This window comes from Oryx dammah, unplaced genomic scaffold (assembly GCF_014754425.2).
Source record: "Oryx dammah isolate SB20612 unplaced genomic scaffold, SCBI_Odam_1.1 HiC_scaffold_17, whole genome shotgun sequence".
In the NCBI taxonomy this organism is placed as follows: Eukaryota; Metazoa; Chordata; class Mammalia; order Artiodactyla; family Bovidae; genus Oryx; species Oryx dammah.
In genome coordinates, this window is record NW_024070201.1 from 78,730,952 (window position 1) to 78,794,863 (window position 63,912).

The following is a 63,912-nucleotide window of genomic DNA, read 5'->3' on the forward strand; positions in this document are numbered from 1 at the left end:
AAACGGGAAGAGGAGAAGGGAAAAGAGGAAGTAGGAAAAGAGGAGCAGGAAGAAGAGGAAAGGGGCTTCCCTTGTGGTCCAGGGGGTAAGGCTCTGCTCCCAGAGCAGGGGGCCCAGGCCTGATCCCTGGCTGGGGAACTGGGGCCCACGTGCCTGCTCCAACTATGAGTCCATGGGCTGCAACTAAGACCCAGCACAGCCAGAATAAATAAATATTTTTTTAAGGGGAAGGAGAGGAAAAATGTAATGATATCTATCAAGGGAGGAAAAGAAACTGAGCTATGAGTGGAACACAGTGCTCGCATAGCTGCTTCCAACACTCTCCTCCAAATCAGGCACCGTGAGCCCTGTAATGCCTATGAGATGCTGAGAAGGACCCCTCGGTGAAGTGGCTCCTGGCCATTGAAGCCTGTTCTCCGGTGTATGTGGCTGAAAAGTCCTCACTGCTCAGGCAGGGGGGCGGGAGGGTGGTGAGGCAGGTCCTGGCCGTCAAGGCTTTGCAGCCACAAGAAGCCCCCCCATGCATTCAGGTGACGTGACCAGGTGCTAGAGAAGGTCTCTCCTCCAGGTTGGACTCGTGTCCGTTTCTGCTTCTCTCTGCACTTGTGACCCATGCTCAACCCTCCTCAGACGGAGGCTGCTCTGTGCATGGTAGAGTTTGATCATCTCAAAGTCAACTTGCCCTTCTAAGCTCCCTGATTTAGCCAACCGAGATTTCTGGCTTTGGACTTCCCTGGTGGTCCGGGGGCTAGGAACTCCCCTGCCGATGCAGAGGACACGGGTTTGATCCCTGGCCTGGGAAGATTACACGTTTGATGGGGCAACGAAGCCCACACATCGCAGTTCCTGAGCCCCTGTGCCAAAGCTATTGAAGCTTGTGGGCCCTAGAGAGTGTGCTCCCAAACAAGAGGGCCACTGCAAGGAGAAGCCTGCAGACCACAGCTAGAGAGGAGACCCCGCTCAGCGCAACTGGTGAAAAGCCTGGGCATGGCCTCAAAGGGCCACCAGAGCCAAGAGTAAACAAATTAATACAACCGTTTTTTTAAAAAAAGATAAAATTTTGAGCCCTTGAAAATGTGAAGTATGTGGCAACTTAGACTCCTGGTAGCTATAAACATCAAGCAGTTGATGAGAAGTAAGACTGCTCACCACTCCCCCCCGCCCCACTCACACCCGTTCATAGCGCCTAGCCCACGAAAGCAGACGAGAAGCTGGACTTTGGCTGTGAGCCATGGTCATTCCGGTCTTAAGAAGTACATTTCCGCAGGCTTTTTAACTTTTGCTCATCTAATCACAGAGCATCTGAAGGGATCAGGATTTTTGGAGGTGAGCTAAATTATTGAAAAAGCAGAAGCGATGAGGGCACCAAAAACTCTCGCGTGTATTCATGAGATTCGCCAGACTTGAGGGCGAGAGACACGAGCTTTTCATTCAGACACACGGCCTTTCTCATGGCCCTTGGGCAAACTTTTTTTTTTTTCTTTAAACCTTCTGCAACCTTTGGCAGTTATGTTAGATTGAGGCCAAAAGCATAGAACAGAGTGCAGGCACTCGAAAAAGAGTTATAGTTATGCAAGTTAAATTTTAAACAATTTATCAACTGAAGCAAGGTGGCTCATTGCTTCCTACCAAGGTTTTGCTAACACTTTAGTGGGAGGGACTTCCCCGGTCGCCCAGTAGTTAAGACTCTGAGTTTCCAGTGCAGAGTGTCAGTCCTTGTTGTGGACCTAAGATCCCACAGGCTGCATGCTGCAGTCAATAAATAAATAAAATGTGGGAAACATGTTAGCTGAAGGAGATGGAGAATCAAAGGTGTACAACCTGTGAGTGAGGTTGGGAATGCGAGCAGGCAAGAAGGGTGGTGGGGGAGGACTCAATACTTAGACCAGCACCCTATCCTTTCAACTACAACCTTCTTTGCTGCTGCTGCTGCTGCTGCTGCTGAGTCGCTTCAGTCGTGTCCGACTCTGTGCGACCCCATGGACGGCAGCCCACCGGGCTACCCCATCCCTGGGATTCTCCAGGCAAGAATACTGGAGTGGGTTGCCATTTCCTTCTCCAATGCAGGAAAGTGAAAACTCAAAGTGAAGTCGCTCAGTTGTGTCCGACTCTTAGCGACCCCATGGACTGCAGCCCACCAGGCTCCTCCGTCCATGGGATTTTCCAGGCAAGAGCACTGGAGTGGGGGTGCCATTGCCTTCTCCTGAGACGCTATTAAACATATTGAAACCTCCTTTGTCAGCATTAGAAACTTTTAACTTTCAAATCCGTGGATCAAAGAAATGAAAAGCATAATTCCATGATAAATATTATTCAGTGAAGATGTAGTCCTTCTACCCAATTTTAGTAACAAATGGAAATTTCCTCCAATTAAAATAAGGAGAGGGAAGTTCAGCGCATTCGGTCTATGGTTTGATCTTCTGCTTTAAGGCATGTCAGGAAATGAACGCAAGAAAGATTTAAACATCCCAGGATGTTGTTCACTAAATATAAGGTTATTTCTTCTGAGTGAGACATTTCAAAGGGCTGCTTTTTACCACTTCACCTAAGCGCAGAAGTAAGCACTGTTCTTGGAGAAGAAAGAACTGAAATCTGCCAAACCTCAAAAGATGAGATGGCATCTAAATCTGAGGGAAATTTTATCCATTATTACCTGCCTACTTCCTTGTTGTTGCTGTTTTTCACTTGCTCAGTCGTGTCCGACTCTTTGCGACCCCATGAATCGCAGCATGCCAGGCCTCCCTGTCCATCACCAACCCCCAGAGTTTGCTCAAACTCATGTCCATTGAGTCGGTGATGCCATCCAGCCCTCTCATCCTCTGTCGTCTCCTTCTCCTCCTGCCTTCAATCTTTTCCAGCATCCGGGTCTTTTCTGATGAGTCAGCTCTTTGCATCAGGTGGCCTATGTACTGGCCTACCTCCTACCACTGAAAGACTGGGGATTAGGTTTGTTGAGTATTTTCCAGAGAGCACTTTTCACTTCTTTGTTCCTGAGCCTGTAGATCAAGGGGTTCAGCATGGGAATCACCCACCCAGTAAAACACAGATGCTGCCTTCTCCGTGTCCGCCAACGGGTGGAGCTGGGCTGTAAGTAGATGACGGCGGTTGTCACGGAGAAGATGGACACGGCCGGGAGGTGGAACGCACAGGAGGAGATGGCCTTCTTCCTTCTGCAGAACGTGTCCGTGTCACGGCGGTGCATGTGAAGAGAGAGGAGGTGAGGATGACTGGGAGGGTGAAAAAGCCATTGACGCTCACGAGGAGGAAGACCAGCTGGCTGGCGGCGTGCGGCGGAGCACCAGAGAGCCAGGGGTGGAGGCGTGTCGCAGAAAAAGTGACTGATTTCATTTGAACCACAAGGAGAGTCTGAAGGAATCTGTGTAACAGCCCACCAGTCAGGAGGGCACGTGCGCCTGCGGTCACGGTGTTGGTGTAGTGAAGGGGCCTACACGTGGCGGTCATAGGCATGGGGGCCAGGAGGAAGCACTCAACGGTGGCAAAGCCCCCGAAGAAGGAGGCCTGAGCAGCACACCTTTTAAGAGATGACTTTGTTCCCTGAGGGCAGTGCCGCCACCATCTTAGGAGCTACGGCTGATCAGTAGCCCAGATCGGCAAAGGAGAGGCTGCTAAGGAAGAAAGGCATGGCGTGTAGAGGTGGGGGTCCGAGCAGACGACCACCATAATCCCCCCATCCCCACCCAAAGAGATGAGGTACATGGACAGAAATACCAGAAAGAGGGGAACCTGGAGGTTGGGGTCCTCTGTTAATCCCAAGAGGATGAACTCTGTTGCTTCTGTGCTGTTCTCCACTGAGGTTTACTTCAACTCAGCCTAAGAAAAGGAGCCGTAAACTCAGGTGAAAGTATAGAGGAATGATATAAAAATAGGAAACGAACATCTATCTAGAAAGGCCTATGTGTGAGGCACACGCTAGACCCTTCTGTTACATTACAACAGTTAATCCTGTAAGGCAGGTGCTACAGGGGATGAGATGGCTGGATGGCATCACTGACTCAATGGACACGAGTTTGAGTAAACTCTGGGAGTTGGTGATAGACAGGGAGGCTTGGCGTGCTGCAGTCCATGGGGTTGCAATGAGTCAGACGTGACTGAGAGACTGAACTGAATTGAACTGATTATGCCCACTTTACAGATGAGGAAGTTAAGGCCTGGGCACTTAAGAGTGACCAGAGCAACCTAATTAGTAGAGGTCAGAACTAAATTCCCATCTTTATACTTCTGAACCCAAAGTCTGTACACTCAAAATTTGAATTATTACCTGCTTACATCCTTGGGAAAAACATGATATGGCTGGTAGACTAGTTTTTGAGATTTTATTTATTCAGTTTTCAGATGTGGAGGAAGGAGATAAAGGCAGAAAGAAGGAATCCAAGGGAGAAAACGCTTCAGCTCTGTGTGACCTTGGTTTATCTGCAACTGCATCGATCAGACTGATAAGGAGCCTTTCTTATTCCATTAAAGGAGACAGTCCAGCCTCTTGAGTTCAGATGATAATTGCACAGACGAGTGTGGCAGCTGGCATCAGAAGATGGGCTCAGCTAGCCTGAGAAACGCTGTCACTCAGGAACCATGGTAACACTCCAGTCCTAGCCTCCACTTTCCACCATCGTAAACAGTGCTCCAAGGAATACCCTCGGAGATGTTTCTTACACCTCTTTCTTTCCCCTAAGATAAATTCCTAGAATTTTCTATCCTTATCTTTCCTTTGCTTATTAACAGATTTCCATTCAGTAATGTACCAATTAACATCCCAACTTGTACCACTTTCTATCGCATTTCAGTTCAGTTCAGTTCAGTCGCTCAGTCGTGTCTGACTCTTTGCGACCCCGTGAACCACAGCACACTAGGCCTCCCTGTCCATCACCAACTCCCAGAGTTTACCCAAACTCATGTCCATTGAGTCGGTGATGCCATCCAACCATCTCATCCTCTGTCATCCCCTTCTCCTCCCACCCCCAATCTTTCCCAGCATCAGGGTCTTTTCAAATGAGTCAGCTCTTCGCATCAGGTGGCCAAAGGATTGGAGTTTTAGCTTCAGCATCGGTCCTCCCAATGAATATTCAGGACCGATTTCCTTTAGGATGGATTGGTTGGATCTCCTTGCAGTCCAAGGGACTCTCAAGAGTCTTCTCCAACACCACAGTTCAAAAACATCAATTCTTCGGCACTCAGCTTTCTTCACAGTCCAACTCTCACATCCATACATGACTACTGGAAAAACCATAGCCTTGACTAGACGGACCTTTGTTGGCAAAGTAATGTCTCTGCTTTTGAATATGCTATCTAGGTTGGTCATAACTTTCCTTCCAAGGAGTAAGCGTCTTTTAATTTCATGGCTGCAGTCACCGGCCACAGGACTGTTACGTTTGGTCAGTCCTTTTTATTTTCTTTTTTCCCTTTTGACATTTGGCGCGTGTGTGTGCTCTCTAAGTGAGCAGACACAATACCCCGCCATCTGCAGGAGGCAGGCTCTGACAGCGCACGTGAGAACACTGGGGCCTCTTCCTTGCAGTATCTGTACAAAGGCCCAGAGCGGGATTTATCAACCACAGCGCCGTGAATTTATGAGCTGAACAGTCGTTTGGTTGTAGGTGGCAGTGGCGGCAGGGGAAAGGCTGTCCTGTGCTTTGCAAGAGGTTTACAGTATCCCTGGCCTCTGCCCACTAGATGCCAGGAACACACCCCCTTCCTTAGTTGCAACAACCAGCTATGTCTCCAGACCCTGTGAGAAGTCCCAAAGGTCCATGGCATCATCCCTGGTCGAGAACCACTGTTCAAGAGATTATAAAACTCTACTTGTGTTCACAGTTCATGTAACCACAATGTCATGAGTTATGTGTATTATATATTTCACAGCATACATATACCACATTCAGGTATACGTGGTATGTGTACTCAGTCACCAAGTCACGTCTGACTCTTTGCAACCCCATGGACTGTAGCTGGCCAGGCTCCTCTGTCCATGGGGTCCTACATGTTCATGTATAGATGTATCTGTATGCAGAAACTGAGACTCGGTGAGATACACGGACTAGTGCGAGATCTAGAGCTCCAGCCAGATATCGCTGCTCATTGGTGAGGCAGTCCAAGAAGGGAAAACTGCTTGCCGAGTACCTTGGTCCCTCAGCTAAAGAGCTACCTGCCCTCCTATTTCATAAACCCAACGTCTTCCCCAACAAGAGGTGCTATAAACAAGACGGAAAAGCTCCAAGAATGAAAGGCAGCGGACTTAGCGTGCTCTCTGAATGCTATTCCAAAACATCTTCTCAAATGCTTAGTCAATTTTCTTGGCTAATGCTGACTACCCAATTATGTGTACCTAAGCTATAGATCAGACTATTATTTTGGGGTCAAAATCACTGTAGATGGTGATTGCAGCCATGAAATTAAAAGACGCTTACTCCATGGAAGGAAAGTTATGACCAACCTAGCATATTAAAAAGCATATTAAAAAGCAGAGACATTACTTTGCCAACAAAGGTCCGTCTAGTCAAGACTATGGTTTTTCCGTGGTCATGTATGGATGTGAGAATTGGACTGTGAAGAAAGCTGAGCACCAAAGAACTGATGCTTTTGAACTGTGGTGTTGGAGAAGACTCTTGAGAGTCCCTTGGACTGCAAGGAGATCCAACCAGTCTATTCTAAAGGAGATCAGTCCTGGGTGTCCATTGGAAGGACTGATGCTGAAACTGAAACTCCAATACTTTGGCCATCTCATTCAAAGAGTCGATTCATTGGAAAGGACCTTGATGCTGGGAGGGATTGGGGCAGGAGGAAAAGGGGAAGACAGAGAATGAGATGGCTGGATGGCATCACTGACTCGATGGACATGAGTTTGAGTGAACCCCAGGAGTTGGTGATGGACAGGGAGGCCTGGTGTGCTGCGATTCATGGGGTCGCAAAGAGTCGGACATGACTGAGCGACTCAACTGAACTGAAGCTATAAGTCTATTCTCTAACCTTTATTACCCACTCCCCATATTGAATTGCTCCAGAATGGCATCTTGGTACATTATTAGCCCTCAAATTGTTTCTGTTCTCCTGATGGACAATCCTTTCCATTATGCATTGCCATCACTGTTCATAAATGTGTCCGGACCCAGAGCAGCAGAGAGAATCCGGATTCAGGGTGGAGACAGGAAGGCCCTGCTTGTCCCCAGCACCCTCTCTCACAGCCTGAATCCACACCCCATTGCTGAGTGCTGTGCCCTTCCCACCAAAGCCCTCCAGAGGACAAGCTTTTCTGCATAGCCCTGAAATAAGTACCAGAAGGAGCCCTGAAAAAGCAAAGACATTTTAACAAATAGTAAAGATATTGCTTTATTTAATAAGTAACAAATAAGAGGGAATTCTCTGGTGGTCCAATGGTTAAAAGGCTGCACTTTCACTGCCAAGGGCCCAGGTTCAATCACTGGTCAGGGAACTAAGATCCTACAAGCAGTGTGCTGTGGCCAAATAAATAAAAAACAAATAAGAAAGTGTGTTGAAAACTGAAAAACATTAAAACTTTAAGGATGAAGGGATTATAAAGTCGAAATCAGCAAGACAGATAATCTGCAAATAAAAGTGTTATCAAAATTGCTTCTTAAGGAGTTTGAAGAATCGCCCTCAGCCATCCTGTTCCTTGGGGGAATCCTCCAAAGAAGACTCTCAGTGGAAAACTGTTAGACTAAATTCCATGAAAAGGAGATAAAGCGTGTGCCCGTTCTGTGCCTCAGTCTCCACTGCCTGGGCCAGTTCCAGGAGCAGAGCAGATTCCTAAATATTTGTTAAATGAACGGATGGACTAGAAACTCAACAGCTGAGTGAGAATCGTAGCTTTAATGCTTACGAGTGTGGGACTGTAGGCAAGCCAATTTCCTCTAATAACAGAGAATTAAGTAAGATAAAATATGAGCAAATCTAGCCACTGTGTGGTCCATGGTGGGTGCTCAATACAACTGAATTTATCTTTTTATTAAACTGTTGGTCAATCAAGAGAAAGCAAACTTATGGTTACCAAATGGGGAAGGAGATGGGGAGGGATACATTAGGAGTCTGGGATTAACAGATACACACTACTGTATATACAGTAGATAAACAAGGTCCTACCATTCAGCACAGGGAGCTGTATTCAGCCTCTTGTAATAAACCATAATGAAGAAGAATACACATGCGTGTGTGAAAGAACGTATATGTGTATACACGTGCATATAACTGGGTCACTCTGCTGTATGCCAGAAGCTAACACAACACTGAATCAACCACACCTCAATTAAAAAAATAAAAAAATTTAAAACCAACTGGTCAATCACATAACCTCGGTTCCTGGATTTTATTAACACCAGTTGGTAGCAGCGTTCTACATAAAAACGACTGCGTCATTTTCTGTTTAAGAAAAGGTGACCAAAAAATTGCCTAGGTGATTTCGTCTCATCTCAGGTTTTCACACAGCAGGGAAAAGTGGGGAAAATGGAATTGAGTCCTTTATTATACCTTCTTCTGAGCCCCTTTCTCTTAGACAAACCCATTATTTTTATCAACAGTATGAAGAATGCTGGGGAAAAAAAAGTCAGACAAATCAAACCCAGTTCCTTGGGAATTTTGAGGTCTTAATTCAGAGCTGCCTTCAACTACAGGGCTTTTGAAGCCTGCAAAAGAAAAGAGGCACCGTTCAGTCTCTGAAGGCCTCAGATTTCAAAAAGTAAAAGATTTCCTGAGGCTACGGAGTGAGCGTAAAGGCAGTTCAGCTGCCGTTAAGTTTGTTTCAGAGCTTAAGTGAGTGGTACCAAACTACAGGAGAGGCTTGGAGCCAGCCATCTGTGTAGATGTGGAACCCTCTGCGAGGATGCTCCCTAAGTTCTCAGCCCCAACCCAGGGCTCAGTACCGCGCAAACAAGGAATCAAAGCACCACTTTCCCGAGGGAATGAGACATCACTGTGATATGAAAGAGGCTGAGAGGCCCAGGGGAGGGCCAGGCCTTCAAGCAAAGGCTACAATGACTGATGATCAAGTTCCATCAAAATGCCTTCAAAGGAACTGCTGGGTCCAACCATCCCCACTCTGCCCATGGAAGCCTTCCTGTGAGCATCAGGACTTGGCTCTAAAACTTAGAGACAGGTAGTGTGGCTGAGTGGTGTGAGGCCCTGGATTTAGGCTCCAGTCATGTTGATGGTGTGGCTTCGAATCCCACTGCTGCCACACCTTGCGGGTTTCATTTTTGGGACTTCCCTGGTGGTCCAGTGGCTAAGAGTCCATGCTGCAGAGGTGAGGGGATGGGTTCGATTCCTGGTCAGGGAACTAGATCCCACACGCCACAAATAAGAGTTTGCATCCCACAACTAAGACCCAGCACAACCAAATAAATAAATATTTTTGGTCTTCCCTGGTGGCTCAGATGGTAAAGAGGCTGCCTGGAGGGCTGGAGACCCAGGTTCGATCCCTGGGTCAGGAAGATTGCCTGGAGAAGGAAGTGGCAACTCACTCCAGAATGCTTGCCTGGAAAACTCCATGGATAGAGGAGTCTGTTGGGCTACAGTCCATGGGGTCGCAAAAAGTCAGACACAACTGAGTGACTTCACTTCCTTCTAAGACTGCTGCTGCTGTTAAGTCACTTCAGTCATGTCCAACTCTATGCGACCCCATAGACGGCAGCCCATGAGGCTCCCCCATCCCTGGGATTTTCCAGGCAAGAACACTGGAGTGGGTTGCCATTTCCTTCTCCAATGCATGAAAGTGAAAAGTGAAAGGGAAGTCACTCAGTCGTGTCCGACTCTCCGCGACCCCATGGACTGCAGCCTATCAGGCTCCTCTGTCCATGGGATTTTCCAGGCAAGAGTGTTGGAGTGGGGTACCATTGCCTTCTCTGCCTTCTAAGACTAAATGGGGAGAAATTTTAATTGTTATTTCACTTAATGTTCACCCAACTCTATAAGAACTCTATTATGTCTCCAGTCTTACAGTTGTAAAAATTCCAGTTTATACCTAGCACCCAAATCTTTGTAATAATAATCTCTAATAAAAGGAACCAGGGCTCCTTGGAGAGAAGATTGCTTCCAAGATTAGAGCAAGGACTACACCAGTCAAACCCGGAGCATCTCGTTACTCCAGAAGGAGCTGCTCAGGCCTGGCCCACTCAGTCTGCACTTTAGCCCTGTGCCGTACTGCTCCTTTGGGGGGTCCACACACAAGAGCAGGGATGTTCTCGAATCTAGAAAAGCGTCCTCTTTTCCACAGGGACTCACAGATGCATTCTCCAATGGAGTCAGCTAAAAGAGGGAAGCTTATTAACCCGTTTCTTATATGAAAATATTTTTCTTTACAAAAAAATTTGTGTTAGAATAAATTTAAACTTTTATTAAAAAAAAAAAAGTGACCAAAGTAAGTGGCAAGCTAGGTGCTAAAAGGGCAAGGATGTTTTTGCACCAGTCTTGGAATTTTGTGGATCTCATCTTCTGACCGGCACATCCTACTCTAAGACTAGACCTTCCTCATTGCTCTTTTATTTGATCACTACGAGAATCAAGGGGGGAATGGAGAGAGAAAGAGGGAGAGAGATTTAAAAAGAGAGACAGAGAAGGGATAAGAATGGGAGGAAGGAGGAGAAGGAGGAGGGGGGAAGGAGGTGAGAGAAGCGGAAGGGAGGGCTGAGAGGGAGGGAAGGGGGGAGGGGAGAGCAGGGAGGAGGGGGAGGGGAGGAGCAGGGAGGAGGGGGCGGGGAGCGCGGGGTGGCGGGGGAGGGGAGGAAGAACAAGAAGGAAAAGGGAAGAGAAAAGGCGAAGGGAAAGAGAAAACTTCCCCTGGTACGTCTTACATCCTGAGACAATCTAGTCAGGACGTCTGTTTCCATAAAGTAATTTAGTTCTCCCCTTTATCCGTGTTTAATATTATGGACCAAATGAAACAGCTTAAAATGCAGACTGCTAGCAAGGTAGAATGGAATAGTCTTGGGTGTTGTTAACAGAGAACCTGCTGCTCGTCAGTTCCTCGTGGCCCTGAATTTACCTCCCTCCTTTTCTCTCCCAAAGGCTCTGAGTTCCCAGGGGGACACTCGCTTGGATTCCTGTGACTCCTCCACCGTTGGGAACCTCAGAAGATCAAGCCCAGACTTCACCGTCAAACAGGTATCCTCTGGGGTTTAGAAAAGTGAAGAAGGGGCCGATCCTGACTTTTCAGGTAGCCACGTATCTTTGATTGAATGCTGCCACCTCGCGGCCACTGCAAGGCTTTCCTGCAATGTGCTTACTGGGGTGCCGGCTGGGGGACCAGAGCCTGTGCTCCCCGGCCCCCTGACCAGTGGGTTCACTAAGGAAAGACGCTTTGGACTTACAAAGAGTGAAGAAGATACTAGTCTTCTTAAAATGCTAATTTTGTGGACTCATGGATGTCAATGCCTTAAGACTCAAAAGATCACGAGGGGTTAAGGTACCCAAGACAGCAGTGGCCCAGTGGAGACAAGGACCCTCCCTACAGCCAGATGTACAGGTTCAAACCCTAGCTCTCCCCGTCCCCAAGACCCCTGTGCCTGGAAGTCTCGGTCAAGTCACTTAGCCTGTCCATACCTCTCTTTCTCATTATGGGGTGGTTGTAAGAATCAAGTTAACAGACACAAAGTACCTAGAATACTGAACACTAAATATGTGTTATTTTGTAAATATCTAATTTGATTGAAGATTAAACAGATTTATAGAGATGAAGTGATCCACCCAAAGCCACAAAACTGATTAGCAACATATTTGAAACTCAGTGGACATGGTTGAGTTTAGGAGATAGTAAAGGACAGGGAAGCCTGGCATGCTGCAGTTCACGGGGTCGCAAAGAACTGGACGCGACTGAGCGACTGAAGAGCAAAAGGCTCTAAGACCCCTGACTCATTTCCATCCACCAGTTTACCCAGAATCTCCCAAGCTTCTCGTGACTCCTCAGCCCCACTGAGGCCTCTGCCCTTTCCACGGGTGATGCCACATTCTTTACTAAGATTGGGGCCACCTGATTTTAATGTCACTTCAGTCACCCCATCTAATTTCACACTGCCCCCTGCTGCCTTCCTAGCTTGGACCTTGCCCTGCCCTCTTCCTTCTCCTCCTCCTCGAAGTATGCTGTTGATCCAGTCTTTGCTTACTCCTGTGAGAGCGTTACCGTACCTACATGCCTTCTCTCACTTGCTCTTACCCTGTGTGTCCTCAAGCATGCTTAAGTTACCCATCCTTTCCCCAAAACTCCCAGCAGGCTTTCTCCCACCCTAGCAGACCCTCGCACTCCACCAGTAACCCTCCCTCCACCATGAAGATTGTCGTCTGCATCGCCTCCCGCCATACCCTCCATCCGCTGCACCACAGCCTCAGCTCTTTCCACGTCCACTCTACTGAAACGGTGTTCTGAAAGGCCCCTCCAGAGCCTGCCTCGCAGACATGCAGGCATTGTCATCATACCGGGACCCATGCTTAGGAGGGCTCCATCCTTGGGGTTTAGTGCTCTGTAGTTGCTATTTTCAAGTTATTAGTAACTTTATCTTCAAATGTGTGTTTTGCGGGTAAAATCTCCAAGCACCCACAGGAGGCTTGGGACCTCAGCTCACACCTCCCTCTGCTTCCCCTTCTCACTTCTATCCACCGTGTTCAGAACTGCAACGACTGGCTTGTTCCCTACAGGATAACATGCAACTTCTCCAGCCTGACAGGCAAACCCAACTAGCCCAACACACCTTTTTTTTACTGTATTTCTCTCTCTTTTTTATTTTACTTTTTATTTTATATCGGGGTACAGTTGATTTGCAATGTTGTGTTACTTTCAGGTCTACTGCAAAGTGATTCGGTCATGCACACACACACACGCACTCTCTCCCAGATTTTTCACATGTAGGTGATGACAGAACATTGAGTAGCGTTCCCTGTACTACACAGTAGGTCCTTGTTGATTATCTGTTTTCTATATACTCAATGTGTGCTGTGTGCTAAATTGTTTCAGTTGTGTCTGACTCTTTGCAATCCTTGGACCATAGCCCATCAAGCTCTTCTGTCCATGGGATTCTCCAGGCAAGAACAGGAGTGGGTTCCTATGCCTTCCTCCAGGGGGTCTTCCCAGCCCAGGGATCAAACCCACATTTCTTATGTCTCCTGAATTGGCAAGTGGGTTCTTTACCACCCATATAGTATTACGTATATGCCAATTCTCTTCTATTACTACCAAGGACCCTACTTCATCCTACACACCTGAAAAGGCAGAGTGGATCCTCAGTAAAGGAGTTCCTCTCTCCACCTGCACACCAAGCACTTTTCCTCTTTGCCTTACTTCTTGCCTTTCCCCGGGGTTAGAATGCCCCAGTTTTCCTTTCTCATTTTCACTTGAAGATTCAAATTAAAGCCATCTCCACCATGAAGCTTTTTGCTGAGATTATGAAAAACACATGTGTGTCCTTCTATTTATAGCACTCTTCCAAATTGCCTTGTAATATTTTGTTGTTGTTCAGACGCTAAGTTGTGTCTGATTCTTCGCAGCCCCATGGACTGGAGCACTCCAACCATCTCCCAGAGTTTGTCCAAATTCACGCGCACTGAGTCAGGGATGTTATCCAACCGTCTGTTCAGCTCTGTGCCTCACCCGCCTCCGCTCGTTTCCTTCCTAGTTCCTCTGTCTCTCACTGCCCTCACCTCTGCTGCCAGGCAAGAAGCCCTTCTGTACAGACAAGCTCATATTAGGCCTGGATATGTGACTTTCCTAGGCTGCAAGCTCCTCGAAGATAAAGACTAAGGCTTACTCATCTTAGATTTTCTTCAGGAGCCTAGAACCTGGCCTGAAAACAGAATGAGCCTACCGAATTTTGCACCTTCTATCTGATTCTCGGTTTAATAAAGCAGAGTAGGAACAGAGATGTCATTTGAGGAGCTCAACTTAAAAGAAATGTATTTGTCTCTAACTCACCAAACTAGCATTCAGATCAGCAGACGTGGTAATCTTAAAAAAGCACTGTATGCTTCTCATTAGGAATGAAAATGGAAAAGTATCTATTTGTAGATTTGCAAACCCTGAGGGCTTCTTTGTGAAAAATAAAAAAGAGCAGCTTAAACTGGTGCTTTGAAATATGTCTCCCGCTCGCCTTTAAAAGAGAAACCAGCTGCGTCGGCTGTGTTCCAGAACATCGGCGTGTGTAAACGCACAGAAGCTGAGCCCTTCCTATAGCGTCTCATCTCAGCCTCCATCTCAGCTGTTCCCTCTAGTATCATCTTCTTCATCTTGAGACGCATGTGCGCTAAGAAGCTTCAGTCGTGTCCGACTCTGCAACCCCATGGCCTGTAGCCCGCCAGGCTCCTTTGTCCATGGGATTCTCCAGGTAAGAATACAGGAGTGGGTCGCTGTGCCCTTCTCTGGGGGGTCTTCCCAACCCAGGGATCAAACCCGAGTCTTTTATGTCTCCCGCGCCGGCAGGAGGGTTCCATACCACTAGCGTCGCCTGAGGCGCCCTGGAGATAGAGCTAATGTGGGTTAAATGAGGCCATAAGGGTGGGACCCTAAACCAACAGGACTATTGTTCTTCTAAGAAGAGGAGGAAGCACCAGGGAGACACATACGGAGAGGAAAGGACACATGGGGACAACGGGGGCCGCGGGGGGGGGGGGGGGGGGGGGGGGCCCCCACGCGCAACCACCAGCAAGGCAAAACGAGAGGCCTTCGGAGACGCCAAACCCGTGGACGCCTGGATCGTGGACGTCCGGCCTCTGGAACCGTATGAAGATACATTTCCCTTCTTTCTGCCACCCAGTCTGTGGTGTTTTGGTACAGCACCTCTGGCAATACAAGTGATGATGATGGCAAGGACTCTCCTGGAATTTTGTTGGAACCGTGGTCAGGCCATTGGCAGGCAGTGACGACCGCAGCCTTGGAAGGCCCCTGAACTCTTTCCCCCTTGGCTCTGCTTCCTTAAGCTGGACTCACTGTTTTCTGTCTACAGGAAGCAGCTAACTGAATGGATTTCCTGTGCCGTGGAAATCCGTCTTGAGCACTACTTTGTCAATATGTTGCTGCAAAGAGAGATTATCAGCTCACACTCAAGTTCTTCTCCTAATCTCCCAGCATTTTCAATTCCACCAGCTTTCATCCTGGGCCCCGAAAAAGATTTCTAAAATCATATAAATACAACTAAAAGCCTGCTATATGTTCATAGTCTCCATGGAAATGCTAGAGATGGAAGCTGTACTGACTTCCTCACGTACCTCTTGGACTATTTTGTTAATGCCTTTTATGTGTGGTTCTTGGAGGTTTACAAAGCTCTTTCACACTTATTATCTTGGTTAATCCTCAGAGCAAACCCACATGGGATTATTGCCCACATTTAGCATATTATGAAACTGAAGTTTGGAGAAGATAAATAACTTAACTAAGGTTCACACCGTCTGTAAATGGTGCACTCAGCCTCTGAACTTGGGTTTGTCTGATGTCAAGGCTACAGTTCTGGCCACTATATCCCAAACAACATAGGTTATACCACTGTGTCACCTTTCTTGCCCCAGGGCCCTCAGCCATCCTTGAAAATTCACTTCATGGACTTGTTTCTGAGATGTATTTCGCACTGTTGAAGTAAAGCCTGAGAGAAAGTGTCCCAGGCAAGGGATTCTATAAGCAAGCATCGGCCCGGCTCTAGTGCCATCACTAAAATTGAGTGATCGTGGCCAAGTTGTGTAATTGCCATTTTTCCACGGGTAGAGTGGAAATGCCCATTCTTTTCCTCCCTAAATCCCCCCAACCATCGCTACACTTGATGAAATGCATTAAGCTTTCTAGAACGGGGGACATTTTATTCTATTTTAATTGGGGCAGAGTCGCTTTACAATGTTGGGTTAGTTTCTGCTGTGCCACAGAGTGAATCGGCTTATGTGAACATATGTCCCCTCCCTCCTGGACCTCCCCCCCCCCACCCCGCTCTCACCCTTCTAGGTCATCACGGAGCACCAGGCTGAGCAGCCAGTGCTACGCAGCAGCGCCCTAGTAGCTGTCTGCTGTACTCACAGTTGTGTATATAGGTCAATCCCAATTTCCCAGCTCACCCTAGTCCCCTTCAGCACGCCCATGCTCACACATCTGTTCTCTACATCTCTGTCTCCATTCCCGCCCTGTAAATAGGCTCATCTGTGGCACTTTTCTAGATTTCACAGGTATGCATTAATATACAATAACTGTTTTTCCCTTTCTGACTTACTTCACTCTGTATGACAGACTCTAGCTAGGTCCATCCACCTCACCATAAACGACTCAGTTGTGTCCGTTTTTATGGCTGAGTTATATTCTCCTGCATACATGTACCCTATTAAAGTTCTGAAAACAAACGGCTTACTATACATCCCAACTGGAGGAGGCCATGGCAACCCACTCCAGGATGCTTGCCAGGAAAGTGCCCTGGACTGAACAGCCTGGCTGGCTACAGTCCACGGGGTCACAAAGAGTCGGACACGACCGAGAGACTGAGTGCGAGCCCGCACTCCAGGTGAGGTTCGAAGATGTCTCTGGTGAATTTCTTCCCACCGGCTCACCTCCTCTTAACTCTCCCCGACCGATGCTCTGACTTCCTGTGTCTGCTGGTCCTCACTACCTGGGGCAAGCTGATGCTTCCTACCGAAAGCACCTGTCACTCAGATTAAGGGCTTTCTTTGGTCAGAAGCATATCCAGCTTGTGTAGAGGGCAGACCAGAGGCAGCAGAGGTCGGGTGGGGGATTGGTTGTCATCTGGCGTGATCTAATAAACCCCAGAAGTCGTCGAGAGTTTCGAGCTCCGACTTTTCACCCCAGTAAGCTGTTTGTTCGTGCCTGTTAGTCCCTGTCTCACTTCCCTACTCTCCTGCCTGTACACCCACAACGCTTCTAAATAAACTACCACACACAAATCCTAGTCTTGGGCCCACTTCCAGGAGAACCCAAACTAAGAGGCCCTCCAGGCCGAGTCTGTGGGAGGGGATTAGCTGAGTGACGGGGCCCAGCCCCACCAGTTTCTCTTTCACCCACAGAGAGTGTGCTATAAGCCACCCTTCCTGTTTCCCCGTGCTTCCTGGAAGCACTGGAATTTTCAACTGGTGCAACTCACACATTCACTTATAGAGCCCATAACTCCCTTCCCTTCTTTTTTCCCCTTCTCTTTCAAAAATTCCAGATCACTTTAGGAAAATCTTTCTCCCTCTAAGCACCCCTTAGAGGCACACCTTAAGCACACCTTACTTCTGAGGTTCCAATATCTCTGAACTCGTCTGAAAATGGAAAAGCAACCAGACAGGGAAAGTCATATTCTCTGAGTGTCATTGGACGTAATGAAAACCTTCATCCTCAGCCTCCAAGATGGTAAAAAGTGTCTCTACAAGCTCCTCTCAGAATTACGATAAATATCTTCTTTCTCTTCCTCAACCCTTTTTAACCCAATTTTCTTCAAGTACCAGTTTTCAGGATAAAGGTAAATATAACAATTCTCTTACAATTTTCCAAATTGTCTTTTTTCTTTTTGCAAGTAAGACATCAAGTTTTTTAGAACATTTTCTCACTACAAACATACAGTATTACAGTGACGTTAGAGACTGAGCCGCTTTCTACGGAGAGGCGCTAGACAAAGCAGCATCCGTGGCATGAATTTCAACTCGTGTTTCCTTGGAGTCTAATTGCGTTAGCATGTTGCGCTACTTTTGCTGTACGATGACACACGTGTGCATTCGTCTTTGGCCTCCCTCTTCGGCCTTCCTCGCGCCCCCCGAGGCCATCACAGAGCGCCGAGCTGAGCCCCCTGTGCTGTACAGAGGCCGTCTCTATTTCACACGTGGTGCTGTGTATACGGTGACCCGACTCTCCCAACCCGTCTCCCCCAGCCCTTCGCCCCGTGTCCACACACGTCTGTGCCTCTACTCCTGCCCTGCAGACAGGTTCATCAGCACCATTTTTCTAGAGTCCTCCTATATGTGTTAATACACGATATTTGTTTTTCTCCTCTGACTTACCTCACTCTGTATAGATTTCAGAATAGATTTGAGACCCTGCTGCCTTCTGGCTAAGTTGTACATCTGTAACAAGCACAGCTCAAGCTCCAGCACTGGTCTGAGGAGTCTTTCCTCCTGATCCAGGGTCTCCCAGCAGATTTCCATTCCCCTTTCACCTCTGGGTTCTCAGCAGGTACATGCTGCTCTGATGGAGAGTTTTATCTAATAACACTAACCTCACAGCATTTTGAGGGCAAGTAGTCACTTTTTCAGTCTCATATTTTGATGACTGCCATCTCTGTTCTTATTAAGGACCTGCTGACACCTAACAGGCTTCCCTTGTAGCTCAGAGGGTAAAGAATCTGCTTGTCATGTAGGAGACCCGGGTTCGATCCCTAGGTTGGGAGGATCCAATTGAAAAGGGTATGGCAACCGTCTCCAAGTGTTCTTGCCTGAAGAATCCCATGGACAGAAGAGCCTGGCAGGCTACAGTCCATGGGGTCACAAAGAGTCAAACACAACTGAGTGACTAACAGACTCAGTCTTATGGAAAACTCCCTGGACGGAGGAGACTGGCGAGTTACAGTCTGCAGGGTCGCAGAGAGTCGGACACAACTGAGCGACTGAACACACACACGTACACAGCTGTGATGTTTGCCCCTAAACACGGTCGTCACTCCTCCCTTTGATTTCAGCTGGAGGATCTCCTTTCTCAGATTCTCAGACTGAAGCTGCTGTGGATGTTTCTTAAGCCCCAAGGAAGGTCAGTATCTGCCCCGTGTTTCCGTCACGTCCTCACTCCAGGCTCCCCTCTGCTTTTACGTTCTGTGAGGTTCTCGAGCAAGTTCCCTCAGGGCACCGGAAAGGTCTGCTTGGTCACCTTCTGTATTATCTTGAAACTCTTTTGCCCTTGAACATTTATGGTCATACGGATTCAAGATTCATTGACCTCTTTTGGCCAGTCCCCAGATTTTTTAAGTCTCCACATCTCCTGCACAGGGCCTTTGTGTTTTTAAAAACTTAGTTCTGACCCTGACTCTGGAAATGATCTAGTTTGGTTTAAGGGGGGCTGCATAGTACAATTCCCCCAGCAAAAGTCACTGGGTGGGTATGCGGGTTTCCCTGGTGGCTCAGACAATAAAGAATCTGAGAGTAACGTAGGAGACACGGGTTCGATCCCTGGCTTGGGAAGAACCCCACCCCCACCCCACCTACCCCCAGGCCCCGGAAAAGGGAAAGGCTACCCACTCGAGTAGTCTTGCCTGGGGAATCTCCTGGACAGAGGAGCCTGGTGGGCTACAGTCCTTGAGGTTGCAGGGTTGGACACGGCTGAGTGTTTTCTCTTCTATTTTAATGCGATCTGAGCGAGTGCAGTCAGGATGAATCTGGGGACTTTCGCTTGCAAAGCTAGAGGAAAGCACGCTGTCTCCCTCTACTGCTCACAAACAGGGAGCCTATGCCCAGTAGCCATCCTACAAGGTAACGTGCTAGAACTCCTATGGAAACACGACTGTTGTCTGAGCATCACCTTGGAGGGCTCTATTCCAAAGGCCCATTGGCCAAACTGAGTGATTCCTCCTTGAGAATAGAGTTTTCAATCAATGGCACATTCTTCTATAAAAATATATATCCTCATGGGCAGGAAAAACCCTGTCTTTTGAGAGTAGGTTTTATTTTTTAAAAGCTAAAAGGGGGCTTCCCCGGCAGTTCAGTGGCTAAGGCCCCACGCTTCCGCTGCAGGAGGCACAGGTTCGATCCTTGGTCAGAAAACGAAGGTCCTGCATGCTGCATGGCACGGCCGAAAAATAGAAACAGAATTTTGGAGACTTCCCTGGCAGTCTGGTGCCTAAGACTCTGCACTTTCACTGCAGGGGGCTTGGTTCAATCCCTGGTTGGGGAATGAAGGTCCTACAAGCCACGTGGCACAGCCAAAAAAAATTGATTAATAAAATAAAACCAAAAAATAAAAAAATAAAAAAATAAAATAAAATAAAACCTATGAGTTACTCAGAACCAAGTAAACAGGTATATTATCAGTATGAGAAACGTATTATTTTTTTAAAAAAGGAAAACTTTTAACTTTTCAGTGGTTTCCTTGTTGCTGAAACACTAGTCCAGAAGACAGAATCCCCTTTTGGACAAATATAAACCCACTTTCATTATGAAAATAAAAATTTTCACTTCTTAATTTTACCTTAGTAAACTGCGGTTTTTCTATGACATTTTTGAATACGTAGGTTCTACTGAAATCTCAAAATAGCCAATCCTTAAAAAAAAAAAAAGTCACCACCTGAACGTTCTTTCTGGTTAAAACCCCGTTTCTTTTGTCAAATCCCAAACCAACCACGAATACCACCATATTAACACCTGCAAACACCATCACAGAGTTATATGCCGTCAAGAGGATGTTTAGAAACGGAACATGTATTTTGCTTAGTCTTGTACTTGGCCAGCAGGACGAAAGGCCAGCTGGCTCCCTGTCTCATCAGCCTCCCTCACAGCTCGGGTGCATTTGGAGTTCCTATTTTATCGAATTTCACTGTTGCCAGTTCCTTTTAACCCTCGAATCCCCTTTACCATTCACTCCAATAAAGGAGCCAACAGGATGAAGCTTGGCAAGAATTGTTGCATCAATTCCTGCCCTCCTAGAAGTTCTGTCCTCATATTAATAATTTAAAGACATCAGTCTATTTTTAAAAATTCAGTCCTAATTTTAAAAATACCTCCAGGGAAGGGGATTTCCTCAGTGATTTAAAAAATTTTCATAACAAATAATCATACAGTTATTTTTAATATCATGGTAAGAGAGATATGTTACAGAGCATATCAAGATTTCTTTTGAGGAAGCATGACTCCCTTTAAAATTGACTTGAGATAGAACTTGAGAAAGTCAGACTCTTGACTAGTCTGACAAGCTTTTCTACAAGTTTACTCATAATATTTTTCAGAGGAACAAATAAGTAAGTGGAGTTTTGTTTTGTTTTGTTTTTGCGGGGCGGGGTTGGATTTCCTAATCCAAACTGAAAAGTGGTGAAATGCGGTTTAAAGTATCCTTCTTCAGAGATGCTGTAAGAACAGCCATCCTGCTTGTTTTCATGCAACAACTGTGGAGTCGAAGGAAGACGCACATTCCACTTTTTAAAATAGCTTTATTGAGATATAGTTGATATACAAGAAAATCGAACGAATACATACAACTTTATGAGTTTGGAGATATGCATGCATATGCAAATATGAATTTGCAACAGCCTAGTGGAAATTGTTTTCCTCCAAAGGTAAACAAAGCAATGAAAAAACTTTTAAGAAGCTTTGCCATCTTTGAATCAATCACTTAAGTGCAAAAAAATAAAGTGAAAGCTATGAGCCCAAATTAAAAGTCAATGACTAGGAGTCTCTCCTTTTCATTTCTTCTGATGTAAACAAAAGGGCCCGTTGTATGGAAGTAAACAAGAGGTATGATACAAACTTAATTGCATATTGTGCCTGGCATACAACATGGGAAGCAGAAAATTTATTTACCAGACTAATATGACACTGAGTCATTAAAACCACAAGTTCCTTTATTTATCAGTGATGTCGGGAGTCAAAGTTTTCCAGTTAAAATCTACTTTCTCTTGAAAAGGAGAAACACCCTGAAGGGAAACACAAGGAGCTAAAGAGCGACACGGTGATCTCTAACAGCAAGAATAAAGCCCTGCAGCAGTGACCACCACAGTGCTGTAGAGCAACTATCCTCCTGCTAAAAAAAAAAACAGGAACAAAGCCCACAGCAGTGATTGTGGGAAAGGCAGTCACAGGGAAATGGGGGTAGCTCAAAAGACCCAGTTCCTAAGGCTAAACAGACAAGATCTATCTGTAGGACCATCAACAGAGGTGAAAGTGGAGAAAGCTGAGGAAGGCAGGAGTGGAACGAATGCATGCACGTGGAAATACACATGCAGGGGCACTAGGTAGCGGGTCCCAGATCAAAACTCGACCGCATTGTTAAAAAAAAAAAAAAGGCTTAAGAGCAAAACTTGAAGCCAGAAGCCTAGTCATGTCACCTCTAGACGCTCCCTTCTTTGTCCGTCACCTTTGCTTTTCCTCTAAGCCTACTGAGCAGAAGAAGGTCAGGAACTACAAAGTACTCTTCCCTCTCCTGGCTTAAATTTTCCAGCAGATCAGAAGAGGGTGCGTGTGGGCTCAGCTGAGGTTACACCGCGAAGAGCTTGTTGAAGCAGGAGTGACAGTAGGTCTTGTCATTCTGCTCCTTGAAGACCCCCTTGGACAGCTGCGTCAGGCAGAAAGTGCACACGAAGTGCTCGGGGTGGAATTTGTAGCCCATGGCGCTGACGCAGCGGCCCGTGATGGGCTGTCCGCACCCGTGGCAGAGGGTTCCTCGGCGCTGATGGTAGTGGAGCTCACAGAAGGGACGCCCGTCCAGTTCAAAGAAGGAGCCGGTAGAAAAACCGGTAAAGCAGTCCTGGGAGGTGAGAGGGAGAGAAAGACAAGCGGTGCAGATGTCAGGAAGTAAAGTATCAGCAAAATTTCAGCCTGGAAATCCCTGCCAGTTTCCTGCCAGTGGACACACAGAGGTTAGAATATCGCCCCTCTGCAAACCAGACAAGCAAATGCCCACATGGATGTTGTGTTTGGGGTTTCTTTTTTTTTTCAGAAACTTTTAATTTTGTATTGGAGTATAGCCGATGAACAAGATGGTGATAGTGTCAGGTAGACGACAAAGGAACTCAGCCATACATAAACATGTATCCATTCTCTCCTAAACTCCCCTCCCATCCAGGCTGCCACATAACACTGAGCAGAGTTCCCCTTGCTAGAGGGTAGGTCCTTGTTGGTTATCCGTTATCAGTATAGCAGGATGAACATATCCATCCCAGACTCCCTAACTTTCCCGCCTCCTCGGCAAGCATGAATCCACTCTCGACGTCTGAGAGTTTGTTTCTGCTTTGTAAATAAGCTCATTTCTTCTCCTGTTGTTGTTCAGCTGCTAAGTTGTGTCTGACTCTTTGTGACCCATGGACACAGCTGATTTCTGTTTTAGATTCCGCATAGAAGGATGTCACACTGTATTTCTCCTTCTCTGTCTGACTTCACTCAGTAAGACAATCTCTAGGTTCACCCATGTGGCTGCAAATGGCATTATTTCATTCCTTCTAATGGCCGAGAAAAACTTGTGTTTCTTTTAAGAAGCCCCTGTTAAATTCTCGCCCCGAGTTGTGGACCCTCTTACCAGCTGCTCCCCAGAAAGGAGAACCCTGCCTTTCCCGAAACCCAAAAGATAAGCGGGGATACCCACCCCGCACACGAAGCACTCTGGGTGCCAGACAGTGTCCATGGCTGAAAGGTAGTTTGCCACCACTGGCCGGTTGCAGCCCCCACACCTGGGTGCGAACATGCCCAGGAAGTCCTTCCGGCAATACGGCTTCTTGTCCTTCTCGTGAAAGCCTGGAGAGAGGGAAAGCAAGGGTTTGCTCTTGAGGTTTGAGACCTTAAACCAAGTTAGAGATGGAGAAGAAGGCAATGACGTACACTCTCCCACATTCAAAATGCGCGGATAGACACCTACGTCAAGGGGCTGTCATAAGAAAGGCACGAGGCAGCGCAGCCAGAGTGTTTCTGAGTCGGGCCTGGTTCACACTTGTTCTGTCACAAGTGGTGTCTGAGTCTTTGCAATTCCATGAGCCGTAGCCCACGAGTCCTCTGTCCATGGCATTTTCCAGGCAAGAATACTGGAATGGGCTGCCATTTCTCTCCAGGGGATCTTCCTGACACCCAGGGATCAAACCCACGTCTCTTCTTTACCACTCAGCCACCAGGGCAGCCCGTCTGATTTGCGCAAGCATTTAATAAGCGTTAAGGTCTATTCCTCCTAGAGATTCCGCCGGCCTTGATATGGCGAGCCCCGCCTCGTGTTTCAGAAATCAACTCAAATATCCTCTAATCAGAGAGGATCTCTGCAGCCTGTGTCTATCTCTTCATCTTTTTTTCACTGCCTTTTCTCTCTGACTGGAATGTTTGCTCTGAAAGAAACTAAGTATTTCGGTCTGGTCACTTTATAATTCCCAGTATCTAAAACAGTATCTGGGGGAGGGAGGAGAAGAAAAGTGTCTAATATTTTAAAAGAAAGCAATATTAAATAATAATTTCCAAACTGATGCAAAAATCCAAATGTAATCATTCAAACCATACAAACACGTGAATCCGAAATGGATGCGGGCTTCCTTGGGGGCTCAGCGGTAAAGACTCCACCTGCCAATGCAGGAGACACGTTAGACCCCTGATCCGAAAAGATCCCACGTGTCACGGAGCAACTAAGGCCGTGCGCCGCAACGACTGAGTCTGCGCTCTAGAGCCGGGGCTGCAGCTGCTGAAGCCCCGGGCCCTCGAGCGGAGAGGCCGCGGCGGGGAGGGGGCCGCGCCCCCCCAGTCAGAGAGGAGCCCCGCCCGCCACCGTGAGGAAGACCCAGCACAGCCCTCGATGAACAAATGCTGTGTTTTTTTAATGGATGGGCTCCTCTTTAACTGGGGAATAGAAAACTGTGCTAAAATTGGCTCAAATTTCAAAAGGAAGTTAAAGATTAATAAACTTAGCTACATTAAAAATATATAGGAATGACTTACGTATGGCCAAAAAAGATCATTAGCAAAGACAAAGACAAAAGAAACCGAGGAAAATATTTGCTACCTATATATCAGGAAAATATAGCTAAATCAAGGAGTTCCAAACTGGATATACGATTTCAATTATTGTTTTATGAAATGTAAAAAAAAAAGAAAAGAAAAGAAAAGAAAAATCAATCTGAAAAATTTTAATCAAGTTTTAGCAAATTAACCATACATCAAATTGATAATATGACTAAAGAAGGCAACAATTCATTCAGTGGCTCTAAAACACAGTATTTTGACTGTATAATTTATTTTATTTATACGTAGGCTGTATTCTAAAAAGAGCTACAAAAATCTTTTAAACTTTTTTCAATAAGGTTATAAAAGCATTTATTCATGGTAAAACCATTTATTCATAGTAAAACGTTTCTTCAGTTTTCCTGTATGAGATGTATTTCAAGATAACTAAATGGTTAATGATGAAACGGTACTGTTTATATAATCCCATCTAATAAACGCTGAAAGAGTGATGGAAAAGTCACCATTTCACAACTGAGATCACTGGTGCTAGGCAATGATCATCAACAGGGAACTTGAAAATGGAGGGGTGAGGCTGACACTGCTTGCAACCAGTGGTCAATCTTAGCATCAGGAAAAGCAGGTCAGCCTTCCCTGGTGGCTCAGACGGTAAAGGATCTGCCTGCGATAAGGGAGACCTGGGTTCGATCCCTGGGTCAGGAAGATCCCCGGGAAAAGAGAATGACAACCCACTCCAGTATTCTTGCCTGGAGAATTCCATGGTAGAGGAGCTTAGCAGGCTACAATCCACGGGGCAGTAAAGAGTCAGACACGACTGAGCAAGTAACACTTTCATTTTTCAAAAGTAGGTCAACCAGTCATTACATACCTCTAGATATGACTCAACAAGAAGGACATAGCAGCCAGGATCTATGACCTATTCTCCCCTAGATGCTAAACCTAAACTGAATCAAGTCTCTAGGTCTAAACTAACAATTTACAGAAAATACTGGAGAAGGCGGGGTAAGATGAAGATAGAGCAAATAAGGTAAACGTCATCATGAGGCAGCAGCCAGTCAAATCAAGAATACGGGGCATTTTATAGAACATAGGTTCCAGTTTCTTAATGAATCAACACTACAAAAAAGTGAGGAAGAGAGGATTGTTACAGGATTCAAAAAATTTGAGGGATAAAGCAGTCAAAGGCAGTACACAGAGGATCTTGCTTGGATCCCGATTCAAACAAAGCAACTGAATAACACCATTTAGAAACTTGAGAAATTGGGATGTGGGTTTTAAATGAAAATAAGGAACTGTTAATTTTGTGAAGTATGAAGGGTGTTCATCAGTTGGAGATGACGTGGGCTGAAGTATTTAATGGTGAGATGATATGATTTTTAGGATTTGCTTTTAAATTATTCCCTCGAAAGAAAAGGCTAGGTGGTTTAGTAGTGGTTAGAGGAAATTCGTTTGGCAAAATGTTGGTATTTATTGAAATTTCCATAATAAAAAGCTTAAAAATAAATGTGTTGAGGTGTAAGTGCTTTCGTTTTAATACTTGAAATGCTCACTGTTAGGTGCAGATTAGAAAACCCCTGGCTCTTAAAGATCCCGTGTCCAGATGATGCGAGATAAGAAACCCATGGTGACTGCTTTTAAAAGTCTTTGAAATAAGTCTGCTTCACAAATAGACAACTAGCCCAAGAAGAAATACTTTTACGGGTACTGTATTCAACATTATGACTAAGAATGAAACATAAAGGAAAGTATTGAAATTCCAAGTTTTGCTAATTAGTAGTTTAATTTCTAATTAGCTAAATAGTAAAACCAGTGTTAAATAAATATATATGCAATGCCCCAAAACGTATGGAGGTATTCACATATTTTTATATTCCTAGTGACAAAGATAAATGTTACTATTCCATTATTCTTTTAGAAAGTCATTTGATAATGTGTATCAATATTTTTAAAATATATAAATATCTCAAATCTAGAAGTTAGTCTACATAAATAATTCAATAGAAGAAAATTCTATGTTTAAAGAGAGTCATTACAGCTCTACTAAGAAAACACAAGCAATCTAAATATATTGTTACAAACACATTTAGTTGTTTTCAGTATTTGGAACTATAAATAATGCTTTAGGAAACATCTTCAGGCATGTAATCTTTTAAAATTTGTCTACATGAAGCCCTGATGGAATAACTGATATTCTTAAAATTATTATAAAACTATTAAACAACATGGGGAAACGCTTAAGTAGAAAAAAAGGAATTTCAAGTATACTGTAACTTTTATATATACACAAATATTAATAAATGTAGAAAAATGTCGGTAGGACAAATTTTTTGTTGCACTAGGTTAAGAAGTTAATAGATTACAAATAAAATTTTATGCAAGGTCTTATTGTCTTCACATTAAAAAAAAGAAAAATATAATAAACTGATTCATCCTCAAGCACTTATTCGTGTGATATATTCCCTCTGCTTCAAAAATCATTTCCTAAGACACCCAGATAGTTTGGTTCTTCACTTAACTCAGGGGTCTTCTTAAGGGAACAACAGCTAGACCACTTTATTCCAAGCAGAACCCTGTTGCTCTCCCTCATCCCCTCTCCTAAGGCACAGAGTAAGTTAGGTAATCAGTTAGTTGGCCGTTTGATTGCCGTCTGTCTTTCTCACTAGAACATACGCAGCATGAATGCGGGGACTTTGTTTTTTGTCACTGCCCCCCTAGTTCCTAGAATAGTACCTGATACGTAGATAGAAGCTGCTCAAAAAACATGCATCGAATTAGCAGGCCTGTGAACAATACTACAACGGCAAGGTTGAGACCATGGCTTCAGAAGAGGGTCGCCCCGTGTCAAGAGTAACTAGAACACGCATAAACAGGTGAACTTTTCCTAGAAGAAACTCTCCTTAGCATTTCCAAGGAGATTCCACCTAAAACAAAGAGGACCAGTAGCAACCTCATTTTTGCAACACCTACTGTTTTACTGGTTCCAACTGAGGGTTCTCCCTGCAGGACTAAATTGGAATTAGATTCTTCATAGCAACCCTCCCATTTTACAAGGGAGAAAAGGGAAGCTCAGCGAAATTACAAATAACCAGCTAGGCGGTGGAGGAACTGATTCAAATCTAGGCCTAGCTTCAAAGTCTAACTTGGATGTCACATCCTTGACCCTAAACGCGTTGTCACCTTGATCTTTCCGCGGGAACTGCGAGTATCAGCTGAGCTTAAATATCATAACCCAATAATTTGGTAAATAGAAGAGATCTCTAAATGTGCCCCACTCAAACAGCATGTAAGCAAAACACAAGAAACATTATTTCTAGAACACACTTTGACCATAGCAACCAGATCCAAAAAAGGCAATAGGAGGAGCCAGGGGTTCAAGTCCAGATCCTGCAGCTGCAGGGGTCCATAACCTCGGGTCATTTTCTGATATGCCTTGCCTTGTTCAACTATGCTTTCTTTGAAAAGCAGACGATTTAATAGATTTCTGAGGACTCTAGATCTAAAAATGTAAACCAATAATTTTTTAGGCTGTCCTGTGTCCTTCTTTTCTGCCTCTGAGACAAAGAAGAGCTCAGTTGTTCTCTTTGTCAAAGAACGTCTAGAGTCTGATCAAGGACAACAGAAAGCGGGCATGCTAAGTCACTTCAGTTGTGCCCGACTCTTCGCGACCCCTTGGACTGTATCCCGCCAGGCTCCTCTGTCCGTGGGATTTTGCAGGCAAGAATTCTGGAGTGGGTGGCCATTTCCTCTTCCAGGAGATCCTCCCGACCCAGGGATTGAACCCGAGTTTCCTGTGTCACCTACATTGCAGACCGATTCTTCACCTGCTGAGCCATCAGGGGAAGCCACGCAAACCAACACGCACAGCCCTCTTTCTCCCTTCTGCGGCACACAGACCACAGCACACGTCCGCCACCTGGAGAACTGGTCTCTACGCTGACTGCGTGGCCCCACCCCGCCCAGTGCTTCTGATTCAGTTGGTCTGGGTTGGGGCTCGAAACTCTGCCTCCTTGACAAGTTCCCAAGCTGATGCTGATGTTTCATAAAACAAATGGGGTAGAACTGAGCTTGCCTAGAAGTAGGTGTTACTTGAGAAAATTGTGAGACAGGCCGACTGCCCTAGGAATGACCCTCATCTAGGCATTTACAGGGGAGCTGGTCTCAAGCATGAGATAGTAGGGAAGTAACAGCCTCTGTTTCAGTCAGGTGAGCCCCAGGAGAGGACTCGAAGGCAATCAGCCCAACTTGCTGTGATACCCCTGCAGTGAGGAATCCAACAAATTGAGAAAGTTTCAGCACTTAACTTTCCTGGAGGCTCTCTCCGGGGCCAATTACTCTGGAGGACAGATAAGAAACACTAACAATTTGCAAAAGTACCTTCGAGCGAAGAAGGGTGTTTGTACTCTGGTGAGGCTCACAGCCACCGGGGAAATTAGGGGGCACCTGCGTGGCCGGGATAATGAACAATTAAAGAGAAAGACACAGGCACTGGGGACCCGGTCCCTGTGGGAGGATGCTAAGGGCTGGTGTGCTTAGTGAGCCTTAGAGAGGAATCCTCTGAACTGAAACAAAAATGCAGATGGATTTAATTTCCCAGGAGGCTCAGCGGTTGCGCTGTCATTACAGGAACTTCGTGTGTGACTATGGGACCTGGGGCCAGGCCGGATGTCACCTAACTAATGGGGTAACCATATGGCAGGAGGCGCATTTACAGAAAACAATGGATGAAAGCAAACAGCCAACCCAAGAGGAGCTTCTGCTTAGTAACGGGCCTTTTTGGTCACTTGTCTCAATGAATATGCTTTAAGCGTGGCTTCATATCGATTATATAAAGTCATAAATGACCAATTCAGCCTTGTCTAGTTAGAAGGGGCCCAAGCCGAAAACAATGCGAGCTAGCTACCTTCAAGGCATTTCCTGGTTATCCTATGGACAGGGTATTTTTCTTCTGTATTTAACTCACGTCTCTTCTTGAAATATGTATGCACTGGTGTCTGCTGTCAGGCGCCTTCCACATCATAATTATCCACGGGCAGTATTCACTTGCTGACTCTTTCACCCAACACACCCTCAGACTTCTATGGCGACCAGTGCAATATAAATTGACCATGACTAAATCTCAATGAAAAATGCTGTTTAACTAAAGTGAAGTCTGAACATGAAAGACCTAATGATTTGTGAAAAGCACAGAACAAGCTTCAGGGAGCAAGCAAATCACTACAACGCACTTCGCGACTGGATTTTATCAGCGCTACTCTACCCAGGTCTGTCTTCAAATAAAGTGTCCCGTGTTTGTGCCAAGAAAGTAAAGAGACCCAACGGCAGAAGAGGGATTCAGTCTCCATCAAGGGGCAGTTACAATGGTGCAGAAGAAAACACGGAACGTGCAGAAGTGAAACCTGAGTCTAAATTCCAGTTCTTTGATTTTCTAGCTGCATGACTTAAAAAAAAAAGTGACTTTACCTCCCTGATGCTCAGTGCTTCCATCTAATATTTGGTAAAATTATTCTCCCAAAGTTGTGCTGGAGATTAGACGAGTAATAGTCAGGAATATACATAGGGCTTCCCAGGGGGCACTAGTGGTAAAGAAGCTGCCTGCCAGTGCAGGAGGCATAAGAGATAGGGGTTTGACCCCTGGGTCGGGTTCCATCCCTAGAACAGGGCATAGCAACCCACTTCAGTACTCTTGCCTGGAGAATTCCATGAGCAAACGAGCCTGGAGGGCTGGAGTCCATGGCAGCACAAAGAGGTGGGCCCGACTGAAGCAACTTAGCACACATACATGTTAACCTGCCTGATAGTTAAGACCTGGCCTCCAGGAGAACTAGCATAACACAGGGCTTATCTTCATACCCTCTTGAATCATCACTATCACAATAGGTAAAGAATTATTTAAAACAGAAAGATTCATGGGGAAAAGAGAAAAGGGAAGACCATGCCACAGGTGAAATATCAAAATCGTCTAAAATTTAAAGTAGGTGTCAGAGTGGCACCTAGCTTGGCAGAAACAAAACTAAACAAACAAACAACAGCAATAGCATAAACCTGAAACCTAGATAATTAAAGAGGGAGATGCTGGTGAAACTGAAGCCATCCGGGGGCTTCCTGGTCCAGCGGTTAACACTCTGTGCTTCCATTGCAGGGGACATGGGTCTGGTCCCTACTCAGGGAACGAACATCCTACATTCCTCATGCTGAGCAACATGGCCCAAAAAACCCTCAACCATCCTGAGCTCCAAAACATCAAAGGGGCTCAGGCTCGGATTATTTTAAACTCATAAAATAGTCTTCAAGGCTGTGAGCAGGATTGGTTGAAAGTCTGAAGAACTGTCAGAAAATCAGATTCCCCATCTGAACTGTAAGATACAATGATTATTCTGTAAATAATAACTTACAGAATTTATTTCTGTAAATAACAATTATTTATAATTATATAAATAATATTAATAATAATTTCTGTAAATAATAATTACAGAAATGATTATTTCTGTAAATTTCAAGTCAGAGGGTCTCAATGTTCAGGGATACTGGACATGTATTATAAGAAAAGTCCAAAAGTTACTTTTCTACTAAAAGTATTAGCCACTCAGCCGTGTCCAACTCTTTGCAACTCTATGGACGATAGCCCATCAGGCTCCTCTGTCCACGGATTCTCTTGGGAAGAACACTGAAGTGGGTTGCCGTTCCTTTCTCCAGGGGATCTTCCTGACCCAGGGATCGAACCTGGGTCTCCTGCATTGCAGGCAGAGCCACAAGGCAGCTCAAAGCCATTACCGTCTGAGCCACCAGGGAAGCCTGACGGAATTAGAGTTCTACGTTTTTTAGTAAAAAATGGGAATTAAATAAAAGTTGGCATACTGAACGGTAAAAACCCCATCCCCTAATCCCTTTTACTAATTTTTGTAAAGCTGACAGACAGCACAACTCTTTGGTAAAATTTATTCAAGACAGAAGACCTAAAATATTAATATTCAAGGGTCCTGCAGCACCCTACCTGAGTACCGGCCCACCAGTCAGCACGTTCTGCCTCACCACAGAGCTTCCGTCAGCATTAAAGGGTCTCATCCATTCTTAAATAAAGAGTGGGCAAGAAAGGTCAGCAGCACTTGGCGAAGACCGACGCAGCGGGATAGAGGGCATCAAGATGTGACAGAGGTCAAAGTTCAAAGTGCGCGGCCAGACGTCCCTCCAAGGAGACAGCTAGGGACTGTCTGCACAAATTCTGGGCTCCTCCCTTACTCCTAGGCTAGAAAACAGGCAAAGAGAAAGGGGCTTTTCCCTGATGCTGGGAAAGACTGAAGGCAAGAGGAGAGGGGGAGATGGAGGGTGAGACGGTTGGATGGCATCACCGACTCAACGGACATGAGTTTGAGCAAATTCCAGGAGATGGCGCAGGACAGGGAGGCCTGGCGTGCTGCAGTCCACGGGGTCGCCAAGAGTGGGCCATGACCGAGCTTCTGAACAACAGCAAAGAGAAAGGGAGGCTGAGACAGGGATTTCTCTGAGAAAGCTGGGCCATGTCTGCTCCCCCACCATCACCAAGAGGCATGAGGCATGGTCCCGGGGACCCTCAAGTCAAGAGAGCGACTGCAACAGGACCACTCTGAGAGCTGGGCATGGGTGCCCGTCCCATACCGTTGATGGAAGTTGACTCCTCCCCGGAAAAGATCCACAGGTGAGAGTCTGGTTAAACGGCCTACGGCCGCTGAATAGAGAGAGGCACCTGAAATTAAGTGCAGTCATTCTAGCCAGTTTCCCTGGTGGCTCAGACGATAAAGCGTCTGCCTGCAATGCGGGAGACCCAGGTTCAATCCCTGGGTCAGGAAGATCCCCTGGAGAAGGAAATGCAACCCACTCCAGTACTCTTGCTTGGAGAATCTCATGGACAGAGGAGCCTGGCAAGCTACAGTCCACGGGGTCACAAGAGAGTCAGACAGGACTTAGCAACTAAACAACAGCAAAAAGAAAAGTCAGAGTTAAATATACATCAAGTCCAGAGAGTTCAAAGCAAATTAGACAACTTAGAACTTTTCTGCCCTCCAAGCTAAACCCTTCCACCCCTGTTTCTACTCTGGAGGGGTCAGCTATGGAGATTAGCAGTGGGTGTGAGAACAAAAGCAAGAAAGGACCAATGACCGGCCATAGCCCTCTTCCCTGGCCTTCTGCAGCTTAAAGGCCCCACCAGGGGAAAGAGTAGCTGTCACTTTAAATAAGTTGGAAGCTTTAGTTATTATACAGAATGAATTACCTAAGGATTTAGACTTGTGTTTTGTGTCTTAAATTTACTTTTCTATTTAGAGTAAGTCATTAAGAATAATCAAAAAAGACATAAGACAGCCTCAAATTTTTATTTAGAAGACAACTTTCCCTGTGAATTAATTCTAAAAGGACAAGAAAAAGAAGCTTTCCGATTTCATACATAAGTTATATTGGTTCAAAACAAACATAAAAAGAAGTCAGGAAAAAAAAATCAAGACAATGCAGAAAACAGAAGGGAGTAAAAAGCCTGCAACAGGGGCAAAACAGGTCACACAGAAAGGGTCAGGAACAAGAACAAAATCTTAATAAAAAAACTTCAGCCACGGAGGCAGGAAGACAGTGAAGCAGTGTCTTCAGAATGGTGAGGGAAACAGCTTCTGCCTGCTCCTGTCTACTTAAGGTAGACAAGATATTTTCAGATGCTTAAGGTTTCAAAGGTTTTACCAGGAGCTACTGGAGGGTGTGCTCCACCAAAATAAAAGCAATAATACACATTCAAAGATGGAAGAAAGGATTTAGTATAAGGGATTCCTGAGACAAAGTATTGCTTCTCAGCAGGCAGGCTGGAGCAGAAGGATGAAAGTCTCCTGGACAGATGTCTCCAAGAAAAAAAAAGAAAGAAAGAAAGAAACGAACAGAACTGACGTATTACCAGAAGTGGTTGACAATTTTGAGAGGGATTTCGCAGCTCTGTCAGATAAATTAGTGATAATTACAATGAGAATTAAGCTAATGAAAAGGGATCCAGATGTTAATTTCAGGAAATAACACGTGTATGAAAAGGACACCACGAGAATGATTGTCATCTTCATTATCAGTCTTCACGTGCCAGGCACTGTTGCAAACACATTGATATTGTCTCTTAAAATCCTCATAATGACCCTATACAGTAAGCATTATCATTTTTTCTTACTTAAAAAAAAAATCTTTTTGGTCGTGCCACATGGCATGTGAGAGCTTAGATTCCCAACCAGGAATCAAACCCATGCTCCTGCATTGGAAGTGCAGAGTCTTAACCCCTGGACCAGGAGGGAAGTTCTAAAGTAAGCATTATTATTAGGTCCATTTACTCATGAGGAAAGTGAGCTCTAAAGATAACTTTAACATCATATGGCTAATAAATGCCACAGCCCAGATTTGAACCAGGCAGACGAAGCCCCAAATCCACACTGTTACATGACTCAACTGTGAGCAATATATATGTGACTGCCAACATGTACACATTGAATACTGATCTGATTTATAATTATGACCTAATTATAACTGAGAGAATAGGGGAGGGGAATTATGTTGGGTGGGGGTGGGTGGAGGAGTAATAACATTTCTAAATGCTTATCTCTCTTGGTAGAAAGTTAACACGTAATGGCTAAAATTGGACAAAAAAATCCATATAGAGGAATATCCTGTTTAAAATATACAAGTAAATAATGTGCTGTGCTTAGTCGCTCAGTCGTGTCCGACTCTTTGCAACCCCACGGACTGTAGCCCGCCAGGCTCCTCTGTCCGTGGGATTCTCCAGGCAAGAATCCTGGAGTGGGCTGCCATGCCCTCCTCCAGGGGATCTTCCCGAGCCAGGGATGGAACCTGCGTCTCCTGAATCGGCAGGCAGGTTCTTTACCACTGGCGCCACCTGGAAAGCCCCACAAGTAAATAATAGAAGAAGCTAAAATATTTAGAGAGGAGAACTGGACTTGGAGGTGGAAAAAGGAAAAGCAAAGGAGTGTTCTTTTTTACTATTACTCGGCGTAGTATTTGCATTCTAAACTACGCATTTGTATGACTTTGATTTAAATTTTTCATTTAAGCAAAAGGTATCAATGTCAGATCAGGTAGGAAAGGGATGGCGTTTGGTACCGAAATGGGCACCCAGGTGGTCGAGGCAGGAACCAGGACCAGCAGAGATCAGGGAAAAGCCCTGCTGGTCCTCTTGTAACGCCCGGGCCGTACCTTCTTCACCGAATACCTCTCCACAGTGAGCGCAGAAGAAGTGCTCGGGGTGCCAGGTTTGATTCATGGCCGTCAGCACTTTCTGGAAAAGCAACGGAGAGCGATTAGGAGGCTGCAGAGCCGTAAAACAGAGCCGGGCTCTAACAAAAACTGCGCGAAGGCGCGGGCAGCGGGGCTCACTCACGTCCAGGATGGGGGCGGCGCAGTACGCGCAGCGCGGGGAGAAGAGACGGTGGTAGTCCTCAGCGCAGTAGGCCAGGCCGCTCCGCTCGAAGAAGGGGCTGGAGCCGATCTCTCCTTTGCAGTGGGCGCACACGAAGTGCTCGGGATGCCACGCCTGCCCCAGCGCATGGATCATCTGCAGCGTGAAGCAAAGCTTGGTGTGGGGACCCGGGCACTCGGGGTGTCTGCAGTGTGCACGACTCTGGGGCGTGCTCTTTCAACAGCATCCATGGAAACGACACCCCCTGCAGTTAGGCCACACTGAGGCCAAGACCTCGGGTGCTCTCACGCGGCCTGTGGTCCATGGGTATGTGTGTATGTGTGAGTCGCTCAGTCGTGTCCGACTCTTTGCGACCCCATGGACTGCAGCCCACCAGGCTCCTCTGTCCCTGGGATTCTCCAGGCAAGAGTACTGGAGTGGGCTGCCATTCCCTCTCCACCTGTGATCCATACTTCACTGATAATGGCATGCTGTCCACTTTCCTGACCTAATAAATGCTCATTCCGCTATACTGCCCCAGAAAATTACAGAGATGGAATAGAGCACAGTGGTGACGGACGACACGCTTGGCCTGGAAGGGATCCCAGGAATAGGAGAAGACCAATGACAGTTTTTATTCCTCTGATCTGGACACCTCATCTCACACCCTGTGGAAAGTCAGGTCTCAACACCCTTTACAATGCCTTGGATGAAGGATGGTGCCCAAGCAGGAATTTGTGGTCATGCTATGATGCTGGGAGTGGCTGAATAATCAGTCACTTTGCCCTGGGAAGATTTGAACCAAGGGAGCAGAGGGAAAATTATTCTCCATAAGGCAATAGAGGAAAAGGGTTACGAGCTCGAACTCTCAGGCCAGAATCTCCTGGATTTGGATCTTACATCAATCTCTTACTAGACTTTGGACATGTCAGTTAATGACCCTGAGCCCTCAGTTTCCTCATCTTTACAAAGAGCTTGTAACCATTGAAGGGCTGTGTGTATGTGTGTGTGCCCTCAGTCACTCAGTCATGTCTGACTCTCTGTGACCCCATGGACGGTAGCCCGCCAGCCTCCTCTGTCCATAGGATTCTCCAGGCAAGAACACTGGAGTGGGCTGCCATGCCTTCCTCCAGGGGATCTTCCTGATTCAGGATTGAAGGGATAATGCAACCATTAAATAAAAGAAGACTTGTACAGTGCTTAGTCCCACCCCGGAGCACTGTGAAGGATCGGCAAGTATTACTAAATTGTCCTAGGTCATAAGAGGAAAGAGCAGTCCTTGGAGGGTGGAGACCGACACACGCAGACGAGGATGGCCGCGGCATCAGTGTCCCGGCCCGCCCCACCTTGCCAGCGATCGGCTTCTGGCAGGAGGCACACTGGCCCTTGGGCACTGTGGCAATTCCCAGGCTCTGCAAGCCCTGCTCCAAGCCCCCCAGCATGGAGTCCAGGGAGGCCTCTCGTTCCTGCTTGTCGGATACGGGTTTCTTGCCGGCATCTGCTTTCGCTGTAACCTGTACCAAGAAGAGAACCACAAAGAGAGTTATCCTCTGGCATCTTCTGCACTGCCTCTTAGTCTTTCCCTGAACTTCCTCCAAGGCGCTGGAAGAATCGAGCATTGCAACACCGAAAAAAAAAAAGATGCTTTCATCTCCCTTTCATTCTAAGTTCCTCAGGCTGAATGAACTCTGACTAGTCTTCCTGTTTGCAGATTTCTTCTGGCAGTTGGAAACTGAACGTAGGAAGATGGCACCTTATCTCGTATGATGACCGCAGGTCAACAATGCATCTTCTTATTCATTTATGTTGCGGTGCTTATTGGGCAGCTGGTTTGGGCCACTCACTGCTCTAGGCTCGTGGTGCAGAGAATTCTCAAGACTAACCTAGTGTCTGCCCTCATGGAATTTATTTTCTCTGAGTAACAGACGGTAAGCAATTAAAGAAATAATAGATGTCAGGTTAGAGATACGAATTATATATTGAGACAAAAGACAGACAGTGGGATGGTGAGGAAGAATGGATTCAGATGAGGGCAATCAGAGAAGGCTAAGGAGCTGATACCTGAGCAGATATTTGAGTGATTTACTGAGACACAGAAATATTGACAATTGTGAGAACAGCATTTTATAGGGAAGGAAGGCCCAGAGGAATGAGATAGTCTGACACATAAAAAGTAAAAAGAGATCAGTAGGGCTAGAACAGAGGGATTGAGGATGAGTGAGGCAGGAGAAAACAATGGAAAAAGAGGCAATGATCACACAGAGCCCGCAGGATAAAGCTTTGGTTTTATTAATAAAGATAAATAATTGTTATTATTTAATAAAGCTCCAGTTTTATTCCAAGGGTGATGGAACCATTAGGGCACTTCAAGCATGAGAGGGAAAGAATCTGATTCACAAGATCCCTGGGGTAGCTGAGTGAGGAATTAATTAGGTGTGGACAAAGCAAGAGGAATCAGAGGCGCTCGTTAGGCAGGAGACTTTCAAAACAGCTGGGATCAGAGATGACTTGGGCCAGTGATGGTGGAAAAGGTGGTCAGAGGTGGTCAGATAAAACTTGGTGATGGGTTGGATTTATTAAAGAGAAACTCCAATGCAGCTGTGATAAAACATTCAAAGGGAAGACTTCAAACGACAGAACAGTTGCCCAACTCGTCTCTCTCAACTCCCCTCTCTCAACTCCCCGTTTCCAGAGTACCGCAACTTCCGGGCCAGAGGGCTGCAGCGCTTCTCCACGGCCTCCGGCGCTGAAGTGGCAGCATCAGATGGACGCTGCGGCTCCCATCCATGCCCCCACTTCACCTTTCCAAGTTCACCTTTGATTACTCAGTAAAAAGCCCCCATTGTGTAAAGCCAGCCAGGCTCCCAGCAGTCTCCCGAGAGAGTGATCTGTTCCCCTTTGCTTTCAGGCCTCTGCCTGGGACCACCTCCCACTATCTCACTAAAAATGCTCGTTTCCCTTCGAGAAAGTATCATTTGACACATTTCCTTCCTTTCCTATTAGATAACGTTAGGAGGTTCGGGTTCTAAAGGTCAACATCGAAAAGGCCTGAAAGTAACTAAGCAAAAACACAGCAATGTGTCTGTGTCTATATATACAATTACATCTATTTGCTGGTATATTTCAGAGTGCTTCTGGAAGGATTATGTGAAAAACAGAAAACACTGAATACCTCCAGGGGGCAGAACTGGATGGCTGGGAATACTTCACTGTACACTGTTGTGCTCTGGATTTTTGTATAGTGTAAAGGTATGGCTAATTCAAAACACAAACATAAATTTTTAAATGTAAATAAACTAAGACACACGATAAATCAATTTTAAACCATCACACAATTAAAACTGCTAATGTAGTTTTTTTTTTTCTCCTAGTATTTTCAGATATGGGCTTCCCTGGTGGCTCAGTGGTAAAGAATCCGCCTGCTGCTTCAGGAGATGCAGGTCCCATTCTGGAGTCGGGAAGATCCCCTGGAGAAGGAAATAGCAACCCACTCCAGTATTCTTGCCTGGAAAATCCCAAGGACAAAGGCTCCTGGTGGGCTATAGTCCATGGGGTTGTAAAACAGTTGGCATGATTTAGCAACTAAACAACAATTTTCAGATATACAGTGCGATGAGGAATGCACTCAGCTTTATTGTAAATACTAAAAAAAACTTGTTTCTAATATTTATTCATTGTCTCTCTAATAATATGCATTATTCATAATGCATCAGAAACAGCACTGGAAAGCCAAAGGTGAGCCACAGAGATGATTCCTGCCCTTCAAATCACACACATTTTTATACACTGCCTTGAAATTACTTCATAGTCACTTCAAGTGTGCATATCAAATACCCGAACCAATTCAGAATGGTTGGATTCTCTACCTTAAGAATTCTAGTTCAATATTCTGTGATAACCTAAATGGGAAAAGAATTTGAAAAAGGATGTGTGTGTGTACATAACTGAATCACTTTGCTGTGCACCTGAAATCACCCCTTTGTTGGTCAACTATGGTGGTGGCAGTGGTTTAGTCGCTCAGTCGTGTCCAACTCTTGCGACCCCGTGGACTGCAGCCCGCCAGGCTCCTGTGCCCATGGGATCCTCCAGGCAAGAATACTGCAGTGGGTTCTTCCCGATGCAGGGATCAAACCCAGGTCTCCCACACTGCAGGCATATCTTTACCAACTGAGCCACCAGGGAAGCCCAGAGACTAGACCAAGAGGGGTGGGTTTTCTCTCAGTAAGAGTTTAGGACTCATCCTTCCTTCCAAAGTCACGCTTGCTCTCCCTTGCTATGCTCCAGCTTGCCATGGGTCTCCTCTGTCTAACTCAGGGAGGTCTCTTTAACAGCCCTTCCACACTTTATCCAGCTTTAGTGCAAACAGTCTATCTTTTAGTCTAATGTCACCTAGTCTTATGTCTCATTTTATCAAGCACACTCCAAGCCCCTTGAAATCAGAACCTGTATCACAGTCTTTTATATCCAGATAAGACGTCTAAAAAAACCCAACACAAATAAACTTATATACAAAACAGAAATAAACCCATAGACTAAAAAAAAAAAGTATGGTCACCAAGAGGGTAAAAGGCTTCCCAGGTGGCGCTAATGACAAAGAACTGCCTGCCAAGGCAGAAAACGTAAGAGATGAGGGTTCGATCCCTGGGTCGGGAAGATCCCTGGAGGAGGAAATGACAACCACTCCAGTCTTCTGGCCTGGAGAATCCCGTGGACAGAGGAGCCTGGTGGGCTACGGTCCATGGAGTCGCAGAGAGTCGGACATGACTGAAGCTGCTTAGCACATTTGGGGGTAAAGGGTGGGAGGGATAAGTTAGGAGTTTGGGATTACCATGGACACATTACTGTACATAAAACATAACCAGCAGGGACCTACCACTGCACAGCACAGGGAACCGTACTCAGTAGTTTGCAATAACCTCTAACAGAAAAAGGTCAGATAGAGATATACATGGAGACACAGAAGTGAATCGTTCTGCTGAACACTGGAAACAAACCCAACACAGCCACCCTCCAGGGAGCTCATCCACTGAGCCAATTGAGTCCGGCAGGACCAGTAAGGACTTGGGAGAGTTTCTGAAGCGGGAGGCAGGGCGGGGGTCCCCAGCGAGAAGGCCTGCGGGCTGCGTCACAGGGCTGGGCCCACCTGGTGCTGCATCTCACACAGCTGGGCCATCAGCTCATCCAACTGTGAGGCTGCTGAGGTTTTAGAAGCTGGTGGCGATTCCTTTGGGTCTCGAATCTCACTGTAAGGAGGAAAGAAAAAAATCAGACGAACACACCAAAACTCAAATAAGCATTAGACCGTGCCTAAAATACCAGAAAATGCAGTTTTAACTATTAGCCCTGTGCATCGTGCTAAGTCGCTTCAGTCGTCTCCGACTCTTTGCGACCCCAGGGACTGTAGCCCGCCAGGCTCCTCTCTCCGTGGGATTCTCCAGGCAAGAACACTGGAGTGGGCTGCCATTTCCTTTTCCCAGGGATCTTCCCGACCCAGGGATTGAACCTGCTCCTCCTATGTCTCCTGCATTGGCAGGTGGGTTCTTTCCCACCGTGCCACCTGGTTAGACCCACTAACCCCTTAGATATGACTAAGACTAGACCAATTCAGCAATTTTACTTACGAGACTCTATCCTACAGAAAAATTGGACATATCTATGAAGATACATGCACCAAGACACTCCTTGAAACACAAAAGCAGTATAGTTTTATGAGCAAATTAAAACTAAATGGAGATACAGTCAAATAAATTATGGTCCACCCACACTATAAAATACCCTGTGGCTGCTAAAAAAAAAATGTCAACAGATTTATATGAACTAAGGAAGACTTCTAATTTATACTGCTAACTTAAAAAAACAAGGCCCAGAACAACATGAAAACTATCCTTCCATTGACATCATTTTAGAAACACGGATACATAAGTCTGAAGCTGCACACACAAAGATCTGTAAGAAGACAGACCAGACAGCAACCTGTTGAGCTGGCAAGTAGGTGGTGGGAGGAGAGATGCTGCTGGAGGTGGTCTCAGGTTACCCTGGATATATTCAGTTTGTCTGACTTTTTTTGGTTTGCGTTGGGCTGTGCTGTGAGCCTTGTGGAATCTTAGTTCTGTGACCAGGGACTGAACCTGGGCCCGGCAGTGAAAGCACGGAGTCCTAAGCACTGGACAGCCAGGGAATTCTCTACTTTGATTTCTTTTTTAAAGACTATTTTTCAGAGCAGTTTTAGGTATATACACAAGAGTAAACAGAAGATACCTCTTTGACTTTTTACATATGTGAGTTCATAAAATAATTGTGTGTATGAAGTTATATTTTCAAAACAAAGGTCAGCTATACTAGGAAAGAGACACTGACAGAAACAGATGAGACGGCAGGAGCGGCAGGCTGGGCCTCAACAGTGCGGCTCTCACGTACGTGTGTAGCGTAGATGCACACGCGCGTTCATCAACTGTGATTCCATTAAATAACTTTCAGGATACTACATTAATATAGTCACAATATTGCGATTCCTATGAAAAATTATGTTCGATATAAAATGAGCAATGTTGAATGTAGAACATTTTAAAACTGAAGAGGAATACAAAGAAAAAAATAAAAGCACACATTCTCTTCCTTTTGAGAGGCAATAGCATATTGAAAGCAGAGACATTACTTTGCCGACTAAGGTCCGTCTAGTCAAGGCTATGGTTTCTCCTGTGGCCATGTAAGGATGTGAGAGTTGGACTGTGAAGAAAGCTGAGTGTTGAAGAATTGATGCTTTTGAACTGTGGTGTTGGAGAAGACTCTTGAGAGTCCCTTGGACTGCGAGGAGATCCAACCAGTCCATCCTAAAGGAGATCAACCCTGGGATTTCTTTGGAAGGAATGATGCTAAAGCTGAAACTGCAGTACTTTGGCCACCTCATGGGAAGAGTTGACTCATTGGCAAAGACTCTGATGCTGGGAGGGATTGGGGGCAGGAGGAGAAGGGGACGACAGAGGATGAGATGGCTGGATGGCATCACCGACTCGATGGATGTGAGTCTGAGTGAACTCCGGGAGCTGGTGATGAACAGGGAGGCCTGGCGTGCTGCGATTCATGGGGTCACAGAGTCGGACACGACTGAGCGACTGAACTGAACTGAACACCGTAGACACGATGGCTTATGTTTTTACACTCTTCTATGATTGTGTATGATTTTAGGAAATTTGAATATTACTGGTTTTCTTCATGTAAACATTCTTCAAGTTAACATTTTTCCATCCCCTAATTCACATCCTTATCCATCCTTTGCAACCATAAGAGTTAACAATTATTGAATGTGTATATAACCCTGCTGCTGCTGCTGCTAAGTCGCTTCAGTCGTGTCCGACTCTGTGCAACCTCATAGACAGCAGCCCACCAGGCTCCCCCGTCCCTGGGATTCTCCAGGCAAGAACATTGGAGTGGGTTGCCATTTCCTTCTCCAATGCATGAAAGTAAAAAAGTGAAAGTGAAGTCGCTTAGTCCTGTCCAACTCTTAGCAACCCCATGGACTGCAGCCTACCAGGCTCCTCCATCCATGGGTTTTCCAGGCAAGAGCACTGGAGTGGGGTGCCATTGCCTTTTCCGGTATATAACAGTAGGCCCTCTGTAAAGGGTTTTGCATGGGTTCTCTTTAAATCCTCACAAAAACAATAAGAGGTAAGTAGTACTACCATTTGGAGAAGGAAAGGGCAACCCACTCCAGTGTTCTTGCCTGGAGAATCCCAGGGACGGGGGAGCCTGGTGGGCTGCCGTCTCTGGGGTGGCACAGAGTCAGACACGACTGAGGCGACTTAGCAGCAGCAGCAGTACTACCCCCAGATGAAGAAACTAGGGCCTACGGACATTAAAACCTTTGCTCTACCCTACACAAAAGGCAAATAACAGAGTTTGGGCCTGCAGACTGCTACGCTTGTGTTCTCTATCACTAAATTATCTTTTGAAAGATGTATAAAGGCTATACAGTTTTCAAACGCATAATGTGCTAGAATCTGTTAAACCGACCATTTATTGTTAGACACCTAGATTGTTTCTGATTTTCACGGTTGTAGTCAACACTGCTAAATGAATGTTTGATACCTTCACTTCCACAGAGTACATTCTGAGAAGTGGAATTACGGGGTGATACAAGTAACGGAATCTGGAGTAGTGTTTGTCATCAAGTTAATCAAGAAGCTTAGCTAACAACCCACCAGACTATGTGCGTGTGTGTGAGAGAGGGACACACACACAAAGCCATAAAGTCAAATATTCTAAATCATTCACTAAATGTGTTTCATACATGACAACAAACACCTTACTATTTTACTTATTTTATGTATTTATCAACTAGGGAAAAAGTAGAAGAAAGACGGACATCTTCCTCTCAACAAAAAAAGACCATCTCTTGGGTACAACATGTCCTGCTCCTGGCTCACGAACGTTTGAACATCTAACAACAAGGATAATGTAGGAGGAAAGTGGATCTTTTCTTAAAAGACTTTGTCCTTTAGGTACAATATGGCTTCCTGCCAGACACAAATTTGGGTTTGATTTTCTTTTTTTGGAGGCGGGTAGTTAATCGAAGAACAAAAATGGTCAGGTATGCAAGTGACGGATTTAGTCCTTGGAGGTTTCCAACAAAGTGCAAAGGAGCTCTGTCTCTCACACAACTCTTTTCAGTCTTAATCCCTCAGGAACTGCTGCCACAGGCACGTACTTAGGAATACAATAGGTGGCAGGACTGAACACCTCTCTGCTGTGTCCCAGCATAGAAAAAATGCAGCGTCTCACGTGGCCCTGTATAATCCAAAAACCTGTTCATCCCACAGATGGGCATTCTTGTTCTTAGTGAAAGGACTCTCACTGGTTTGTTCCCCCCACCCTGTTTTTTTGGCTGTGCTGTGTAGCAGGCAGAATCCTAGTCCTCCAACCAGGGATCAGCGCCGTGCCCCTGCCCTGGGAGGGCAAGCCCTACTGCCTGCCACGGGAGGCCCTCTCACTAGTTCCTAACTAGGCGCCTAGTGCAGTGTAGAAGGAAAGAGAGATCGTTGTCATAATACGCTAGGAGTAACTGAGTCAACAGTATCAACTTCTAAATAAGAAACGAAAGACCTCTTGAATTGTCGATGGTGACTTCACTACAGGAAACGCTCCTGAAAAGAGAGAAACCCTCAAATCAGAGCTCCTTTGATTTCTCCTTCCATCTCTAAGATGATGCATGCTTGCTAAGTCGCTTCAGTCGTGTCTGACTCTCTGTGATCCCAGGGACTGTAACCCACCCCTACCCCAGGCTCCTCTGTTCATGGGATTCTCCAGGCAAGAATATTGGAGTGGGTGGCCAAGCCCTTCTCCAGGGGATCCTCCCAACCCAGGGACTGAACCTGTGTCTCTTAGTCTCCTGCACTGGCAGGCGGCTTCTTTACCATGGATGCCACGTCATAAAAGTACGTAAGTAGGCCATCAGTAACAACTTCATTATGCAGAGGTCTTAACAATACCAATAAGGGTGTCAGGATGGCCAAGTGGTCTAAGGTACCAGATATGTTGTATAGCACAGGGAGCTCAGCTCGGTGCTCTGTGATGATTGAGAGGGGTGGGCTGGAGTGGGGAAGGGTCAAGAGGGAGGAGACATGTGTATACATAGAGCCAACTCACGTTGTTGTTCAGCAGAAACAAACACAACTTTGTAAAGCAACTATCCTCCAATTAAAAAAAAAATCCTATGATAAACCATAAAAAAAAATAAAAGTTGAGTTCAAGACTTACCAAGTGAAGGGCTTTATTTTTTCCTCTATTTATTCCTCTGCAATATGTTTATGAAGTGTCCTTCCCTATTCTTAACTAAAATTATTTTGGGTCATATAAAAGATACATTTCTAAAAACCATCATATTGTTATATCCACACCTGGTACTACTGAACATACTTTCAAGGTTGAAAGTAATGTTTGGTTAATGTAAGCAAGTCAAAGGCAATGGTGGAAACAGCATGCAGGAATCTTGCTTCTGTGTCTCACGCTGAATCTGTACATGGAAGCCTTGCGAGCTCTGAATTTTATCAGCCTCGGGTTTGGATCAGCCTGTTACATATTGACTAGGTCACCTGGATTTCATATCACTCTCCCACACAGAACGACACGGTGAGTATCGTTCAGTCGTGGTATTTGCATCGATTGAGATCTGCTCAGGAAAATACAAAGACTGAGAGTAAGCAGAAGGAATTTAATTCAGCCATTTAATTACATGGGTGATGGAGAGCTCAGACGCAAACAGGGAACACTGAGGGAACCCAGAGATCAGGTTCAGCAAGAAGCCATTAGGTCAAAGGCACAAAACGAAGAGGCAAAGTTACCAGACCCCAGGAGCCCAGGTTCCCAGGCAGAGGAGGGAATCAGAAGCCATAGGAGATACAACTGCTGTCAGAGACACTGGAGAGAGAGAGACTGGGCGAGCACATGCCCTAACCGTCCTTGCCTTGCACCCCTCTCCCCCAGCACCCCCACCCGCCCGGCCCAGTCTCCCCACAGCGCCTTCCATTGTTTGCAGCCGGTGGGAGCCTACGGACCCTGGAGCCGGTAAAACCTGACCCTCAGGGTCAGCTCTCCTGGCCCAAAGATCTGTGTGTGTGTGTGTGAGTCACTCAGTCGGGTCCGACTCTTTGTGACCGCATGGACTGTAGCCTTGCAGGCTCCGCTGCCCATGGATTCTCCAGGCAAGAACAGTGGAGTGCACTGCCATTTCCTTCTCCCCAGAGATCAGTACTCCAGAGGAAAGGCGCCCGGGAGTTAGGATGCCACTCGGTCAGCGGGTCACGAGGCCAGACACACAGCAAAGTGGCCGCCGGCCGGGCTGGGTTTCATACAGGTATCCTTGTGTTTACTAGCGTTTCAAGTCTTGGTTTCCTCAATATAAAAAAATATGAAATATTAACTGAGAAGCTACAGCGTAGCACGTACTTCATGTTTTGCTATTTTTTTCTTTTTACAAAGGAGAGAGATGGGAAGGCCTAAGGGGCACACCCAGCAGGCAGCTCCCTAGGACTGGAATAAGCTGGCGATACGTATGAGTGAGTTGGCTTCACTCTCACATGAACAGAAAGCCCGCTAAAATGGGAAGCTGTGCCAAGGCTTCAAAAGAGAGCACAGGCCCTCCTTGTATCTTTGTGCCACGTGTGCGTTACTGCTTGCAATGCTGAAACCACGTTAATGGGGTGTAGTTTTCTTCACCAAGCGTGAAGCTTTAGCATTTACATTTTAAACCCTCTGATTTGTTTCCCAGAATGCTGTCTGATTTTTTTTTTTTTAATTTCTAGTTATAACTGAAGAGAGAACAGAAACAGTGGCCCTTTAATTTTTTAGATCGTCAAACTCTGCCTTGGCCAGAAGAGATCATTTAGTAAGTAGAATCTGCAGCAATATGTAACTTTTATTAAAAGGAAATCCCTCCACCGCTAAATAAATGTTGAGTAACCCTGAAAATTCACTGGAAGGATTGCTACTGAAGCTGAAGCTCCAATACTTTGGCCACCTGATGCAAGGAGCTGGCTAACTGGAAAAGACCCTGCTGCTGGGAAAGATTGAAGGCAAAGGAGAAGGGGGCGACAGAGGATGAGATGGTTGGATGGCATCACCGACTCAACGGACATGAATTTGAGCAAACTCTGGGAGACAGTGAAGGACAGAGGAGCCTGGCGTGCTGTAGTCCACAGGGTTGCAGAGAGTCAGATACAATGTAGCAATAGAACAGAAACAGCATATATTCATCAATCTGCCATGGAAACCCACTGTCTTAGTTCAGCCCTGATCCTAGCTCTGACTCTGTCAGCATCTTGCTGACATTTCTGTGGCTGTTTTCTCTTTTGTGAACTGAAGGACGGTATCTGGAATAGCTGGGTCAAAGCACCTGCGGTAACTCGGGCTGTTTACATTTTGTCAGGGGGTAAAGGAAACAACAGCGTCCACCCGCGCAGACGAGTAGATGACCTGTCCAGAAGCCAGGCTCCCTGAGAAACTGCCACGTGTCAGCTGGCAGAATTCCACCGCTGCTCACAGACCATGGAATGAGGGGAGGGAAACACAAATGCTAGTAACAAACACTTGAGCAAAGCGAATGACGGCCCGAGCCTCCTTAATTTGTAAAATATTTAATTAAAAAGAAAAATACCTGTAGACGTCGGGTCCCTGGATTTCGGTAGTATACACAAGCTGCACCTGAGACATGCAAGTGACAGAGAAGAATAAAGAATGAATTTCTCATTATTTGAATGTTGGATAAACAACAAAGTCCTACTGTAAAGCACAGGGAGCTCTATTCAATATCCTGTGATAAACCATACTGGCAAAGAATATGAAAGAGAAATAGATAATACATATATATATATGTGTGTGTATATGATAACTGAATCCCTTTGCTGCACATCAGGAATTAACACAACATTGTAGATCAACTATGCTAAGTCACTTCAGTCGTGTCCGACTCTGTGCGACCCCAGAGACGGCAGCCCACCAGGCTCCCCCGTCCCTGGGATTCTCCAGGCAAGAACACTGGAGTGGGTTGCCATTTCCTTCTCCAATGCATGAAAGTGAAAAGTGAAAGTGAAGTGGCTCAGTCGTATCCGACTCTTAGCGACCCCATGGACTGCAGCCCACCAGGCTCCTCCGCCCATGGGGTTTTCCAGGCAAGAGCACTGGAGTGGGGTGCCATTGCCTTCTCTGAGATCAACTATGCTTCAGTAAATTTTTTAGTAAAAGATAAATTTAAAAAGCATACTAGTACTTACCCACAGCCAGAGTTAGAAGATGTCTGGAGCTTCTAAAGGGGATTGATAACTAGCATATGTCAAATCTTTGACAAGGCAGACCAGTAGCAGCCATCCCATAGAGAAAGGCCAAATTCTCAGCACAGTAGCTGGCTTGTGAACAAATACAGGGACCACCCCACCCGCCCCGCCCGCAAAGCACTGAAACTGAGACGTCACCCCTCTCAGAAAAGAACCACAAAACAGCATGAGTCAGGGTGAAGCCCCTTGAACCAGACAGGATGCAGTCAGGGGAGAGTATAACGCGGTTCAAGTTAAGGCACCGGAAGAAATAAAGAGTGACTCTAAAGGATAACTGACCCGCAGTTTATTTCATGAGCAAATATTTATTGAGTGCCCGTCAGGTGTGAGCGCTAAGGGATCCAGGAGTCAAAAAACAAAAAAGAATAGAAATTGTTCCTGAGCCTTATGTTGGTGAGAGATAATAAATTAATATGTAAAAAAATAATAAGCATTAATGATGGGTAGGAGATGAGAAAGGGGCTTCCCTGACGGTTCACTGCTAAAGAATCAGCTGCCGAAGTGGGGCATGCAGGTGTGACCCCGGGGTCAGGAAGTTCCCCTGGAGAAGGAAATGGCAGTATTCTGCCGTTTAAGGATATTAAGGATACTCTATTAAGGGTACTCGGGCCATCATTTGCTTTGCTCAAGTATTCTTGCCTGGGAGATCCCAAGGACGGAGGAGCCTGGTGGGGGCTATAGTCCATGGGGTCACAAAGAGTCAGACGCCCCTTAGAGACTAACAACAAGAAAGGAGATGAGAAAAGGGGGAGGGATGGCGTTCATCGATATGTTGATTGGGGAAGGAGCGCTTGGGCAAGGCCTTAAGGGAATGAGGACAGCGTACAGGTCTCACCGGCCCCACGGTCGAGCACCTGCGGAGCAGAGACGAGCGCGGCCTGAGCAGAGCGCACCAGTGAGGCAAGAACCGAGTCAGGGCCCAGTTCATGCAGGTCGGCGACCACGCACTTTACTATTCAGACTGGGACACCTTTGAGAGTGACGTGAGGTGGAAGTCGCTCAGTACTGTCCAGCTCTTTGTGACTCCGTGGACTCTACAGTCCATGGAATTCTCCAGGCCAGAACACCGGAGTGGGTAGCCTTTCCCTTCTCCAGGGGATCTTCCCAACCCAGGGATCCAACCCAGGTCTCCTGCATGGCAGGTGGATTCTGTACCAGCTGACTCACTCCTGGCGAGTGAAAGAGAGTACTGAAAACAACTAATATTACATTAATTTTTAAAACGTGTATTTATGGACCAATATTTTTATTTTATCATATTGGTGGACCTATCAACTAATTCTACTCAAAATAAAATTTTCTAGAACATTTTAAAATGACACATAGCTATGAACATGAAAGCAAAAAATTTTATATTTTTTATATTGATTACTTGAGCATTTTAAAATGGCACAGGTAAATATTTTGAGATATACGTATGCATATCTTAATTGGCTACTTAGCCATTGTTGTCTTTAACATCGTGATGCTAAAATTTGTCTGAAAAAATGCCTTTTTTCAACATGATCTTATTTACTTTTACACTTTTTATTAAATTGCAGTCTTCTGTGAAGCTGTGTTTTACGGTTAGTATATCTGAAATTGTTGACACTGTTTCTCCATGCTGCTGCTGCTAAGTCGCTTCAGTCGTGTCCGACTCTGTGTGACCCCATAGACAGCAGCCCACCAGGCTCCCCCGTCCCTGGGATTCTCCAGGCAAGAACACTGGAGTGGGGTGCCATTTCCTTCTCCAATGCATGAAAGTAAAAAGTGAAAGTGAGGTTGCTTAGTTGTGTCTGACTCTTATCGACCCCATGGACTGCAGGCCACCAGGCTCCTCTGTCCATGGGATTTTCCAGGCAAGAGTACTGGAGTGGGGTGCCATTGCCTTCTCTGGTTTCTCCATGGCCCATAATAATTTTAATTGAGAAGATACTCCCTGTCTAGATGGTGATGAACCTTTAAGTTTGGAGCAGATTCTGCTGAGTGGAAGATATTTTCAATCCTATTTTTTATATTAAAATGTGTAAATATTTCAGCTCCAATATTTTCACACGTGTGGTATTTCTGCCTCCATCCAGCACAACTTTCTTCGATATTTTTACAAGACAGAGCTCTTAAATGGTGCCTTCTAATATTTCATCAAATGTAGATACTGCAAAATCATAGGCCTTCACAATTGCATCCCATTCTGATGGGAATATAAATTTATTCAACTAAAATCAGGAGGTCCATCAAGGTTGAGATGTTTCCAAAACATGATTTTCAAGTTAGGTCATTAAAATGTTTAAGGGCTCATCTTTTGATTGGTTCATTTCCTCCCAGGCTTTTGTAAGGAGAAATCTGAGCTACTTCCTTTTTGCAAACTTTGTTGCACATAATTGCAACTTGTTTAAAAACTTCAAAAGCTGAATTTTCATGCTACACGCATTAAATAATCTGATTAAATATTTCCAACTGATTTTGCACATAACATGGCCTCCATTGAGATTGCTTTACAAAGTGACTTTTCAGAGGCTCAGACATTTCTAAAACCCAGTTGATGGCAGGCAATGAATAGAGAAAATATATACAACCATGCTAATATATATTTTTAGATTCAACAACAGCTTCTGTCACAAAAGTTTTGTAGATGATATATATATATATAAACATATATACACACGCACACCCTGATTGTGTGTGTGTGCACGTGTGATAAGTCGCTCAGGCATGTCTGACTCTTTGTGACCCCACGGACTATAGCTCACCAGGCTCCTCTGTCCTTGTGATTTCTCAGGCAAGAATACTGGAATGGGTTGCCATTTCCTTCTCCACTGATTGTGTGTATATATATACATATATATATAGAGAGAGAGACTTTGTAAATTTTAACGACAGTTTCTATTCTGATTGGTAGAATACAGAAGCTTATTTGAATGCAGTCATGAATTTTGTGCACATCACGACCAGTTCCAACTACCTATCTGCTCCACACAGTGGCTTTGCCAGTAGGCTGTGCTCCGTCAAACTTTGTGTTAGCATCACCACCCTCTCCAAACAACATTGATCTCCATCGTTGAACTTTTCAACTAAATTTACAATGGCATTAGCAATATCAGATGTTTCATTTTAGACAGAAGAATAAACTTCTAAGTACTTTTCCGAGGTCCTTTGAATGAGCTGTAACAATTAAACCAATTTGGAACTAAAGTTTCTAATTGAGGCCTCTAACTGATTTAATCTGACATTATCTGGTGGCTTGCAAAAAGAGTCAATTAATTATCACTAGTTCACTTTAGTTACAAGCACAAGAAAACTTAGAATTGAAAATGAGCAAAATTAACTGAGGAGAGTCATTTCATCCGTATGGAAGGTGTGTATCACAACGGCGTGTAAACATACCTCCTGCAGCTTCACGTTGAATTGTCATCTGGCACGTTCTTCTTAAGTATTAACTTTTCAAAACCAAAACTACACGTTTAATTGTCTCAAGAAAGTTGAGGATCGGACTCCCCTGGTGGTCCAGTGGTTAAGAACCTGCCTGCCAAGCAGGGAACGCGGGTTCAATCCTTGGACAAATACTGAGCCCAGGCGCCCCAATCTTGAAGCCTGCACTCCCTACAGCCCATGTTCCCTGTCGAGAGAAAGCCCCCCGAAACTAGAAAAAAACCAACACGCAGCAATGAAGACCCAGCACAACCAATAAATAAATCATAAAGCTTTTTTAAAAAGAAGAGATGATGATGAGTGTGTATTCTGCACAAAGTATTTATTCAACTTTGTTAATATTTACCATCCAACATGGGGGTGGGGAGTAGAAATATCATTGTCAGTTCGAAAACCAGAAGACACAAACATTATGAAGAAACATCAAGATCTACTTCAAAAGTGACTATTAGCATAAATAGATCCCACTTAGGGGGCAGATGCTTAACCGCTGGACCTCCAGAGTCTCAAACATCAACTTTATTGAGACAGTTAAACGTGTAGTTTTGGTTTCAGTTTGGATTTGAGCCAAATGCTGCTGGAAATGTTCATTACAGAATTTAAAAGCATTACCAAATAATAAAACTAACATCTTTAATATACAGTGACAAAACTGCTCTAACAAGAACATTTAGATCACACTGTACCCTGTGGCAAGAGTGCTCAGCCTCTGTTTCTTCAGCAAGATGTGTATGACCTTAAGCCACAGTTTCCTGTATTTCTCTCTGACCCCGAGGAGATTCTCTGCATCTCACAGATCGTCTCACGGACCACAGCAGGGCACAAGAGGTGCTATGACAAGTGGCCAGCAGGGGAAAAAAATACCTCATCATTTTTCTTGCCACCACTTAAAACCAGAGGAGTCGGCTGCCACTGACTGCTGTGCTTGAGCTCTAGCTGTAACAGCCAGCACCCTGAGTATCACCCTTCAAAGGGTGCTGCCAGTTAGATTTTATCTTAACAGGATCAGGAAATGAGAGACTAGTCATCGTCATTAGTCATCTCTTAGATCCTAGACCTCCCTTGTAGCTCAGTTGGTGAAGAATTCACCTACAGTGCAGGAGACTCAGGCTCAATCCCTGGGTCGGGAAGATCCCCTGGAGGAGGAAATGGCAACCCACTCCAGTGCTCTTGCCTGGAGCATCCCATGGACAGAGGAGCCTGGTGGGCTACAGTCCGTGGGGTTGCCAAGAGTCGATCATGACTTAGCGACTAAACCACACCTATTAGATCCAGCTATAATTAAAGTGAACATTCCAAAAACAAAGATCGTGGCATTCGGTCCCATCATTTCATTGCAAATAGATGGGAAAAAAGTGGAAACAGTGACAGATTTTGTTTTCTTGGGCTCCAAAATCACTGTGGACAATGACTGCAGCCATGAAATTAAGAGACCCTTGCTCCTTGGAAGAAAAGCTATGACAAACCTAAACAGTGAATTAAAAAGCAGAGACACCGTTTTGCTGATAAAGGTCCATATAGTCAAAGCTAAGGTTTTTTCCGTAGTCATGTACAGATGTGAGAGGTGGACCACAAAGAAGGCTAAGTGCTGAACAATTGATGCTTTTGAATTGTGCTGCTGGAGAAGACTCTTGAGAGTCCCTTGGACAGCAAGGAGATCCATCCAGTCCATCCTAAAGGAAATCAGTCATGAATATTCACTGGAAGGACTGATGCTGAAGCTGAAACTCCAATACTTTGGCCACCTGATGAGAAGAGCTGACTCATTTGAAAAGACCCTGATGCTGGGAAAGATTGAGGGCAGGAGGAGAAGGGGATGACAGAGGATGAGATGGTTGGATGGCATCACCAACTCGATGGACGTGAGTTTGAGCAAGCTCCAGGAGATGGTGAATAGGGAAGCCTGGCGTGCTGCAGTTCATGGGGTTGCAAAGGGTCAGACAGAACTGAGCGACTGATCAACAGCAATAATAAAATAAGAACTCTGTTTACTGCACATGTGTTTTATATACTACAGGAGACTGTGAGAGAAGCCAGAAGAACCAACTCGGGGTTTATAATCCATGCCGGTTTACTTTAAAGCTAATACTAATTTTAAAAATTTCACCCCCAAAATGGAAAATCTGGGGTAAAAGGTAAAGTCAGTAATAGGATGTCAAGAAAATAAGGAAAAGCCCAGGTTCTTCCAAGTGAACCAAGACATATGGTCAGTGTAAAGACTGTGGCTTTTTACTGCAAATGAGATGAGAATTCATCACGGGGTTCTGAGTAGGAGAATGAGGTGATCTGATTTAAGTTTTACAGGATTATCCTGACTGCCATTTGGAGAAGAAATTGCAGGGGGGCAGGTTAGGGGGCCAGTTAGTAGTCTATGGCTATACCTCACAGTGAGAACAAAGACAATGGCTCCCTAGAAAAGAGAGAAACGTGTATCCTGAAAGCTGCACAAGCATAGCTGAAAGGAAGAGCAGTTAAAGAGGAAGCCTTCCCACAGGCTCAGATTTCAAGTCTGTGCTACTGGTGATTTCCTATAGTGTACAAGGATGGGTCAGAATATCATAGTTCAGGGACTTCCCTGTGGTACAGTGCTTAAGACCCGCTCTCCCAATGCAGGAGGTTCAGGTTTAATCCCTGGTCGGGAAACTAAGATCCCACATGCAGAACAGTGTGGCCAAAAAGAAAAGAAAAAATCATCGTTCAGAAACACCAGATATGAAAAGCATCTTCTTAATTCCTCCTATACTAATCCATTCTCACCAAGTAAGCTTCTAATTATAAAGTAGATGCATGTAGACATATCCATAGGAAAGGATATATATCAACAAATGTTATTCGTATCTGTCCTACTTGATCCTTTACATTCTAACCAGAAGTTAATAAACTGGATTTCTGGGGAGGTTAATTCATAGTCTTTCCTGAGTGTAGTTTTCTTGGTTTGGTTCCCCAGAGCTTCCTCACCTCTGGATATACTAATAATTGAATTTCCTAATATATTCAGCAGAAAAGAAGAGCCAGAAAGTGAATACCCTAAAGAAGCCATCCTGAGAAGATTTAGCTAAACTGTCACCTGGCCTTGCCCAGGTGATCTCTGGTCTGACTGAGTGACATTCCAATCAAACTGCAACATGCCTTCTGATACCCAGATGGTGATAGCAGAATATCCCAAGTGAGTTACACAATACTCTACCAGCTCCAGGCCCTCATAAGAAAAAAACAGTTTCCAAAGACTTATTCTTCTGTGATGCTTTTCTCAGTGCTCCTTCTCTTTCCAAAAACAACCATCTTTATCATTAAAAAAATTTTTTTTTTAATTTTTAAGGAGAAGGTTTTTTCTCTCTCTTGAATATGTGATTCTCCTTTTAACATAATTTTATTTGAGATACAATTAATTTTCAGAAATGCACTCAAATATTTGAGGTACTTCAATAAATGAAAACTTACCGGAAAGGGATTCGAGTCATCAGGAATGGAAGGGACCTTTGAAGTCTCAGCAAGGTTACTCTCCTTTCTGGAATGCTGATACAGGGCAGGAGACGCTGCCTTGGAGTATTCATCACTTTCCTGGAGGGTAGAGTATTCCAGTTCCTCTAACAAGGCATCTATATCAAAAGATACAAGGGAATCATGATATGGCCATGCACATCTTCTAGAATAATTATCCTCTTGAGTATCCCCACTATGCTGCCATTTATCTCCTTCTTCTCTTAGGTTAAGAGTTAAATCTAAACTTAAACATTCTCCTTTACTCCTTATTTGACTTCAAGAATATGGTCTATTTTACCAGGATATGTTTACTGGCCTCTGCATACTGTAGCCTATTTCTTATTTCTGACCGCTGGATTCAATCACATGGTCTCACTCTAGAGTTTGACTTTTTCTATTGCTCCATATTCATTTTTATCATTGAGAGTGGATCACCCAGGAAGATCTCCAATTAGAGAATTGTAAATGGGGACATCCCTGGGTGTTCAGTGGCTCAGACCCCGCACTCCCAGGGCAGGGGTACTGATTTCAACCCCTGGTCGGGGAACTAGATCCCACACGGTGCACTGAAGATCAAAGACTCCACGTGCGCAGCTAAGACTTGGCACAGCCAGGGAAAGCAGTAAACTTAAAATTACTTAGTTTTGATTGGAGGATAATTGCTTTACAGTACTGTGTTGGTTTCTGTCATATAGCAGCATGAATCAGCCGCAGGTATACACATGGCCCCCGCTGGAACCTCCTTCCCGCCTCCCTCCCCGCCCCACCCCGCTAGCTTGTCTCAGAGCAGTGGATCTGAGCTCCCTGTGTCTTACAGCGAATTTCTGCTGGCCACCTAATGTCACACATGCTAATGTAGACGCTGCAATGCCGCTCTCAGTTCCTCCCAGCGTCTCCACCCCCCGCTGTGTCCACAGCACGTTCTCTAAGTCTGCATCTCCCGCTGCCCTGCAAACAGGCTCATCAGAGCCATCTTTCTAGATCCCGTATACATGCGCTAATATTCGATGCCTATCTCCCTCTTTCTGACTTACTACGCTCCGTATAATAGACCCTAGGTGTAAATGCTACATGTTTTCCTATCAGAAAAATATAAGCAATTATTTTACAGTTTTCCCAAACGTATCAGTACAGTAAAACTGATTCTTAATCCTGATGGGTTTTTTTCCCTTATATCCCCAGCATGTAACAAAATTCTCAAGGTATTGGCACTCTGTCTTTTAAAAGTGTGGGGAGAAAAATGGATTGATTGGAAACATACTGCAAAATCGAACAAGCTGCTGCAGTCCAAACAGCTGAGATTTGTTTCTTTTGTAGTTTTCTTAGGAGAAACCAACGGACTTTCTTGTATAAGTATTACACTATCAACTTTCTGTTTTCAGGAAATTAATAGTAATAATTAATAAAATTAACACAGGACATACATGTATATTATTCATATAAATATAAATATAATATAATATAATATATGATGTGATATATAATAGCTGTATATTTATATATTAGTCATCCTAATACTTTGAGTCAAGTGATAGCATTGTCCTTATTTTGTAGATTAAGAAAGAGAAAAATATCTTGTGTAGGGTCACGCTGCTCCTGAGCGCCGGCTGATGGCTCGGAGGGTAAAGAATCCTCCTGCCAGTGCGGGAGCTGCCGGAGCTGCAGCTCCAATCCCTGGGTCGGGAAGAGCCTCTGGAGTAGGAAGTGCCAACCTGGTGCAGTACTCTCGCCTGGAGAGTCCCACGGACAGAGGAGCCTGGCGGGCTGTCGTCTAAGGGGTCACGCAGAGTCAGACACGACTGAAGCGACTTAGCAGCAGCAAGGATCTATCTAAAGTCTTCAGATGGGGAAAATGAACTTTACAGGTCGTTAAAAAATGATTTCATTTCCGATGTTGGGGGATGGGTATTTCTTAATGGCATAAGAAAAGGTCTGATCATTTTTTTAACAAATGAAATCTTCTGCAGATCTTTCTCAAGCATCTGTCTCACAAATATATTGAATTGTATGCACCATTTTGGAGACAAACAAAATGAGCTAAACTCCTCAGGGCTAATGATCCTTCAACAAATAAACTTCAGTGGAAAAGAAGAGACAGAGGGGGACCAATAGGTTAAAAAAGATTCAAGAGATTTATAACTGATTCAGTGGATGAATCTTAAATAAACAAGCAAGAACCACCAAAAAAGAATTAGAACAGTGACTGAAAATTCAATAAGTAGTAAGCACTGTTAATGTATTTCAGGTGTGACAAGGATACTTGATAATATTGTAGTTTCTGTCAATATTTTAGATGTGATAATGGTCTCTCATGACATTCAGTTCAGTTCAGTCGCTCAGTCGTGTCTGACTCTTTGCGACCCCATGAATTGCAGCACTCCAGGCCTCCCTGTCCATTCGGAATTACTATTAAGAATTTTATGGATATGATATTAGAGTTACTTGCATAATGATATATATACGTTTATAGATGAAATCACAACAATGCCTGAAATTACTTTAAAATGATCTAGGAGTAGAAGGAATGGGTGGATGTATAAATGAAGTAAGATTGACCAAGAGTTGTTAACTGTTTAAGGTGACTCAGGGGTACATCAGATTTAAGTATTTTTTTTCCTCTTGTAAATTGTAAAATTCTCTACAATAAAGGTTTTTTCTTAAATTTTTAAAGAAAACTAAGGTAGAAATAGAAAATAAAACTTTTTCTCTCAGACTGAATGCCAAATTTCTGAGTTCCATATTTTTATTCTGTAGCCCTCTATTAAGATACAGCTTCTTTCTTTTCTATTTCGTAAGCTTTACTGCAAACAGAAGTCATGGTTCCTCTCGGATTCAAAATAAAAAGCATTTGCAATAAAGATGAGGGGAGAGAGAGGGGAGTTCAGGATGGGGAACACACGTACACCCACTACAATATTGTAAAGTAATTAGCCTCCAATTAAAATAAATTTTAAAAAAAGATGAGGGGAGAGGGACGACCCTCTACAAGAGAAGCAAACCATCCCTCTAAAAGTAGGTTACCCTTACAAGCACCAGCTAACCAGAGTTACTAAAACTCCTTTCAGTCATGTGTTAACAGCCCTTTCTCTTCCTGTTTCCTATGTGTATACATATCACCAACACTCTGAGATTATCTTGCCTTTTGGCCAGATTCTGTAATTTGAAGATGACTAATTTCAGAGCATGAGATGGTTGGATGGCATCACCAACTCAATGGACATGAGTTTGAGCAAACTCCGGGAGTTAGTGATGGACAGGGAGGCCTGGCGTGCTGCAGTCCTTGGGGCCGCAATGAATTGGACACAACTGAGTGACTGAACTGAACTGAACTGAATTTCAAATGTATGACAAATAAGGGATTATGGCTGCAGGGTTGGGGGTATCAGATTGAAAACTCTACCATCCATTTTTATAGCCCTTTGTCTGAGGAAATCAAGCAATGTCAACATTTACAGGAGAAGAATTAAGGGAGGGCTCTCGAGTGTCTCCGTGGATTGTAATGACTTCGTTCAGAGCTGCAGTTTGCTCCTGGCTCCCCCGTAAGTGGCACCCTCCCATAATGAGGGTTTGGGTGAGATCTCCCGAGTGGACATAAACCACCCACCTTGGGCAGCAATGCCGCCAAGAGGAAACCCTGGCCCACTGGGCTGACTCGTCCTCCCCACTGCTTCCCCACATGGGAGGAGACAGACCCACCCCACGTCTTTCAGGCGGACGTTGAGCTGCCGACAGTCTGAAGAAGGTAATGGCCCGGTGCGGTGCGGCCGCCCAGCTGACATGCATGACCGCGGCCTCCAGGCCATCTGGTAGTTTCTGTATTTCGGGACCAAACTCCTCTGCCCTTCATCCCGCTGAGGAAATGTAAGACTGCCCCAGTCTATTTTTTTTACATCTTCTAATTGCCTGGGTTGTCCTACTGGCTGGAACACCAGGGCCAACAGGCTTCTAAAAGAACAGCTTGTCACTTAATCAGGCTTTGGTTTAGTCACTTAGTCAGGCGTTCCTATGCGTGACGCTGAACAAGTTATTTTGTTTTTCTGATTCCTTATTTGAAAAAAAAAGACGTGGATAACACCTATTTCAGAGGGTTGTTTGGAACACTGACATGATTAACATATACAAAAATGTAGAGTTTCAGCTTAAGTCACTGAATGAGGATTAGTTCCCTTTCCAATTACGACATGAAAGCCATCTCTCTCTCTCTTTAGTCGCTCAGTCATGTCTGACTCTTGCCACCCCGTGGACTGTAGCCTGCCAGGCTCCTCTGTCCATGGGATTCTCCAGGCAAGAATACTGGAGTGGGTTCCCATTTTCTTCTCCATGAAAGCATGGCGTATCCCTAAAAAAGCAGAGCTGGATTCGGGTGGAACTCAGCCAAAAACATGAATCTCTCCAACACTCACACAGGATAAGAATTAGGATTCTACCCCAAGTTCAAAATATATTCTACTCCACGTATTAAAATAGACTTTACTTTCAAAATAGTTCACATGTTAATATTAAATACCCTTTTCCTTTCCATTAACATCGCTTCCCGTCTGTAATTTGCCTTCCTTCCTTCCTCTACCCCTCTAGCTCTCAAAACACGTTTAAAAAAGACAACATGCGAGATTTTTCTTGTTGCTGTCATTTGCACTTCTGACGTACAACCACCCAAGACACCGTGGAATTATACAGCTTGGACACTGGGTAAAGTTTAGTGACTCAGCGTTTGTAAGCATGATGGCAACAAAAATTGGCAAAGGATATGGCATGAGTCCCGAGAACGACAAGCCTGACGGCACACCCAAGGTCTGAAATCAGGGATCTCTCTGAGCAATGCGGCCCACAGCTTCAGCGCTGGTTGCAGTTGCTTTGGAGTGGAAGGAGGTGTCATATTTGCAGGCCAGGGTCATCTGCTCCTTCAGCGCTGCTCTCAGTAAAAAGCTTAGCAATGAAAGCCCTGGAGTAACAGTGCTGTGTCTTCTTAATACTCAACCATGGAACAAGTGGAAAACTCTGGCCTTTCTCCACCCTTTGCGGATCTCTCATTCTCATACTTCTAGTCCGTTTCTTCTCCTTGTAACACCCTTTACCCAGTCCCCCCTATTTCTTTTCCTCCCCAAATCACATCTCTGAACTTACCGACTCTGTAGCCTGACTATGATCTCCTGCAGCCCCCCAAGGAGCAAAAACGCTCCTAACAAAATCACAATTTCAAGCACAACTCAGTTCGAAAGTATTTGTGCAGAGTTTACTCTGTGGTTAGTACCAAATTCTTTGCCTATTGTGCCTCTAAAAACAGCGAACCCATAGTTCCCCAAAATAACATAGTTCCTCATGCTTCACTCTTGGTTGGCCTGAGGTCAGGAAAGCAGTGAAAAGAAAATCTTCCAACACTGTCCTCCATCTGGCTAGAAGTACACCCCACCACCCATGGAGAGGGCACCCGAGTCTTCAGTCCCTTCGAGTTGCTCCTCCAAGAAGCTCCTCACTCACCCAGCTCTTCCATCGTCTCGCACCCGAGATGCCCTGGTGCCAGGCACAGGTTGTAGAGCACTGCAAGTGCTGGAGAAGAGCACCGCAAAGGGACTGAACGAGCCAGCGTGAAGCAGCCTCTAGAACCCTTTTTTGGTTCCTGTATTTGCTTAGCACTTCCTCTCTCCCACTTCTGAGTTATTTCCCTGGTAGCTCAGAGGTTAAAGCATCTGTCCGCAATGTGGGAGACCTGGGTTCGATCCCTGGGTCGGGAAGATCCCCTGGAGAAGGAAATAGCACCCCACTCCAGTATTCTTGCCTGGAGACTCCCATGGACAGAGGGGCCTGGTGGGCTACACAGTACACGGGTCCCGACTGAGCGACCTCACTTTCACTTTCCTGTCTTTTGATGAGTTGTTTTTTTTTCTAAGTCAGAGTTTTTTTTTCTAAGTCAGAGTTTTAAAAAATGAGACATAGAAAGACAGGTTGTTGGATTAGAGTTCTGGTTGTGCACTGGCCAAGGTGATAAAGAAGCAAAACTAATTTTGAAAATTTTGAGCCTACTATGTGCTTGGATTTATCTTGAATTCATGGGAATGGCAGATTTGCATTTGTGTTTCTTCCCCAGAGTGGGTAGGGTAGACTGCTGTGAGATTCTGATTTTTTTTTTCTATGAAGCTGAAAGACCATGGAAGCATAATCTCCTTCATAAAATTTCCATCAGAGTTAACTAGCACTCAATTCATTTTGCTGTCTTTATTTACCCAATTATCCAGAAATTACACTTATTTGCTTTTCTGAATAGATCATCAACCTGTTAAAGGCAGAACAGGATTCTCTGGACCAGGCTTACAGCTGGATTCTCCGGCCAGGTTTATTTCAGTGATTTAAAATGCTCATGAAGAATGAAACTGGAAGACTTGACACCAGGTTCTTAGGGGCAGATGTTTCAATCATACACACTTGCTGTCTAGTTATATGGCCTTAATTTCTCTCAAAAGTGACACTGGGGTCAACTTTCCCCCTTTTTTTTTTTTTTTTTGGCTACTGGGATTTTATTTACCTTGAATAAAATAAAGCACTTTCAAAAGGTCTGCTATAAGGTGGCAGTACATAAAGTAAAACTATGGTCTTGTTAAATAGATATTATTCCCATTTTTACCAGTAGTGAAATAGAAATTTGCTAAAGTTAACAGAATTAGTAAGTAGCTCTGCTGCTTACTATAATACTTACAATACAGATTTAATGTCAAAGCCTGTATTCTTTCCTCTACAACCCAGTGGTCTTTTTTACAGTTAACTGAAAGGAATCACTCATTCTCCATTCCTTTGTGACTCTTAAAAACTTTTTTATTTTTATTTTTTAACGTAAAGGAGATCCCACCTCTGCATTACTTTTCGCAGCCATTGGATGTCAGCGTCATTCCAAAAGTCTGCTCACTACAAACACAGCTTTGAAAAACTCCCACCCACACTATGCCAGTTTTTACAACTGAAATGCCTTTAGCTCCATCAAAGTGCAAAACACTCCAGAGAAGATGAACATTTGCCCAGTCTGAAGTGGTGCCTGGCGTGCTGCTAAAGCTGAAACTCCAGTACTTTGGCCACCTCATGGGAAGAGTTGACTCATTGGAAAAGACTCTGACGCTGGGAGGGATTGGGGGCAGGAGGAGAAGGGGACGACAGAGGATGAGATGGCTGGATGGCATCACTGTTGATGGACGTGAGTCTGAGTGAACTCCGGGAGTTGGTGATGGACAGGGAGCCCTGGCGTGCTGGGATTCATGGGGTCGCAAAGAGTCGGACACGACTGAGCGACTGAACTGAACTGAACTGAGCCAAAACACTGGAAGGAAAAAGGCTCTTCAGCACTTGGCTTGCAAAATATTGGGCTCTATCTGCAATTTAACTAAATGATTCATGTGAAATGTAGAATTGGATTCTGAGAGCTTGTTTCTAGCCACTCACTTTGGAGATTTCTAACCCTGGGTGCTTTCGTTTCCAGGACTGAGGAGCATTCCTGCAGGTCGCGCCTTCATTATAATGGACGATAGGAAAAAAAAAGGGGGGAAGCAATGCAAGCAGCTCAGAGCCTTCACCAAAGGCAACTTGGTTGATAAGCAAATGGAAACCCCCGTTTGATGCACTAGAGTCATTTAGCTGCACATGCTGGTGGAAAAAGAAATTCTAACAAAGCTGCTGTTCTGACCGTGCTTCCTGTGTAGCAGCGACATTTAAAAACCGCAGAAGCAGATGGTTTCGGGGTGGGAAGCCTTCAGGTATCTGGGGAGGTCACAAGAGTCACGCTAACAATGCTTCACCACTCTTCTCCAACCCAGGGGGCACGGCCAAACCTAAGCAGCGGGTGCCAGTCTTCAGCCCTGATATCCAGGGGGAAAAAAGCAATTCCACAAGTCTTTCCACAAACTTTTCTTAAGGATCGGATGAGGGGTAGGAATTGTCTCAGACCCATTAAGAGCCGCCGGGACCAGTCAACTCCTGACCTTCAGACGCGCACAGAAGATGGGATAATGCAGATGTATGTGAACGCTAGCCCGTCCCCGCGGCGGCGCCGTCTAACCAGAGGTGAGGGCTACTGCGTGGCCACCCTGACACGGTTCGCCAACACCGAGCGAAAAGTTACGGGAAACTGCCAGGCGACCCAGCCAGCGACTGGCTCGGTAGGCGTACCCGGATGCGGGCGGGCGCTCAGGCCCAACCCGGAAACGCCGCCTCCCGGAAGAGCCAATTCGAACTGACGGGACAGCCGACTACCTCTCCCAGCGCGCAACGGTCAAAGCTTCCCAGCATCCTCTCCGCCTCGGGGTTCCCATCTGTCTTCCGAAGGCTCAGGGGGAAGCGGAACTTCACTTCCCAGGATGCCTCGGAGCGAGCCGACCACGCGCATGCGCCAGAAGGCGGGTCCTCCTTGCCCTCACGACCCCGCCTCTGTTCCACCGCCGCCATTTTTTCAGAGACTTTCATCCGGCGGCCGACGGGGCTTTTTTTCTTAAAGGAGAAGCGACAGCTCAAAAAAAAAAAATTCCCCCCCTTCTTCCCCGCAAGACCTCGCGGCGCTGGGGACAGAAAGGCCACAGACAGGAAAGTGGGGCCGGGGTGGAGGCGGAAGGACGCCGAGGCTCCCTCCGCGGCTTAAGGGAGAAGGATAGAAAGCCCTTGTGGCGTTAGCGGCTCCTTAGGGCGGCAGGTGCGCGCGCAGCCAGCCCAGGGTGCGCGCGAGGCGGGGAAGGAGGTGCGTTTCCCACCCGCCCCCTCGCGAGGCCTGCCCCTCCCACTGCCCCGGGCGCGCGTTGAGCTCCGGAGGTGGGGGGGAAAAAAAAAAAAAAAAGGTCACTTTGGGATTGTCGCGAGACGCAGCCGTTTAACGGTGAGAACGGGTGCGCGGGGAAGGAAACCTCGCGCGCTCCCTTGGAGCCGTTTCCTGATTGGTGGAAGGCCGGGGTGGGGGTGGGCGGAAGCCCGGGACGCCGCGACGTGAAAACCCGCGAGGGGCGGGGCCAAGGAGCCGCTTCTTCCCCCTGATTGGCCCGCTGTGCGCCTGTGGCGGGCGCGCGCGCGCGCCGCCAGCGGTACCGGCCCTTGAGTGGCAGGGGGCGGGGGGGGGCCCCCCCGGGGCCGGGCGGGGGGGGGGGGGGAGAGAGGCGCGCAGAGTGAGTGAGCCGGCCGCTCCGGGGGGCGGGGGGAGCAGCGCCGCGGCCGCCGCCGCCGCCGCCTCCGCCGCCG

General features: G+C 45.6%; 1 protein-coding gene across 1 annotated transcript; it reads right to left on the reverse strand.

Annotated features, from left to right (window-relative positions):
- Positions 1 to 21,078: 21,078 nt before the first annotated feature.
- LPXN (leupaxin) lies at positions 21,079 to 60,417 on the reverse strand. Its single transcript, XM_040259435.1, has 9 exons — positions 60,190 to 60,417; positions 54,670 to 54,827; positions 47,145 to 47,191; positions 40,140 to 40,239; positions 36,343 to 36,510; positions 34,979 to 35,152; positions 34,795 to 34,876; positions 23,243 to 23,391; positions 21,079 to 22,408 (listed from the first exon to the last, which is right to left on the reverse strand). Exons 1-9 carry the CDS (start codon positions 60,200 to 60,202, stop codon positions 22,139 to 22,141), a joined length of 1,161 nt encoding a protein of 386 aa, XP_040115369.1. The 5' UTR covers positions 60,203 to 60,417; the 3' UTR covers positions 21,079 to 22,138.
- Between the last annotated feature and the right edge of the window lie 3,495 nt (positions 60,418 to 63,912).

Excerpts from the sequence above, each read along its gene's own strand:
- LPXN (XM_040259435.1), bottom strand. Across the intron at positions 40,240-47,144 it reads CAGGGACCCGACGTCTACAG|TGAGATTCGAGACCCAAAGG; the intron begins GTATTTTTCTTT and ends TCCTCCTTACAG. Across the intron at positions 35,153-36,342 it reads AGAAGCCGATCGCTGGCAAG|ATGATCCATGCGCTGGGGCA; the intron begins GTGGGGCGGGCC and ends TTCACGCTGCAG.